This window comes from Rutidosis leptorrhynchoides, chromosome 2 (assembly GCF_046630445.1).
Source record: "Rutidosis leptorrhynchoides isolate AG116_Rl617_1_P2 chromosome 2, CSIRO_AGI_Rlap_v1, whole genome shotgun sequence".
Taxonomy (NCBI): Eukaryota; Viridiplantae; Streptophyta; class Magnoliopsida; order Asterales; family Asteraceae; genus Rutidosis; species Rutidosis leptorrhynchoides.
Genome location: NC_092334.1, coordinates 380,214,293 through 380,286,381, shown reverse-complemented (window position 1 = coordinate 380,286,381; position 72,089 = coordinate 380,214,293). Strand labels below are relative to the sequence as shown.

The 72,089-nt window shown below is 32.9% G+C and overlaps 1 long non-coding RNA gene across 1 annotated transcript; it reads left to right on the top strand.

Annotated features, from left to right (window-relative positions):
- Positions 1 to 60,978: 60,978 nt before the first annotated feature.
- Positions 60,979 to 62,333, top strand: LOC139892098 (uncharacterized). The gene is made up of 3 exons (XR_011773973.1): positions 60,979 to 61,167; positions 61,873 to 61,941; positions 62,062 to 62,333. It is a non-coding gene; the product is annotated as an uncharacterized lncRNA (long non-coding RNA).
- The last annotated feature ends 9,756 nt before the right edge of the window (positions 62,334 to 72,089 follow it).

The following is a 72,089-nucleotide window of genomic DNA, read 5'->3' as shown; positions in this document are numbered from 1 at the left end:
TTCTGATATGTCAAAATCAGAATATGTAATTGAATTTGTATGAAAATGATTGTGTATCGCTGTGAAGGTAGTGAGTATAGTTAATGATTTATGAATCGAAATTGAAGAATGTATAGTGTATTAATGTGAGATATAAATATTTCTTGGGTATTACCTACCCGTTAAAATATTTTCACAATTAACAGTTTGTACAAAAGAATATTTAATTACAATCTTTATGAAAATATACGTACATATATTTTCCTTCAGATGTAATCATGGATTTAATGAGTTAATATAATATTAAACTCATTTGATTTACGGTTGAAACAAGAATGAATAATCTCCAAAACCTTAGAGATTTCATAATCGTAGCGAAATATTTCGCTAATGAAGTTATGAATCAATACATTCGTCGTTACACTTGATTTATTATGAAATGGAGTTTATTGTGTTGAAGCAGTGATTAATGATTGTTAAGTCATTAACGAAGGATGTACATCATAGCATATTAGTGATATAAATTAACCAAGTAGTACATACTAGTTAAGATTCACACGTAATAGCTTAGTACGAGAAGATTTATTATTGTTCCAAACCATATATATATATATATATATATATATATATATATATATATATATATATATATATATATATATATATATATATATATATAAAGTATACATATATAATTCTCCAGGAAGAATGAGTCAATACATCTTAACTCGTTATTACTAATATTCCTTGGTATCTATGGTGTTGCTGTTGCGGATACTGGTGATGCTGTCGGTGCTGGTTATGCTGCTGATGCTCTTAGATTTTGCACCATATTCTCCAGAGCCACTACTCGAGTGCGAAGTTCGTTGACTTCTTCTATTATTCCGGGATGATTGGCGGTTCGGACGAGTGGATGAATAAGATCTAGAATTCTGGATATTATATACTCGTGGTGGGATATTCTGGAAATGAGGGTGAAAATGGTGTTCCGGATTGGTTCACCGGTAAGTGCTTCTAGTTCTTCGTCAATAGGGAAATGAGGTGGGTGAAAAGGATCACTGTAGTGACCCGAACTTTTCCATGTTTATATATATATATTAAATGAAATTGTTATTTACATGATTAAGTGTTTCCAACATGTTAAGCAATCAAACTTTTTAAGACTTGATTAATTGAAATAGGTTTCATATAGACAATTGACCACCCAAGTTGACCGGTGATTCACGAATGTTAAAACTTGTAAAAACTATACGATGACATATATATGGTTATATATATAGTTAACATGATTTTATTATAAGTATGTATCTCATTAGGTATTTTAACAATGAGTTATATACATAAAAATGAGACTATTAATTTAAGAAACTCGAAAACAATATATATAACGATTATCGTTATAACAACGTCTTACTAGGTACATATGAATCATATTAAGATATTGATACACTTGGTTAATTATGTTAAATGATAAGTAAATATATTATTAAGTGTATTAACAATGAAATACATATGTAAAAATAAGACTACTAACTTAATGATTTCGAAACGAGACATATATGTAACGATTATCGTTGTAACGGCATTTAACTGTATATATATCATACTAAGATATATTATATATCATAATATCATGATAATATAACAATTTAACATCTCATTTGTTATAATAAACAATGGGTTAACAACATTCAACAAGATCGTTAACCTAAAGGTTTCAAAACAACATTTACATGTAACGACTAACGATGACTTAACGACTCAGTTAAAATGTATATACATGTAGTATTTTAATATGTATTCATACACTTTTGAAAGACTTCAAGACACTTATCAAAATACTTCTACTTAACAAAAATGCTTACAATTACATCCTCGTTCAGTTTCATCAACAATTCTACTCGTATGCACCCGTATTCGTACTCGTACAATACACAGCTTTTAGATGTATGTACTATTGGTATATACACTCCAATGATCAGCTCTTAGCAGCCCATGTGAGTCACCTAACACATGTGGGAACCATCATTTGGCAACTAGCATGAAATATCTCATAAAATTACAAAAATATGAGTAATCATTCATGACTTATTTACATGAAAACAAAATTACATATCCTTTATATCTAATCCATACACCAACGACCAAAAATATCTACAAACACTTTTATTCTTCAATTTTCTTCATCTAATTGATCTCTCTCAAGTTCTATCTTCAAGTTCTAAGTGTTCTTCATAAATTCCAAAAGTTCTAGTTTTATAAAATCAAGAATACTTCCAAGATTGCAAGTTTACTTCCAAGTTTTCTAAATCCATTCCAAGTAATCATCCAAGATCAAGAAACCTTTGTTACTTACAGTAGGTTATCTTTCTAATACAAGGTAATAATCATATTCAAACTTTAATTCAATTTCTATAACTATAACAATCTTATTTCGAGTGGAAATCTTACTTGAAATTGTTTTCGTGTCATGATTCTGCTTCAATAACTTTCAAGCCATCCAAGGATCCTTTGAAGCTAGATCTATTTTTCTCATTTCCAGTAGGTTTATCCAAGGAACCTGAGGTAGTAATGATGTTCATAACATCATTCGATTCATACATATAAAGCTATCTTATTCGAAGGTTTAAACTTGTAATCACTAGAACATAGTTTAGTTCATTCTAAACTTGTTCGCAAATAAAAGTTAATCCTTCTAACTTGACTTTTAAAATCAACTAAACTCATGTTCTATATCTATATGATATGCTAACTTAATGATTTAAAACCTGGAAACACGAAAAACACCGTAAAACTGGATTTACGCCGTCGTAGTAACACCGCGGGCTGTTTTGGGTTAGTTAATTAAAAACTATGATAAACTTTGATTTAAAAGTTGTTATTCTGGGAAAATGATTTTTATTATGAACATGAAACTATATCCAAAAATTATGGTTAAACTCAAAGTGGAAGTATGTTTTCTAAAATGGTCATCTAGACGTCGTTCTTTCGACTGAAATGACTACCTTTACAAAAATGACTTGTAACTTATTTTTCCAACTATAAACCTATAATTTTTCTGTTTAGATTCATAAAATAGAGTTCAATATGAAACCATAGCAATTTGATTCACTCAAAACGGATTTAAAATGAAGAAGTTATGGGCAAAACAAGATTGGATAATTTTTCTCATTTTAGCTACGTGAAAATTGGTAACAAATCTATTCCAACCATAACTTAATCAACTTGTATTGTATATTATGTAATCTTGAGATACCATAAACACGTATACAATGTTTTGACCTATCATGTCGACACATCTATATATATTTCGGAACAACCATAGACACTCTATATGTGAATGTTGGAGTTAGCTATACAGGGTTGAGGTTAATTCCAAAATATATATAGTTTGAGTTGTGATCAATACTGAGATACGTATACACTGGGTCGTGGATTGATTCAAGATAATATTTATCGATTTATTTCTGTACATCTAACTGTGGACAACTAGTTGTAGGTTACTAACGAGGACAGCTGACTTAATAAACTTAAAACATCAAAATATATTAAAAGTGTTGTAAATATATTTTGAACATACTTTGATATATATGTATATATTGTTATAGGTTCGTGAATCAACCAGTGGCCAAGTCTTACTTCCCAACGAAGTAAAAATCTGTGAAAGTGAGTTATAGTCCCACTTTTAAAATCTAATATTTTTTGGGATGAGAATACATGCAGGTTTTATAAATGATTTACAAAATAGACACAAGTACGTGAAACTACATTCTATGGTTGAATTATCGAAATCGAATATGCCCCGTTTTATTAAGTCTGGTAATCTAAGAATTAGGGAACAGACACCCTAATTGACGCGAATCCTAAAGATAGATCTATTGGGCCTAACAAACCCCATCCAAAGTACCGGATGCTTTAGTACTTCGAAATTTATATCATATCCGAAGGGTGTCCCGGAATGATGGGGATATTCTTATATATGCATCTTGTTAATGTCGGTTACCAGGTGTTCACCATATGAATGATTTTTATCTCTATGTATGGGATGTGTATTGAAATATGAAATCTTGTGGTCTATTATTATGATTTGATATATATAGGTTAAACCTATAACTCACCAACATTTTTGTTGACGTTTTAAGCATGTTTATTCTCAGGTGATTATTAAGAGCTTCCGCTGTCGCATATTTAAATAAGGACAAGATTTGGAGTCCATGTTTGTATGATATTGTGTAAAAACTGCATTCAAGAAACTTATTTTGTTGTAACATATTTGTATTGTAAACCATTATGTAATGGTCGTGTGTAAACATGATATTTTAGATTATCATTATTTGATAATCTACGTAAAGCTTTTTAAACCTTTATTGATGAAATAAAGGTTATGGTTTGTTTTAAAATGAATGCAGTCTTTGAAAAACGTCTCATATAGAGGTCAAAACCTCGCAACGAAATCAATTAATATGGAACGTTTTTAATCAATAAGAACGGGACATTTCAGTTGGTATCCGAGCATTGGTCTTAGAGAACCAGAATTTTGCATTAGTGTGTCTTATCGAGTTTGTTAGGATGCATTAGTGAGTCTGGACTTCGACCGTGTTTACTTGAAAAATGATTGCTTAACAAATTTTGTTGGAAACTATATATTTTTAACATGTGAATATTATGTGATATATTAATCTCTTAACGCGTTTGATATTATGTGATAGATGTCTACCTCTAAAACAAGTCCCATTGACTCACCTAATAATAATGAAGAGTCAAATGTAAATTGGAATGATTCGTGGACTGATTCACAAGTTCCCGAAGAGGAACCGGAAGAAGAGTCGGAACCGGAAGAAGAATCGGAACCGGAAGAAGAATCGGAACCGGATGAAGAAATAGAACTGGTGGGGGAAATAATAAAACGGTTAAGTAAAAGAAAATCCTCAACCAACCGACCAAGGTTAATTATGGTCAATGGTGTTTCTGCCAAGGAAGCAAAATATTGGGAGGATTACCAATTCTCCGATGAATCGGATTCCGACGAGAATTCCGATGATGTTATAGAAATTACCCCAACTGAATTTAAAAAGGCAAAAGAAACTAATAAGGGAAAGGGCATAAAAATAGAGAAATCTAATTCCAACCCCGATGAACTTTATATGTATCGTCAACCCCCGAAGTCCTTAAGTTGTAACAATGACCCGGGAACCTCTAAACCACCAGATTTTTCTAAACCAATGTGGAAAATGACGGCTCGTATTAGGGGAACATCATATATCCCTAGAAACTTGGCAAAACGAACCAAAACCGAAGAAGAAGAAACAAGCGAGTCGGAATAAGATAGTTGTATTCGTGTGGTGTAATATATGTAATATAGTATGCTTATGCTTTATGATATATGTAAAAATTGCTTGTATTAATAAGTATTTTTTTTTTTTATGAATCTAACTCTTGTCTATTTTACAGTATAAAAACACAAAATGGATAGACAACCCAATATTTTAAGAGACCTACCCGGAGACATGATTGATGAAATCTTGTCTAGAGTCGGTCAGAATTCTTCGGCACAACTATTTAAGGCGAGATCAGTTTGTAAGACATTCGAAGAACGTTCCAAGAATGTCTTGGTTTATAAGAGACTTTCGTTTGAAAGATGGGGGATATCACATTGGGAAACCCATAAGTTACGATGTGTTTACTTTGAAGCATATATTGCGGGGAACCCAAATGCTATTTTACGCAATGGGTTAAGAAATTATTTTGACTCAATATATCCGTATATTGGACTTCGTGATTTAGAAAAAGCGGCTAACATGCAACATAAAGAAGCATGTTATGCTTACGGATTAGTAATGTTCGCTTCTCACTAAAGTGAGAACAAGAACATCGGGCTACAACTATTAAACAAAACGTTCCCACAAGTGACGGAGTCGGTAATTGGGGTAAGAAATGAGGTTTTTAGATTGTTACGGGACTGTTGGACATTACGTAAACCTCGTCCCTTTGACGACCTTACAACACGCTGTCTTATCAACGGCCATAACGGTTATGTTCCACAAGACCAAGGATGGGAAGTAATCCTAGTAAAACCAGAATGCATGACTTGTTTCTGGACGTATGAATTACGTGTCTTTATTGCCTTTGCTGAACGACTTGTGTACTAGCTAGAATTATCTTCACAACCATCTTGTATCAAATTTATTGTGTGCTATATTTCATGCTATATGTAAAATAAGCGGTATTGTAAGTTTGTAAAATATTGTGTAAAAGTTTGAACGCGAAATATTATTATAATCAGTTTTTCATATAGAATTGTAGTAGTTGAATTGTATATTAGCTACTAAGTATGAACTTAATGGGTAGGTACTACTCGAATTTAAACTTATAAAACGCTAATATGAAGAAAAAGCTTTTATAAATGAGTTCATATTACGCTACGAAATACTATTAACTACTCTTAATATTCTGTATGATTAACTTGTTCCATTTGACTATTTTGAAGGAAATGGCACCGACTACTCGACACACCGTGAATATGAATGAAGAGGAATTCCGTACTTTTCTAGCTTCAAACATAGCCGCAGTACAGGCTGCGCTACATACCAACAATAACCTTGGATCTAGCAGTACAGGAAATCATGTAGGATGCACCTACAAAGAATTCACTGCCTGCAAACCTTTGAAATTTGATGGAACCGAAGGACCGATCAGATTGAAACGGTGGACCGAGAAGGTCGAATCGGTGTTTGCCATAAGTAAGTGTACTGAAGAGGACAAAGTGAAGTACGCTACGCATACCTTCACAGGTTCTGCGTTAACATGGCGGAATACCTATCTAGAGCAAGTGGGACAAGACGATGCGTACGCACTACCGTGGTCAGCATTCAAGCACTTGATGAACGAGAAGTACCGTTCCAGAACCGAGGTCAATAAGCTCAAGACAGAACTTAGAGGGTTACGAACCCAAGGATTTGATATTACCACGTACGAAAGACGATTCACAGAATTGTGCCTATTGTGTCCGGGAGCATTCGAAGATGAGGAAGAGAAGATCGACGCGTTTGTGAAAGGATTACCGGAAAGAATCCAAGAAGATATAAGTTCACACGAGCCCGCCTCCATACAACAGGCATGTAGAATGGCTCACAAACTAGTGAACCAGATTGAAGAAAGAATTAAAGAACATACTGCTGAAGAGGCCAATGTGAAGCAAGTCAAAAGAAAGTGGGAGGAAAACGGTGATAAGAATCACCAATACAACAACAACAGCAATTACAACAATAATCGCAACAATTATCCCAACAATCGCAACATCAATCGCAACTACAACAAACGGCCCAACAATAACAACAACAACAACAACAACAGCAACTACAACAATCATCCCAACAATAATAATAACCGCAACAACAACAACAATCAGAAGCAGCTATGCCAAAGGTGTGAAAAGTATCACTCGGGGTTCTGCACCAAATTTTGCAACAAGTGTAAAAGAAATGGTCATAGCGCGGTGAAGTGTGAGGTCTACGGACCAGGGGTTAACAGAATGAAAGGAACAAATGGTGTCGGAACGAGTAATGGCGGAGCAAGTAGTGTCGGAGCAAGTTATGCCAATGTAGTTTGTTATAAATGTGGAAAACCGGGCCACATTATTAGAAATTGCCCGAACCAGGAGAACACGAATGGACAAGGCCGCAGAAGAGTTTTCAATATTAATGCGGCAGAGGCACAGGAAGACTCGGAGCTTGTTACGGGTACGTTTCTTATTGACAATAAATCTGCTTACGTTTTATTTGATTCGGGTGCGGATAGAAGCTATATGAGTAGAGATTTTTATGCTAAATTAAGTTGTCCATTGGCGCCTTTGGATAGTAAATTTTTACTCAAATTAGCAAATGGTAAATTAATTTCAGCAGATAATATATGTCGGAATCGAGAAATTAAACTGGTTAGCGAAACATTTAAGATTGATTTGATACCAGTAGAGTTAGGGAGATTTGATGTGATAATCGGTATGGACTGGTTGAAAGAAGTGAATGCAGAGATCGTTTATTACAAAAATGCAATTCGCATTATACGAGAAAAAGGAAAACCCTTAATGGTGTACGGAGAAAAGGGCAACACGAAGCTACATCTTATTAGTAATTTGAAGGCACAAAAACTAATAAAAAAAGGTTGCTATGCTGTTCTAGCACACTTCGAGAAAGTACAAACTGAAGAAAAGAGCATCAATGATGTTCCCATTGCAAAAGAATTTCCCGATGTATTTCCGAAAGAATTACCGGGATTACCCCCACATCGATCCGTTGAATTTCAAATAGATCTTGTACCAGGAGCTGCACCAATAGCTCGTGCTCCTTACAGACTCGCACCCAGCGAGATGAAAGAACTGCAAAGCCAATTACAAGAACTTTTAGAGCGTGGTTTCATTCGACCAAGCACATCACCGTGGGGAGCTCCTGTTTTGTTTGTCAAGAAGAAAGATGGTACATTCAGGTTGTGTATCGATTACCGAGAGTTGAACAAACTTACCATCAAGAACCGCTACCCACTACCGAGAATCGACGACTTATTTGATCAACTACAAGGCTCGTCTGTTTATTCAAAGATTGACTTACGTTCCGGGTATCATCAAATGCGGGTGAAAGAAGATGATATTCCAAAGACTGCTTTCAGAACACGTTACGGTCATTACGAGTTTATGGTCATGCCGTTTGGTTTAACTAATGCACCAGCTGTGTTCATGGACCTTATAAACCGAGTGGGTGGACCATACCTTGACAAGTTTGTCATTGTTTTCATTGATGACATACTTATTTACTCAAAGAATAACTAAGAACACGGTGAACATTTGAGAAAGGTGTTAGAAGTATTGAGGAAGGAAGAATTGTACGCTAAGTTTTCAAAGTGTGCATTTTGGTTGGAAGAAGTTCAATTCCTCGGTCACATAGTGAACAAAGAAGGTATTAATGTGGATCCGGCAAAGATAGAAACTGTTGAAAAGTGGGAAACCCCGAAAACTCCGAAACACATACGCCAGTTTTTAGGACTAGCTGGTTACTACAGAAGGTTCATCCAAGACTTTTCCAGAATAGCGAAACCCTTGACTGCATTAACGCATAAAGGGAAGAAATTTGAATGGAAGGATGAACAAGAGAAAGCGTTTCAGTTATTGAAGAAAAAGCTAACTACGGCACCTATATTGTCATTGCCTGAAGGGAATGATGATTTTGTGATTTATTGTGACGCATCAAAGCAAGGTCTCGATTGTGTATTAATGCAACGAATGAAGGTGATTGCTTATGCGTCTAGACAATTGAAGATTCACGAACAAAATTATACGACGCATGATTTGGAATTAGGCGCGGTTGTTTTTGCATTAAAGACTTGGAGGCACTACTTATATGGGGTCAAAAGAATTATATATACCGACCACAAAAGTCTTCAACACATATTTAATCAGAAACAACTGAATATGAGGCAGCGTAGGTGGATTGAATTGTTGAATGATTACGACTTTGAGATTCGTTACCACTCGGGGAAGGCAAATGTGGTAGCCGATGCCTTGAGCAGGAAGGACAGAGAACCCATTCGAGTAAAATCTATGAATATAATGATTCATAATAACCTTACTACTCAAATAAAGGAGGCGCAACAAGGAGTTTTAAAAGAGGGAAATTTAAAGGATGAAATACCCAAAGGATCGGAGAAGCATCTTAATATTCGGGAAGACGGAACCCGGTATAGGGCTGAAAGGATTTGGGTACCAAAATTTGGAGATATGAGAGAAATGGTACTTAGAGAAGCTCATAAAACCAGATACTCAATACATCCTGGAACGAGGAAGATGTACAAGGATCTCAAGAAACATTTTTGGTGGCCGGGTATGAAAGCCGATGTTGCTAAATATGTATGAGAATGTTTGACGTGTTCTAAGGTCAAAGCTGAGCATCAGAAACCATCAGGTCTACTTCAACAACCCGAAATCCCGGAATGGAAATGGGAAAACATTACCATGAATTTCATCACTAAATTGCCAAGGACTGCAAGTGGTTTTGATACTATTTGGGTAATAGTTGATCGTCTCACCAAATCAGCACACTTCCTGCCAATAAGAGAAGATGATAAGATGGAGAAGTTAGCACGACTGTATTTGAAGGAAGTCGTCTCCAGACATGGAATACCAATCTCTATTATCTCTGATAGGGATGGCAGATTTATTTCAAGATTCTGGCAGACATTACAACAAGCATTGGGAACTCGTCTAGACATGAGTACTGCCTATCATCCACAAACTGATGGGCAGAGTGAAAGGACGATACAAACGCTTGAAGACATGCTACGAGCTTGTGTTATTGATTTCAGAAACAGTTGGGATCGACATCTACCGTTAGCAGAATTTTCCTACAACAAAAGCTACCATTCAAGCATTGAGATGGCGCCGTTTGAAGCACTTTATGGTAGAAAGTGCAGGTCTCCGATTTGTTGGAGTGAAGTGGGGGATAGACAGATTACGGGTCCGGAGATAATACAAGAAACTACTGAGAAAATCATCCAAATTCAACAAAGATTGAAAACCGCCCAGAGTCGACAAAAGAGCTACGCGGACAGTAAAAGAAAAGATATAGAGTTTGAAATTGGAGAAATGGTCATGCTTGAGGTTTCACCTTGGAAAGGCGTTTGTTTGATTTGGTAAACGGGGGAAACTAAATCCAAGGTACATTGGACCATTCAAGATTATAGATCGTGTCGGACCAGTAGCTTACCAACTGGAGCTACCTCAACAACTCGCGGCTGTACATAACACTTTCCACGTCTCGAATTTGAAGAAATGTTTTGCTAAAGAAGATCTCACTATTCCGTTAGATGAAATCCAAATCAACGAAAAACTCCAATTCATCGAAGAACCCGTCAAAATAATGGATCGTGAGGTTAAAAGACTTAAGAAAATAAGATACCAATTGTTAAGGTTCGATGGAATGCTCGTAGAGGACCCGAGTTCACCTGGGAGTGTGAAGATCAGATGAAGAAGAAATACCCACATTTATTTCCAGAAGATACGTCAACACCTCCAACTGCTTAAAATTTCGGGACGAAATTTATTTAACGGGTAGGTACTGTAGTGACCCGAACTTTTCCATGTTTATATATATATATATTAAATGAAATTTTTATTTACATGATTAAGTGTTTCCAACATGTTAAGCAATCAAACTTTTTAAGACTTGATTAATTGAAATAGATTTCATATAGACAATTGACCACCCAAGTTGACCGGTGATTCACGAACGTTAAAACTTGTAAAAACTATACGATGACATATATATGGTTATATATATAGTTAACATGATTTTATTATAAGTATGTATCTCATTAGGTATTTTAATAATGAGTTATATACATAAAAATGAGACTATTAATTTAAGAAACTCGAAAACGATATATATAACGATTATCGTTATAACAACGTCTTACTAGGTACATATGAATCATATTAAGATATTGATACACTTGGTTAATTATGTTAAATGATAAGTAAATATATTATTAAGTGTATTAACAATGAAATACATATGTAAAAATAAGACTACTAACTTAATGATTTCGAAACGAGACATATATGTAACGAATATCGTTGTAACGGCATTTAACTGTATATATATCATACTAAGATATATTATATATCATAATATCATGATAATATAACAATTTAACATCTCATTTGTTATAATAAACAATAGGTTAACAACATTCAACAAGATCGTTAACCTAAAGGTTTCAAAACAACATTTACATGTAACGACTAACGATGACTTAACGACTCAGTTAAAATGTATATACATGTAGTGTTTTAATATGTATTCATACACTTTTGAAAGACTTCAAGACACTTATCAAAATACTTCTACTTAACAAAAATGCTTACAATTACATCCTCGTTCAGTTTCATCAACAATTCTACTCGTATGCACCCGTATTCGTACTCGTACAATACACAGCTTTTAGATGTATGTACTATTGGTATATACACTCCAATGATCAGCTCTTAGCAGCCCATGTGAGTCACCTAACACATGTGGGAACCATCATTTGGAAACTAGCATGAAATATCTCATAAAATTACAAAAATATGAGTAATCATTCATGACTTATTTACATGAAAACAAAATTACATATCCTTTATATCTAATCCATACACCAACGACCAAAAACACCTACAAACACTTTCATTCTTCAATTTTCTTCATCTAATTGATCTCTCTCAAGTTCTATCTTCAAGTTCAAAGTGTTCTTCATAAATTCCAAAAGTTCTAGTTTCATAAAATCGAGAATACTTCCAAGATTGCAAGTTTACTTCCAAGTTTTCTAAATCCATTCCAAGTAATCATCCAAGATAAAGAAACCTTTGTTACTTACAGTAGGTTATCTTTCTAATACAAGGTAATAATCATATTCAAACTTTAATTCAATTTCTATAACTATAACAATCTTATTTCGAGTGAAAATCTTACTTGAAATTGTTTTCGTGTCATGATTCTGCTTCAAGAACTTTCAAGCCATCCAAGGATCCTTTGAAGCTAGATCTATTTTTCTCATTTCTAGTAGGTTTATCCAAGGAACTTGAGGTAGTAATGATGTTCATAACATCATTCGATTCATACATATAAAGCTATCTTATTCGAAGGTTTAAACTTGTAATCACTAGAACATAGTTTAGTTAATTCTAAACTTGTTCGCAAATAAAAGTTAATCCTTCTAACTTGACTTTTAAAATCAACTAAACACATGTTCTATATCTATATGATATGCTAACTTAATGATTTAAAACTTGGAAACACGAAAAACACCGTAAAATCGGATTTACGCCGTCGTAGTAACACCGCTGGCTGTTTTGGGTTAGTTAATTAAAAACTATGATAAACTTTGATTTAAAAGTTGTTATTCTGAGAAAATGATTTTTATTATGAACATGAAACTATATCCAAAAATTATGGTTAAACTCAAAGTGGAAGTATGTTTTCTAAAATGGTCATCTAGACGTCGTTCTTTCGACTGAAATGACTACCTTTACAAAAATGACTTGTAACTTATTTTTCCGACTATAAACCTATACTTTTTCTGTTTAGATTCATAAAATAGAGTTCAATATGAAACCATAGCAATTTGATTCACTCAAAACGGATTTAAAATGAAGAAGTTATGGGTAAAACAAGATTGGATAATTTTTCTCATTTTAGCTACGTGAAAATTGGTAACAAATCTATTCCAACCTTAACTTAATCAACTTGTATTGTATATTATGTAATCTTGAGATACCATAGACACGTATACAATGTTTCGACCTATCATGTCGACACATCTATATATATTTCGGAACAACCATAGACACTCTATATGTGAATGTTGGAGTTAGCTATACAGGGTTGAAGTTGATTACAAAATATATATAGTTTGAGTTGTGATCATTACTGAGATACGTATACACTGGGTCGTGGATTGATTCAAGATAATATTTATCGATTTATTTCTGTACATCTAACTGTGGACAACTAGTTGTAGGTTACTAACGAGGACAGCTGACTTAATAAACTTAAAACATCAAAATATATTAAAAGTGTTGTAAATATATTTTGAACATACTTTGATATATATGTATATATTGTTATAGGTTCATGAATCAACCAGTGGCCAAGTCTTACTTCCCGACGAAGTAAAAATCTGTGAAAGTGAGTTATAGTCCCACTTTTAAAATCTAATATTTTTTGGGATGAGAATACATGCAGGTTTTATAAATGATTTACAAAATAGACACAAGTACGTTAAACTACATTTGTTGGGATTTTAACAAGTTTGATAAGTCTTAAAACCTTTTAAGAATCATTATGAACGGAAGCGTGTAATTACCAATTAAACTTGTTTAATCTTTAAACCAATTAAAGTTAAATCCCACAAGGATCAAGTTATGAAATCATGCTTACAATTAACAACAAAAGGAAGAGTTATATACCTCCTTAAAACAAGTTTAAGGGCTGTTCAAAATGGTAGTAAGATGATGAACAAAAGTGTAGAACTTCAAGTCTTTGAAGCACCAAAACCACCCTTGATTTAAGTTAGGATTTAGACACTTAATGAGCTAAATAACCAAGCAAGAACCTCTTCCTTTTGAGCTTACTGATTTGGACAGCAGCTACCTTCAAAAGTTGGTGATGAAGGAGTTCCAAAACTATGGAACCTCAAGAGATAATACCCCAAGCCAACCTCCAACACCTAGTACTTTAGTTAGGATTTAATGACACTTGATTAGAGCTTGCAAAGATCAAAATTTGAACTCCTTTTGACCTCCAAAAGGCCACGGCAGCAGGCAACAAAAGAGCTGAATTGTGTGCAGTTTTTTTTTTATCTTTTGATATGTGTTACATCCATTACTTGAGTCAAGACCTTGGTAGACTACTTAAGCATGTACCTAAGGAGTTGTGCTATCTTAAAAGTGACAAAACAAAGCATGGGTGTCTCCTTGGAGACTCCAAAATCTGCACACTATTAATTTTATAACAAGGTTTATATTTTATACAACTTGTTATAAAATACTTTGTAATTATATAAAACTTGTTATATAAAGTATGCATTTGTTAAATCACTTATTTTATAAACCAATTTTATAAAATATAACACAACATAATTATTTAAACCTATAAATAATTAAATACAAATTATCCAAATAATTTGTTTCAAGTAATAACATTTCAGAAAACCGATTTCTTAAAGTTCAAGTGTCGCATATTTATTTAACGATCCAGTCGTTAAGATTAAATACATATAAAGTGTTGGTAAGCTTGTTATTGGGTATGACCCGACTTGGATCATAACATGTTGGCCACATTAATTTAATATGTCTCTCGGGCATACGAAATACCTACAATCTCCCACTTGCACGAGAAACATAAGAAATTAATGCAAGTGACGGATACCACCTAACGACCGTCCATCACCCCCAATATGTTATGACTTTGTGCCATTCAATAACATCATCCTTTTCGAGTTCCCGCCTCGAACATGAATAGGTGAATCTATCATTATTTCCTTTCGTCCTAGATGTCATGTTAAATCCAAGAGATACAGAGTGATCACTCTCTTATAGATTTAACTTTATCAGGCCTTAGACATCTGACTCTCAACGAATAAGAGGGACAAATTCCATCTTGACTACATACGTCCTAAATATGTATCTTGCATTGTACCTGAGCTCTCCCTTATGAACTACCATATTTCAGACTAGCGAAGGAAAGAATCAAGGCACAATACTTGGTAAATATCCGAACCCAATATGTATCTCAGGTCAGAGGATACAATGATATTCGCCTTTAATCAAGACTACATGTGATCGACCACAAAGGCTCTATTTAGTAAGTCTTGAGAGCGGGTCTTCCAATATTTGTGTCCCACAAATATCTATGAACCTTGGTTGCAACCTTGCCCCACATTCATCCCGTGAATGTATACCAATCCAAGTTCATAATAGTCTAAACCTCACACTTGTTCCCACGAATGTGATCGACTACGGAATTTTAGAATAATTACTTATTCATGGATAAAATATGCAAAATAGGAACATAACTCAAGATAAATTAATGCCATAATTGTATAAATGAGTTTGAACTACTTCGTTCCGTTACAATACTTAAAACAGATCATGACCAATCACTAGAATATCGAAGCCCTAACGCACAAACATATCCAGCATGTTTTGATCCATGTAAGAGCTTCGTGAGAGGATCCGCTATGTTAAGATCTGTGTGAACTTTGCGAATACATATCTTTCCCTTTTCAACTTCATCCCTTATGTAGTTGAATCTCCGCTCAATGTGACGGGTCTTTTGGTGAGCACGAGGTTCTTTGATTTGAGCAATCGCACCCTCGTTGTCACAAAAGATCTCAAGAGGGTCCTGAATGGATGGGACCACTCCTAAGTCGTCTATGAATTTCTTCATCCATGCAGCTTCCTGAGCTGCCAATGAGGCGGCAATGTACTCCGACTCTGTAGTGGATAATGCAACAACATCCTGTTTTGAACTCTTCCAAGAGACCGCACCACCATTTAATGTGAAGACATAACCGGATTGTGATCGAGAATCATCTCGATCAGTTTAGAAACTCGCATCCACGTAACCTTTTACAGCGAGTTCCTCCTCACCAGACCCATATATTAGAAACATATCCTTAGTCCTCCTAAGGTATTTCAATATACTTTTAACAGCAATCCAATGACTGTTTCCTGGGTTATTCTGGTATCTACTTGTCAGGCTAAGAGCGCATGACACATCCGGTCTAGTGCATATCATTGCATACATGATAGACCCAATGGCAGACGCATATGGGACTTTCTTCATTCTCTCCTGTTCATCTTTCGTGGTGGGGTACTGAGATGAACTGAGAAGTGTTCCCTTTTGAATAGGTACCAAACCTTTCTTAGAGTTCTCCATCTTGAACCTTTTCAAGATCTTTTCAATGTATGCACTTTGATTCAAACCTATCAATTTCTTGGATCTATCCCTGTAGATCCCAATCCCCAAAACGTATTGTGCTTCTCCAAGATCCTTAATGGAGAAGCATTTACTTAACCAAGTTTTAACACCTTGCATTGCCGGAATATCGTTCCCAAATAACAATATATCATCCACATATAATACAAGGAACATGATAGTGCTCCCACTAGCTTTCTTATATACACAAGCTTCATCACCATTTTTAATGAAGCCAAATTTCTCAGCTTCCTCATTAAAACGATGATTCCACATTCTAGATGCTTGTTTCAATCCGTAGATTGACTTCTTTAACTTGCATACCTTTTTAGGATATTTCGGATCAACAAAACCTTCAGGCTGAACCATATAGACATCTTCCATAAGATATCTATTTAGGAAAGCGGTCTTGACATCCATTTGCCATATTTCGTAATCATAATGAGCAGCAATGGCAAATAATATCCTGATAGACTTTAGCATTGCCACAGGCGAAAAAGTTTCATCATAGTCAACCCCTTGAGTTTGAGTGAAACCTTTTGCTACAAGTCTAGCTTTGTATGTATCCAAGTTTCCATGTACGTCGGTTTTCATTTTGAAAAGCCATTTGCAATCAACTAGCCTAGAGCCAGGGGGTTGCGTAACAAGTTCCCAAACTTGGTTGTCATACATGGATTGCATCTCAGATTTCATGGCTTCCTGCCATTTATCTTTATCAATCCTTGATAAAGCATCTTGGTAGTTTGTTGGTTCATCCAAATCAACCGTATAGCAACCATCTATGAGAAACCCATATCTCTCAGGAGGATTGCTAATCCTACCAGATCTACGAATGTCTTGTGTATTTTGATCATCCATTTGATCACTCTCAACATTTTCATGTTGAGTGCTAGTGTCAACCAATTGTGTATCATCTACTTGATCTTGAACCTCTTCAAGATCTATCTTCCTTTCACTATTTCCTTCCATTAGGAACTTAGTTTCAAGGAATTCCGCCTTCCGAGCAACAAATACATTCTGCTCGGATGGATCATAGAAATAGTATCCCATATCATCCTTGAGATATCCTATAAAGATACACTTCGTGGATCGAGCATCCAACTTATTAGGGACGTAACGCTTAGGATAAGCTTCACATCCCCATACCTTTAAGTATGATAGAGATGGAGGTTTTCCAAACCACATCTCATGAGGAGTTCGTTCCACTTTCTTGGTTGGGGCCATATTTAGAATACGAGGCGCGGAGCATAGACAATAACCCCAAAATGATAGAGGTAACGAGCTTCTTGCCATCATAGATCGAACCATATCCATTAGGGTTCGGTTCCTCCTTTCGGAAACTCCATTAAGTTGGGGTGTTCCTGGTGGAGTAAGTTGTGAGATAATCCCACAACTCCTAAGATGTTCTTGGAAAGCATCGCTTAGGTATTCACCTCCTCTGTCGGTACGCAGTACCTTGATTGTCTTGTTGAGTTGATTTTGTACTTCGTTTTGATATTCTTTGAATGCTTCAAAAGTTTCATCCTTATGCCTTAACAAGTAGACATATCCGAAACGACTGAAGTCATCAATGAATGTAACAAAGTATCTTTCACCATTCCTAGTCATGGGCTTAAAGGATCCACACACATCCGAATGTATTAATTCCAATAAGTCTTTAGCCCTTTCATAGGTCCCTTTGAAAGGTGCTTTAGTCATTTTGCCTTGTAAACAAGATTCACATACATCAAACGAGTCCATCTCATTTGATTTCAAAAGTTCATTCTTTTGAAGTGTATGCATTCGGTTCTTGTTTATGTGACCAAGGCGCCAATGCCATAAGTAGGAATCACTCAAATCCCTTTTGAGTTTCTTGGTGCTTGTGTGGTATATTGAGCTATTAGATGATGTGTCATCATGAACCAATTCATAAATTCCATTTGAAGGCGAAGCCTTAAAATAGAATACATTATCTAAATAAACGTGTATATCATCATTAACAAAATTAAGATAAAAACCACATTGTTTTAAACGGGAAACTGAAATAATGTTTCGACATAAATCCGGTGCATACAAAACATTGTTCAAAATAAGTTCCAAACCACTTGGAAGCTTTAATACAAAGTCTCCTTGAGCCTTCACTTGCACTTTGGCTCCATTACCCATAAAGAGACTTGATGTTCCCATTTGCTTGCTACTTCTTTTGAACCCCTGCAAAGAATTGCAAATGTGAGTTCCACATCCAGTGTCTAATACCCATGTATTAGAAGAAGTAATACTAAGCTCTATATATACCATATATATGTTACCTGAGGATTGCCCCGCATCCCTCTTTTCCTTCAACTCCTTAAGGTAGACCGGGCAATTGCGTTTCCAGTGACCCATTTCACCGCAACCGAAGCACGGGTCTTCCTTGGGGTTTGCTTATCCGGCAACCTTTTGCTTCTTGTTCTTATTTTTGGTTAGGGTAACCATTCTCCCCTTTCCTTTGCCTTGATAGGCGGGTCCTTTCCTCTTAGCCGCCTTTGGCTTAGAGGTGTTGTTACCTTTGGACCCACCATCATTGATCATTAGCACGGGTGAAGCCCTCTTACCCATGCTAGTTTCCGCCGTCCTTAACATGCCATGAAGTTCACCAATGGTCTTATCCATCCCATTCATATTGTAATTAATTACAAATTGGTCAAACCTCTTTGACAGGGAGTTTAGGATAAGATCAGTGGCTAGCTCATTAGATATGTTGAGATTAAGACGGTTTGCGCGATCAATAAGGCTTTTCATTTTGAGGACATAAGAGGATACGGATTGGGTGTCATCCATACGACATGCATGTAACGCTCGAACCGTTTCGAAGCGCTCGACACGTGCTTGTTGAAGGAACATCTCCTTCAATTGCGTAATCATGTCATATGCACTATGATGTTCGAAATCCTTTTGGAGTTCGGGTATCATAGTCCGAAGCATTAGGCAAGCGACTTGCACCGAATCAGCTCAATACTTATCCCAATAAGCCATGCCTTCCGTATCATCCTCGTCGGGTTGATCGGGAATGGGGTCTTCCAACACATACGCCTTATCCTCAAGTTTGAGGACAATCCTAAGATTGCGGAACCAATCCATAAAGTTCGTATGGTTGAGTTTGTCTTTCTCGAGGAGAGACCTTAACGATAGGTTGTTCAAGTTAATAGGTGCGTTTTGCATGTTGTTGTTATTTGCGGCCATCTACAAAATTTAACAAAGTTGTTTAAGTATTAATTTTAATTTAACAATCAATACCCTTTAAATCCAATTGATATTTATTAAATTTTAGAATCCAACGGTAAACCAAATTTCGGTTAGGTGACCTTTATCCCGTCATTTGATTTAGCTAGGTAGTCATTATATGACAATTGCAATCCTTTTGCAACTTCTAAGTTATGGGATCATGCAATCCTTTTGCATGGCATATTATCCCATCAACGCCTATTTGTTCATCATGCTTCGGTGACCCTAAGTTCATGATTCCCAAATCAAGTCGTCCTACTTGTGCTAACGTGTAAATTCAACATACTAGTGGTTAGGTGACCTTTATCCCACAAGTGTGCGAAATTTACCTCAATCATATTAGTTTGCTCATAACGGTTAGGTGGCCTTTATCCCATTAAGAGTTCCCTAATATTTTTAAGTGTTTGCACAAAAGGATGGCATTTAACTTGTTTGTCTTGTTGTTTAAAAGGGATTTTAAGTTTTCGTTATTTCTAGTTTGAGAAAACATTTATGCCATACACCAACATGCATTTAGTGTATGGTACTTATGAAAAACCAATTTCATGTCTTGTAATTGAGCCAATTACTTGATATAAACCAATTTATATTTGTTATCCTTTTCTTGTTCCTAATAACCATTTATTAAGGTCTTTAGTTGCCTTTTCAATTTAACCATTTAAATTGCCGTTTTGCATGTCGTTAATACGTCTAATTTAACCAATTAAATTGTCGTTATGTTTGTTGTTAACATGTGTGATTAATTTGTTACAATCAAACATACAATCCATAAACATACAAACAACCACACATGCAAAATAAGTATGTTCACAATCTAGCCATTTAGGTGGACATTTATTTAGCCGAAAACAAATGTCACCGGGTAAGGGTTTTCAACACAAAGCAAGAGATTTCCAATCTCCCACTTAACCTTGCATCCAAATGCTACTTGTGTTCTTCAAGTCTTCATTCATCATCTTGTATCTTCATTTTACAAAATATGTATCCTAATACATTTTTCTAGAAAATGAAAATACAACCTAATCTATTTTACATACCAAATATAAAATAAAATTACATAGCCTTATGAATGAATTATTATATACCAATTGAACAAATATTACATGCCATTGAATAATTATAATTACAAACCAAATGAATCATAAATCAACCAAATATAGCATGCAATCAACACACGGTCAAGGCTAGGATTGTGAACATCAACATGCAACCAATTGTGACCAAAATGCAAGAGCCCAAACCCAATTTTGGAGCCCTAACAATTCGGCATTCATCAAACACCCTCCCAAAACCCATGATTTTTGCATTCTTCTTTCATGCATGTACTTAGAATGCAAAGTTGATGGGTTTTAAAACAACAATTCGAAGCATATTTCAACAACTTCGGCTCTAGATACCAATGTTGGGATTTTAACAAGTTTGATAAGTCTTAAAACCTTTTAAGAATCATTATGAACGGAAGCGTGTAATTACCAATTAAACTTGTTTAATCTTTAAACCAATTAAAGTTAAATCCCACAAGGATCAAGTTATGAAATCATGCTTACAATTAACAAGAAAAGGAAGAGTTATATACCTCCTTAAAACAAGTTTAAGGGCTGTTCAAAATGGTAGTAAGATGATGAACAAAAGTGTAGAACTTCAAGCCTTTGAAGCACCAAAACCACCCTTGATTTAAGTTAGGATTTAGACACTTAATGAGCTAAATAACCAAGCAAGAACCTCTTCCTTTTGAGCTTACTAATTTGGACAGCAGCTACCTTCAAAAGTTGGTGATGAATGGAGTTCCAAAACTATGGAACCTCAAGAGATAATACCCCAAGCCAACCTCCAACACCTAGTACTTTAGTTAGGATTTAATGACACTTGATTAGAGCTTGCAAAGATCAAAATTTGAACTCCTTTTGACCTCCAAAAGGCCACGGCAGCAGGCAGCAAAAGAGCTGAATTGTGTGCAGTTTTTTTTTGATCTTTTGATATGTGTTACATCCATTACTTGAGTCAAGACCTTGGTAGACTACTTAAGCATGTACCTAAGGAGTTGTGCTATCTTAAAAGTGACAAAACAAAGCATGGGTGTCTCCTTGGAGACTCCAAAATCTGCACACTATTAATTTTATAACAAGGTTTATATTTTATACAACTTGTTATAAAATACTTTGTAATTATATAAAACTTGTTATATAAAGTATGCATTTGTTAAATCACTTATTTTATAAACCAATTTTATAAAATATATCAACATAATTATTTAAACCTATAAATAATTAAATACAAATTATCCAAATAATTTGTTTCAAGTAATAACATTTCAGAAAACCGATTTCTTAAAGTTCAAGTGTCGCGTATTTATTTAACGATCCAGTCGTTAGGATTAAATACATATAAAGTGTTGGTAAGCTTGTTATTGGGTATGACCCGACTTGGATCATAACATGTTGGCCACATTAATTTAATATGTCTCTCGGGCATACGAAATACCTTCAACATTCTATGGTTGAATTATCGAAATCGAATATGCCCCGTTTTATTAAGTCTGGTAATCTAAGAATTAGGGAAACAGACACCCTAATTGACGCGAATCCTAAAGATAGATCTATTGGGCCTAACAAACCCCATCCAAAGTACCGGATGCTTTAGTACTTCGAAATTTATATCATATCCGAAGGGTGTCCCGGAATGATGGGGATATTCTTATATATGCATCTTGTTAATGTCGGTTACCAGGTGTTCACCATATGAATAATTTTTATCTCTATGTATGGGATGTGTATTGAAATATGAAATCTTGTGGTCTATTATTATGATTTGATATATATAGGTTAAACCTATAACTCACCAACATTTTTGTTGACGTTTTAAGCATGTTTATTCTCAGGTGATTATTAAGAGCTTTCACTGTCGCATACTTAAATAAGGACAAGATTTGGAGTCCATGTTTGTATGATATTGTGTAAAAACTGCATTCAAGAAACTTATTTTGTTGTAACATATTTGTATTGTAAACCATTATGTAATGGTCGTGTGTAAACATGATATTTTAGATTATCATTATTTGATAATCTACGTAAAGCTTTTTAAACCTTTATTGATGAAATAAAGGTTATGGTTTGTTTTAAAATGAATGCAGTCTTTGAAAAACGTCTCATATAGAGGTCAAAACCTCGCAACGAAATCAATTAATATGGAACGTTTTTAATCAATAAGAACGGGACATTTCAATCACCTTCTTCACTTCTCCATTGATTAAGTCGACTACGAACCTATCCCCAATTCATCCAGAATAGATGATGGATGGTTGGTTCGTTTGTTCCGGTTACGCTGCCATTGGAGCTTGAGGAGTTCGAAGAATCCATATTATGTGTTTGGAATAGGGTTTGATATGAAATGGGTGTTGGATACTGAATGATATATTCGTCTCATTGAATACGTATATATAACAAAAAGATTTCCGTAACTTACTAAGGAAATTTAGAAAAAGTGTTAGACAAAGTCTATTGGGATAGATATGATAAGATATGATTTGTCTATACTCCATTTATGCAATAATGGCAGTATGACGTGTCGAGATTTAAAAATGATAAGTATGTAATTAGATAAACTTTCGATTAAAGACTTTCAATTCGCAATGGCCTATTCAGGTTTAGGGGCTTGAGCTATAGGATCCTTTAAATCGGTAATCCAAACCCTTCCATTCTAGAGTTTCGTAGACGCCATCCGTCAAAAAAATTCAATGATCAAAAATAACGAGAAAGCAAAGATTTTGAAGTAATGAATATGAATAGTGATGACATTATAATGTCTTTGAGATTCTCGATAACTCAATGACATTTTTCGATTCGCAAACCGATGCATAAAGGCATAAGGCATATAGGTACGTGATATAACAGGAGGTTATATACGTTTGAGTATGAGTAGTAATAATTATAGGAGTTTCAAAAATCATGGATAATATTTCATGTAATACACAGAACCATGATAGATGACAAAGGAATGTCGAGAATTTCATAAATCATGGTGTCGTATTTAAATGTGGTGGCGGAATTGGATAGTACTTAGGAGAGTGAACAGAGTTCTTAGATTGGCTCAGCATTCTAAAATAAGTAATGTTTCTAAGTGTAGCATTTAACAATTAAAGACAACAATTAAAGGCACTATGGTCAAGGAAAGTTGTAGTCCTACATTGCTAAGGTACCTAATTGTATAAGGCACATATAAAATGCAATCCTGGTTCTCTACAACAAAACTGCTCTGATACCATTTCTGTCACACCCCCAAATAGGGCTTGGGGTATTTGTGACTAATTATATCAAATTACAATTGTATAAATGAGAACGACTCTATATGAGACATTTTATTGAGTTTTGCAGCGGAAGATAAATAGATTACATTGTATTTAATAAACAACGCATTAAATGTCTTTAATTGATATGATATGTAATGAAGACTCCAAGCATAGCAAGTAATCATCATCAAATTAGCAAATGTAAGTCCTTCAAATTATCCATGAATGACTCGTTGAAATGTTGCTTTCAATTAGCAAATACACAGCGGAAACAATATGTAGGACCTGAGAATAAACATGCTTAAAAAGTCAACACGAGGTTGAGTGAGTTCATAGATTTATCATAAATCAATAGTTCAATATAGCATTAGACCACAAGATTTCAGTTTAAAGTTGATTAATACTAAATATATCAATCGAAAGAGTTGCTGTTTGTAATATCGCGACTAAACAAAAGTTACCCAATGACACTTGTTATTCATGTCGTTGAATCATTATTATGTAGTCAAAGACCAACGGTCAACTGACTAGAGACGTCACTCTCAGTAGCGCTTCTCACAATAACTAATCTTGCATCTTATACCTCAGAAATTAACGATATTACGGCAAGAATTTAGCATGACAAAGCACGTATATAGCATAAAAGTTTGAGTACTTGTGTCTAAACGTAAAACAATTATAAAAGTTGCGCATGTATTCTCAGCCCAAAAATATATATAAAAAGGGAGCTATGAAAACTCACGATACTGTATTTTGTAGTAAAAATACATATGGCGGCATTGAACAAGTACAAAGTTGACCTCGGATTCACGAACCTATATCAAGTATATATATTAACACATATATTCGTAATCGAATAAGTTTATATATATATTTTAGTTGTTATATATTATATATATATATATATATATATATATATATATATATATATATATATATATATATATATATATATATTCTATATATAAGTATTTATTTGATAAAATGATATTAATAATGATAATGAATAAAGAGTTGCATTATTTTGTAACAACAATAATAATACTATTAATTAGATTTAATAATGAAGTTGAAAATAATTATCATTAGTCACTTTGTTAGTAAAACTGATAATAGTAATATTAATAATAATAATAAAAATGTTAATTTTAATAAAATGAAAATTTTAAGATTTATAGATTTTTAATAAAACTGCTAACGGTAATTTTGAGTAATAATGATACTTCTCATAACAATACTAATTATTAATGAAAATTTTGATAACAACAATAATCTTGATAATAATACCAAAATAATAATTTTTCTGCTAGAGATAATTATGAACATAATATTAGTAATAACAATAACAATAATAATCTTACTTGTAATTATAATCATGATAATAATAATAATTCTAATCATAATAATGATAATAATATTTAAAATGATAATAATAATGATAGTTTTAATAATAATATTAATAATTATAATGATAATACTAATGATTATAATAATAATACTAGTAATAAGAATAATACTTTTAATACTAGTAACAATAATAATTAATACCAATAATAACAATAATAATATTAACAATTAACAATAATAATAATAATAGTAATAATAATAATAATTAAAAATTGAAAACTACCTCAAAAGTCCTTCTAAAAAGAAAATGCCCCAAACAGGGCTCGAACCCGTGACCTCTCGCTCACACAACCACCTCCCTAACCACTCTTCCATCTCAGCTTTCTTGCTTTAAAACATAACAGATATATATATATATATATATATATATATATATATATATATATATATATATATAAACTGTTTTAAATCTATTTTAGTTTCATCTTCATCTTCTTCATAGAATCGGCCAACACCCTCAAATCCCCATAACAATGAATTAATTTCATCAAAATAGTCATAACTAATCAATATCAATGTTTGTATTAGTTTAAAATGAAACGAAAAAAAAAATTAATAATGTTACTGCTGTTGCGACAGTTTAAAAAAAATTGGTTTTTGCAATTTGATAACGTTATAGGCTATACTTCCAACATGAAATAGGTTTCAAATCAACATTAGAAACTTTATAAATCTTTAATTTCACTTAAATCATAACAGAGAATTCGAATTTGATCAAGAACAATGAGTTGACTTTTTGATTTTTAAAACTTTGACTCGTGAATTAAAGCTCGATATTAGGAATTGGAAACTGAGATTTTGCAGGTAGTTTGAGTAAAGGAATTCTAACAAGATGGCATTTATAGATTTTTAAATGGGATTCGTTTTCGAATTTTTGACAAAAAGCACCAAGAACAGAGGTACGAGATTATATATATATATATATATATATATATATATATATATATATATATATATATATATATATATATATATATATATATATATATATATATATATATAAATTGTGTTTGATTCTTTGAATTGCAGTAATGTTATATAATGTGATTGATTAATAATGGATACAAAATAAAAACCAGTAGAAGGAATCACGATCCAAAAAAATATGAAAAAAACAAAGATCACGATGGAAAAATAGATAAAAAAAGCAGGTAATAATAAAATAATTAAAAGCAGATTTCACAATCTGATGATGAATAAAAAATTGTGCAGCTGAATCACGAGAAGAAACAGAAATATAAAAAATATAATCACAATCAAAAAGAAAGAAAAAAATAAAAAGAAGATTAAAATAAAAACAGATAAAAACAGAATTATATCCAGTGGAAAATAAAAATAATATTTCATGAGATAATTAAATAATTAAAAGCAGGTAATGATATACCTAAATTAGGTATGTCTCTTTTCATTTAATAATTAATAATTATATTAATAATAATAATAATATTAATAATAATAACTATATTAATAATGATTTTAATAATAATAATAATAATGATAAAAAATGATAATAATAGTATTATTAATGATAATTATAAAAGATTGTATTATTTTTATAATGATAATAATATTGATATTAATGATAATGATATTTCATTATATTAATATTCATGTTAAGTATTAACAATAATACTAATAATAATAATTTTAGTTAGTAATGACAATCAAAATAATAAAAACGATAATTTTAATTATAATTAATGATAATGATAATAATCATTATAAAATGTAATTAATACTGTTAATAATAATATTATTATTAATTATAAGTTGTATTAATAATAATGATATTTATAATAATCTTTTCACTTTTAGTGAAAGTGATAATACTAATAATATTAATGATAATAATAATTATTAATAATAATATTATTAATAATATTGAGAGAAATAATACTTGTGAACGATGATAAATAATAATATTAATATAACAATTAATATTAATACATAATTATTTATAAATAATGGTTCGTGAATCGTTAAAATCATATCAAAGTTAGGTTTAAATTTAGTCGAAATTTTCTGGGTTGTTATACTACTGCTATTACTCTGTTTGAAAACCCACATGAATATGTTTTCTTCTTCTTTCTTCATTACTGCTACTGTCATAGTTTCTGATTTCTATTCCTGTGTAAAATAGTCGTAAACCACTTTGTAAACCATGGTATACCTGCTACTACTATCTTTTGTTTTTGTTTTCATTCAGTTCTTCGAAAACCATTCAACAAAACACACAAAACCCTTGCTGCTACTATATTTTATTTGTTGCTGCAACCGAACGAAACCCACAAAAACATGTTAAAGATGATGATGATGATGAATATTTTTCTGTGATGATATCATAATGATGATGGTTACGATTGATGATGGTTTTCGCTGTTGAAAATGATTATGATGATGTTGATTAGATGATGAGAAAGATGATGATGATCATGGGATTATATGATGGTGATATGGTTATGATGAAATAAAGACCGAGATGATGATGATTTGAGGAAGATGATGAATAGTGATGTTGCTACTCGTCTTCCTGTTTCTGGTACAGTAACATAGATGTACGATGATGATGATGTGATGATTAGAGGATGATGATGAGGTTATGGAAATTAAGGATGTTATGATTGTATGTTAGTAATTAGGATGAGCAGTCGATAATGACTTGATGATGCGTAAAGATGATGCAGTTATTGTTTGTGTTCCCGATCGAACCATAGTACCCACAAATCCATCGATTAATCTAGTTAAGACATGATATTGGGCCGTAAACTCTAATTTGATATTGGGCCGTAAACTTTAATCTGATAATGGGCCGTGTATATTGTAGTGACCCAAACTTTTCCATGTTTATATATATTAATTGAGATTGATATTTACATGATTAAATGTTTCCAACATGTTAAGCAATCAAACTTGTTAAGACTTGATTAATTGAAATATGTTTCATATAGACAATTGACCACCCAAGTTGACCGGTGATTCACGAACGTTAAAACTTGTAAAAACTATATGATGACATATATATGGATATATATATAGTTAGCATGATACTATGATAATTAAACATATCATTAAGTATATTAACAATGAACTACATATGTAAAAACAAGACTACTAACTTAATGATTTTTAAACGAGACATATATGTAACGATTATCGTTGTAAAGATATTTAATATATATATATCATATTAAGAGATATTCATACATGATAATATCATGATAATATAATAATTTAAAATCTCATTTGATATTATAAACATTGGGTTAACAACATTTAACAAGATCGTTAACCTAAAGGTTTCAAAACAACACTTACATGTAACGACGAACGATGACTTAACGACTCAGTTAAAATGTATATATATATGTAGTGTGTTAATATGTATTTATACACTTTTGAAAGACTTCAATACACTTAGCAAAATACTTCTACTTAACAAAAATGCTTACAATTACATCCTCGTTCAGTTTCATCAACAATTCTACTCGTATGCACCCGTATTCGTACTCGTACAATACACAGCTTTTAGATGTATGTACTATTGGTATATACACTCCAATTATCAGCTCTTAGCAGCCCATGTGAGTCACCTAACACATTTGGGAACCATCATTTGGCAACTAGCATGAAATATGTCATAAAATAACAAAAATATGAGTAATCATTCATGACTTATTTACATGAAAACAAAATTACATATCCTTTATATCTAATCCATACACCAACGACCAAAAACACCTACAAACACTTTCATTCTTCAATTTTCTTCATCTAATTGATCTCTCTCAAGTTCTATCTTCAAGTTCTAAGTGTTCTTCATAAATTCTACAAGTTCTAGTTACATAAAATCAAGAATACTTTCAAGTTTACTAGCTCACTTCCAATCTTGTAAGGTGATCATCCAACCTCAAAAAATCTTATTTCTTACAGTAGGTTATCATTCTAATACAAGGTAATAATTATATTCAAACTTTGGTTCAATTTCTATAACTATAACAATCTTATTTCAAGTGATGATCTTACTTGAACTTGTTTTCGTGTCATGATTCTGCTTCAAGAACTTCGAGCCATCCAAGGATCCGTTGAAGCTAGATCCATTTTTCTCTTTTCCAGTAGGTTTATCCAAGGAACTTAAGGTAGTAATGATGTTCATAACATCATTCGATTCATACATATAAAGCTATCTTATTCGAAGGTTTAAACTTGTAATCACTAGAACATAGTTTAGTTAATTCTAAACTTGTTCGCAAACAAAAGTTAATCCTTCTAACTTGACTTTTAAAATCAACTAAACACATGTTCTATATCTATATGATATGCTAACTTAATGATTTAAAACCTGAAAACACGAAAAACATTGTAAAACCGGATTTACGCCGTCGTAGTAACACCGCGGGCTGTTTTGGGTTAGTTAATTAAAAACTATGATAAACTTTGATTTAAAAGTTGTTATTCTGAGAAAATGATTTTTATTATGAACATGAAACTATATCCAAAAATTATGGTTAAACTCAAAGTGGAAGTATGTTTTCTAAAATGGTCATCTAGACGTCGTTCTTTCGACTGAAATGACTACCTTTACAAAAACGACTTGTAACTTATTTTTTGACTATAAACCTATACTTTTTCTGTTTAGATTCATAAAATAGAGTTCAATATGAAACCATAACAATTTGATTCACTCAAAACGAATTTAAAATGAAGAAGTTATGGGTAAAACAAGTTTGGATAATTTTTCTCATTTTAGCTACGTGAAAATTGGTAACAAATCTATTCCAACCATAACTTAATCAACTTGTATTGTATATTATGTAATCTTGAGATACCATAGACACGTATACAATGTTTTGACCTATCATGTCGACACATCTATATATATTTCGGAACAACCATAGACACTCTATATGTGAATGTTGGAGTTAGCTATACAGGGTTGAGGTTGATTCCAAAATATATATAGTTTGAGTTGTGATCAATACTGAGATACGTATACACTGGGTCGTGGATTGATTCAAGATAATATTTATCGATTTATTTCTGTACATCTAACTGTGGACAACTAGTTGTAGGTTACTAACGAGGACAGCTGACTTAATAAACTTAAAACATCAAAATATATTAAAAGTGTTGTAAATATATTTTGAACATACTTTGATATTGATAGTGCTCCAAATGAACATATATTTAGTAGCAATATCGTTCCAATATGTAAAGTTTTTAAATGTAATTTCCTTATTTTTAGTTGTAATAGTTAAATAAATAAGTGCGAAGACGAAAGATGCAAATCGCTCGAAAATGAAGATTTAAAGACAAAAACAAAGATTTGAAAGACCAAAACGTCCAAAAAGCTCAAATGTACAAGATACAATTAAAAAGGTTCAAATTATTGATGAAGAACGTCTAAAAATGACAAGAGTACAAGTTACAAAACGCAAAGTACACGATATAAAATAGTACGCAAGGACGTTCGAAAATCCGGAACCGGGACATGAGTCAACTCTCAACGCTCGACGCAACGGTGTAAAAATTACGAGTCAACTATGCACAAGAATAAAATATAATATTTAAATAATTCATAATAAGAATAATATTAAATAATAAAAAGTTGTTAATTTAGCATAGTTCAGGGGTCGTAAATGAAAATTCAATTTCATATTTTGCCTATAAAAGGCGATGATTGTCGATGTATTTTAAGCATCCCTTTTTCTATCCTAAAAATCTATTATCAATATCAATATCTAAAAATCTCTATCATAATGTTAATGTAATAAGATATAACAATAATCTTAATTTTAATTTTAAATTATGATAATAATAAGATTTATGATAGAGATCGTTTGAGTGTGTAAGTCGAAATTCTGTCCGTGTAACGCTACGCTATTTTTAATCATTGTAAGTTATGTTCAACCTTTTTATATTAATGTCTCGTAGCTAAGTTATTATTATGCTTATTTAAAACGAAGTAATTATGATGTTGGGCTAATTACTAAAATTGGGTAATTGGGCTTTGTACCATAATTGGGGTTTGGGCAAAAGACCGACACTTGTGGAAATTGGACTATTGACTATTAATAGATGGGGGGTATTGTCTAATTGAGTGACAACTCATTGGAGTCTGTCGAACCTATCTTCAAATTAATTATCCTAATAATTAATAATGATTATGGTTGTCCTATTTAGTGACGTTCATATGGAATCTATTATAATCATTTAATTAATTATTCGGGTTGGGTAATTGATTATTCAAACTGATCAAGTGGGTAAATTAATATTCATATCTAATCAAAACAGGGGTAGATTACATACAGTGATAACTGGTGTAATTGTTGACAGAAGTGATAACTGCGTCACAGTTTAAATCCTTAATTAGTTGGAATATTTGACTTCGGGTATAAGGGTAATTTGACGAGGACACTCGCACTTTATATTTATGACCGATGGACTATTATGGATAAAAACCAGATAGGTATCAAATAAACCATGACAAAGGACAATTAACCCGAGTAACAATTAATTAAAATCAAAACGTCAAACATCATGATTACGGAAGTTTAAATAAGCATAATCCTTTTATTTCATATTCTATCGCAATTTTATTTATTGTTATTTTATTTATCGTCATTTATTTATTTTACGCACTTTAATTATTGTCATTTATCTTTACGCTTAAAAATATAAAATCGACAAACCGGTCATTAAACGGTAAAAACCCCCCTTTTATAATAATATTACTACTTTTATATATATATATATTTATATAAATATAGTTTTATAAAAATATAGTACGTAATCACTAGCTCCCTGTGGAACGAACCGGACTTACTAAAAACTACACTACTCTACGATTAGGTACACTGCCTATAATGTTGTAGCAAGGTTTAGGTATATCCCATCCGTAAATTAATAAAACTTGTGTCATATTTTGTAGTATTTCCTAGTAAAAATAATACTATTTCGTACCCTCACGCTACATCATCAAGTTTTTGGCGCCGCTGCCGGGGACGCTAAAACGCTATATTTTTAATAATATAATAATATTGAAATAAATATAATAATATAATAATATTGAAATAGAATATAATAATATAATAATATTGAAATAGAATATAATAATATAATAATATTTTAGAATCAAAATATAATCGTAAAAGTTTTAAAAAGTCGTATTTATTAAATACTTCAGGGGTATATTATGTAACTTGTAATTAATAATTACTATCATGTCGCTTTCATGTGAATAATAAATTAATTAATTTCTTTTCATTTACTATTCATGAATAGTAAATGAGTTAAAAAAAAATTGTGTAAAAAAAAACGTTTTTTTTAAAGAAAAAAAAAAATCGTTTTTTTATATAAAAAAAAAAAATTAAAAAAAAAATACGTTTTTTTTAAGGAAAAAAAATCGTTTTAAAAAAAAAAAAAAAACGTAAAAAAGAAAAAGAAAAAAAAACGTAAAAAAAAAAAAATTATTAAAAAAAATATATTTTTTAAGATTTTGTCTATAAAAAAAAATGTTTTTTTTTAGTTTTATTACCTTTAGATTTTTAGACTATAGTCGCAACTTTTAGTATTAAGTTTAGTTTTGCCATAGTTATTTTTACTTCTAGAATTTTTAGGTTTGCCGTAAAATCCCTTAAGTGCTTATTCCTTAGACTAAGATTTAGGTGCTTTAGAATTTTGCGACGCCGTTTTTCGCGCTACTTTCTTATTTTTATTTTTCGACGCCTATTTTTCGACCTTTTATTTTTCGACATTTTTCGACGCGCAATCTATTTCTTTCTTATTTCTCGCCATTCTAGTTTTTAGGACTTAGAATTTTTTCTACTTCTTCTCTAAATTTCTTAAAATTACGAAAATTTATTTTAAGTGGTTAAATTGATAGACATCAAAATTTTCTGGTTCGTAGTAATAGTTGGATTTGTACGTGGACCGGGTTATTGGAGCCAAACAGTACTCAATTATATTGAGACCAAACGAATCCTGCCTCTCTGCTGCATCTTTTGGCTATTCGAAACGTGGGCAAAATCAGAAAAGTCTATTAATTGGATAACTTATTATAATTTTTCTTTCCTTTTTAAAAACTAATAGGATATTCAGTGAATGCACCGAGCAAGACGTTCGCCGCCGGTCATACGTTCACCACCTGTAACTCGATCAAGACATCTAGCAAATATTGTCGCCGTTGATTTTTCTTTAGAATCGTCATCTAGTCGAACAAGAACTCCAACTCAAATTTCCGATAATCCATCTTTTGAACCCGACTTCACAATTAAGAACCCGGAGCATATTCAAGGACAATTCCAAGATCTTGAACCACTAATTATTCCTCCTGAGCCACAAACCATTAAATCAGAATCCTCTAGTGATTCGTATTCAACAAATTCAATTATGGAAGTAACGGAACCTCTAAGTATGGAAGATCGAATGAGAGCCACACGCACGGGCCAAGGTCACGCCATTATTAAACCAGAAGTTAATGCTCCAGATTATGAAATTAAAGGACAAATCCTACACATGGTAACTAACCAATGCCAATTCAGTGGTGCACCGAATGAAGATCCTAACGAACAACTTCGTACGTTTAAAAGAATTTGTACACTATTCAAAATCCGAGAAGTGGAAGATGAGCAGATCTATCTCATGTTGTTTCCCTGGACTTTAAAGGGAGAAGCCAAAGATTGGTTAGAATCGTTACCTGAAGGGGCGATTGACACATGGGATGTTTTAGTTGAAAAATTTCTTAAACAATTCTTTCCGGCATCTAAAGCCGTGAGACTTCAAGGAGAAATTGTTACGTTCGCGCAAAAGCCAAATGAAACATTATATGAGGCGTGGACAAGATTCGGAAGGATGTTGAGAGGATGTCCTCAACACGGTTTAGACACTTACCAAATAGTACAAATATTCTACCAAGGTGTCAACGTTGCTACACGAAAAGACATCGACATAACAGCTGGTGGTTCCATTATGAAGAAAACCGCAACTGAAGCTTACAAAATTATTGATAACACAGCCTCCCACTCGCATGAGTGGCACCAAGAAAAAGATATTTTTCGTTCATCTAAAGTGGCTAGAGCCGATTCTAGCCATGACTTTGATTCCGTTTCCGCAAAAATAGATGCTTTCGAAAGACGAATGGAAAAGATGAATAAAGATATTCACGCAATACGAATCAGTTGTGAGCTATGCGGTGGACCACACTTATTGAAAGATTGTCACATTGAACCAACATTGGAACAACGAGAGAATGTTTCCTATATGAACCAAAGGCCTGGAAATAATTATCAAAATAATTATCAACCGCCAAAGCTAAACTTCAATCGAAATCAAAACATTCTTTACAATCCAAAAGGACCCGAAAATAACTGGTATAACCAACAAGGTCCGAATAACCAACCAACTCAAAACAACACTTTCAATCAACAAAGACCTGGCTTATATAAACCACAACAACAAACCGAAGAGAAAAAGTCAAATATGGAAGACGTGGTATTCAAGCTAGTTGAATCTCAAACACAATTTATTGAAACTCAAACCCAAACGAACGAGAGATTTGATCAGTCATTAAGAACTCAACAAGCTTCCATTTTGAATCTAGAAAAACACGTAGGTACTCTTGCTAGCATGATGAGTGAGAGGGAACAAGGAAAGCTACCGAGTAATACTGAAGTAAATCCTCGGAATGAGAATGTTAATATGGTTTCAACGAATTCTGAAAAACCAGCACCAGAAGATGGGAAGGTTTTAGATGAGAGTAACAATGAAGAAGTTACACCACCACCACCCGAGTATGTAAAGCCAGTGGTGGCACCATACAAACCACCCATCCCGTTTCCAAGAAAAGGAGTTGAGTATGAGCAAGTGATAGGTAATAAAGATTGTGATACCTCTGGAAAGAAGAAGAAGAAAAAGAATAAGAAAGTGCAAGAAACAAAAGCCGTAAATATAAACCCGGTGAAGACAGTTCCACCAAAACCTCCACCTAGGGTAGGTGATCCGGGTGAATTTATTGTTCCTTGTCTACTTAGTGATTGTGTCATGTATGATGCACTAGCAGATTTAGGTGCAAGTGTAAGTGTTATGCCTCTTTCCTTATATAAGAGATTAGGTGTAGGTAAGTTAAGTCCAACGGATATGAGTGTTCGACTCTTTGATCAAACCATTAAGCACCCAGTTGGAATTGCTGACAACCTACCCGTTCAAGTAGGCAATTTAACCTTTCTAGTCGAATTTATTGTCATTGACATAGAAGAGGACCCAAACGTTCCTCTAATTTTAGGTCGACCATTCTTTGCGTCCACCGGGGCGTTATTTGATGTAGGAAATGGAAGAATGACACTTAAAAGTGGTAACAAATCAATCACCTTTATGATTCGAAAGTCTAAATCTCCACCAACTAAAACCGTTGAACCAGTAAAAACGATTGGTAATAACCATGTTGTTTTACCAACTCCAACGGTAGTGCTTAGCAATAATAAAACGCCTAAGTGTGGGGAAAATGAAGTAAAACCTAATGATGACTTGATAATAAAGAACCCCGTTGTTGATACGAAATTAAATGACCCCGTTATTAACAGTTCAATGAAGAAACTTTTTAAACGGGCTATCGATGCTAGAAGTAAGGGGAACTTTAAGTTATGTAACCGGTTAGTATCCAATCTGTCGCCTAAAGAAAAGGCGAAACTAGTTGAATTTTGGGATATTACGGAAGAAGCCGGGCACTGGCTTAAAGAAAAAGTCACAGATAGGCAAGTTGATTATGGACCAAAAGAAATTGACGATGAAGTTAATCACAATTTCGACACCACAGCTACCTAAGTGTGGGGAGATTCAAATGTTCTAAGAAAATGTTATCTAGAGTTAGTTGTTCTGTTCTCGTGTAGTTCCGAGAATGGAATCCGATTGGTCTTTTCCGCTAGCAGACACTAAAGAACTAGTTTTCTCCCCCCATTCTGAATTTTTGTTTTTTTTAGGTTTTATATGAAATTAATATGCTTTTAAGTTTTGTGTGATATTTAAAAACAAAATTTACTTTAATTCATTAAGTTGAAAAAATGATTTCTAAAATTCGTCGTGAGTTGAAGACTAGGTCATTAAGCCGAAATTGCTTTACCCGAGGGTGGGACGGCAAATTTTGTTATCATTATTTTTAATTTTATTGATCTAAAGTATGCCAAAAAGATATTAGACTTTATAAATTTTTGAACGTGGGGTAATATACCCAACTTCAAAAATATGTATATATATGTTTGTATTTTATATTATGTACAAAACAGGGTAGAACAACGCACTTTCAAAGACTAACATTAAGTTCAGCAATAGCTACTAATTTTGACGACAAGAAGCAAAATATCAAATGTGATGTAAAATAATATGCTTACAAACTGGGTATTTTTAATCACTTTTCTACACTAATCACCCTCATGAATTTATAATTATAGTCTGATTTCATGCAAATGAGGGCATTGCATGATCTCAAGTGTGGGGAAGGGTTATAAATTCTCTCGGGTTTGCACTTAGTTTATTTGCCAAATTTTGTGAAAATTTGAAAAATTTTCAACTAAATGAATTTAAAATCATGTTTATACATATTTATGAACGGTGAAAACTAGGTGATAATACCGAAATTATCGTTACCTCGAAAAGGACATAAATTGAGAAACACCCTAAAACGCTTGAATTCATTTAAAATGAAATAAAAGAAAATAAAAAGGCAAAGAAAGAAACTAAGTGTGGGAAGAATGTACCAAGTTATTCAATTTAAAACATATATCACATATTTTTGTACAAGATTATTGCAGGTACTTTTGCTTTGGACGATACTAATCAGTTTTACCCGGTTTACTGTAATACATTTGAAAGAAAGATGGATCTACACGATGAATCAATTCCATCATTAAAAGGAAGTAAAGTCTTCCGAAAAAGACATGCGCTTCTTGATTTAGGTCATGAAGTTGTCGTCCAGACCAGCTGTAGGTTGACGAAAAATCTAGAAAAGTCATCACTAAAATCAGCAGGAAATCCACGGACCTCAGCATCAAACAGGGTCGCCATGTGGTCAGATTTATCCTAACCATGAGAAGGATTTATCTCGTACAATGGGGAGGCACCGTGCAAATTAGCTGGATAAGACTAATGAATCAGATCCCCAGAAAGGATAATCTCCTTAAAAGATCAAAAATCAGCTTTTAAGCCTGATATTACTCAATCCTTGAGATTGACTTTAAAGATTGAGAATTACAAACTCATGGAATTCAATGATATCTAAACTCGAGCTTGAACGAGAAAATATTTTGATCAAAAATACAAACCGATTTGTTTTCTGAAAACCCATTTTCAATGCGTTCATTACCATTGAACGTAAAATCCTAAGAAATTCACCTGGAATTCATTAGGTCACCTGAACCAAATCAGGTGTCAACCGTAAGAACGGTGGTTGCATAGCATGGTCGGAGACAGGACCTTGTGCCAGACCGAAAAATTATAGGATGATCTTTACTATCGCTCCTACCAAGGATAGTTCTAGCATCCGACATGTTAATAAGACCATAATCATCTGCATGTCACGGGACATTGCCTTAACAGTTTTTTGTTCATCGCTTTCCTTTACAACCGGACGGTAGTTTGCCGAAAGGTAATATACGGGACAAGTAAACTGGACGTGTTGCTTTCCTAATACAAGGTTAGCAAGTGGGTAACACAAAACCACAAGTGTTGAGCTAAAATTTTCAAATCTGAAACCCACACAACCCACAAAAATATTTTGCAAACACCGGTGAAGGGTTATTCCGGAAAACTTATCTAGGGTAAAAGCTAGATTAAATTTTCAAAAAGATCAAATGTTTTCATAAAGATCCAATTTTCTTAAGGATCTACATTTTAATAGTCATGTGGGACTGTAAACCACCTTTCAAATGTGCACTTTGCTTTGGAAATCGAAAGTAAATCGGCTATTTGATTGCAAGTGTCGTTGACCTAAACCCGAGGCAACTGTGGATGACACACCCACCTTTAACCATCATTACTGTCATTGTTTATACCGCTATATCAAAATCACTGATGTACAAAGTGTGATGAATAAAAAAGTGATTCATGTATGTTTTTATTTCAAGTTCTGTATTGCTTGAGGACAAGCAACGCTCAAGTGTGGGGATATTTGATAGTGCTCCAAATGAACATATATTTAGTAGCAATATCGTTCCAATATGTAAAGTTTTTAAATGTAATTTCCTTATTTTTAGTTGTAATAGTTAAATAAATAAGTGCGAAGACGAAAGACGCAAATCGCTCGAAAATGAAGATTTAAAGACAAAAACAAAGATTTGAAAGACCAAAACGTCCAAAAAGCTCAAATGTACAAGATACAATTAAAAAGGTTCAAATTATTGATGAAGAACGTCTAAAAATGACAAGAGTACAAGTTACAAAACGCAAAGTACACGATATAAAATAGTACGCAAGGACGTTCGAAAATCCGGAACCGGGACATGAGTCAACTCTCAACGCTCGACGCAACGGTGTAAAAATTACGAGTCAACTATGCACAAGAATAAAATATAATATTTAAATAATTCATAATAAGAATAATATTAAATAATAAAAAGTTGTTAATTTAGCATAGTTCAGGGGTCGTAAATGAAAATTCAATTTCATATTTTGCCTATAAAAGGCGATGATTGTCGATGTATTTTAAGCATCCCTTTTTCTATCCTAAAAATCTATTATCAATATCAATATCTAAAAATCTCTATCATAATGTTAATGTAATAAGATATAACAATAATCTTAATTTTAATTTTAAATTATGATAATAATAAGATTTATGATAGAGATCGTTTGAGTGTGTAAGTCGAAATTCTGTCCGTGTAACGCTACGCTATTTTTAATCATTGTAAGTTATGTTCAACCTTTTTATGTTAATGTCTCGTAGCTAAGTTATTATTATGCTTATTTAAAACGAAGTAATCATGATGTTGGGCTAATTACTAAAATTGGGTAATTGGGCTTTGTACCATAATTGGGGTTTGGGCAAAAGACCGACACTTGTGGAAATTGGACTATTGACTATTAATAGATGGGGGGTATTGTCTAATTGAGTGACAACTCATTGGAGTCTGTCGAACCTATCTTCAAATTAATTATCCTAATAATTAATAATGATTATGGTTGTCCTATTTAGTGACGTTCATATGGAATCTATTATAATCATTTAATTAATTATTCGGGTTGGGTAATTGATTATTCAAACTGATCAAGTGGGTAAATTAATATTCATATCTAATCAAAACAGGGGTAAATTACATACAGTGATAACTGGTGTAATTGTTGACAGAAGTGATAACTGCGTCACAGTTTAAATCCTTAATTAGTTGGAATATTTGACTTCGGGTATAAGGGTAATTTGACGAGGACACTCGCACTTTATATTTATGACCGATGGACTATTATGGATAAAAACCAGATAGGTATCAAATAAACCATGACAAAGGACAATTAACCCGAGTAACAATTAATTAAAATCAAAACGTCAAACATCATGATTACGGAAGTTTAAATAAGCATAATCCTTTTATTTCATATTCTATCGCAATTTTATTTATTGTTATTTTATTTATCGTCATTTATTTATTTTACGCACTTTAATTATTGTCATTTATCTTTACGCTTAAAAATATAAAATCGACAAACCGGTCATTAAACGGTAAAAACCCCCCTTTTATAATAATATTACTACTTATATATATATATATATATATATATATATATATATATATATATATTTATATAAATATAGTTTTATAAAAATATAGTACGTAATCACTAGCTCCCTGTGGAACGAACCGGACTTACTAAAAACTACACTACTCTACGATTAGGTACACTGCCTATAGTGTTGTAGCAAGGTTTAGGTATATCCCATCCGTAAATTAATAAAACTTGTGTCATATTTTGTAGTATTTCCTAGTAAAAATAATACTATTTCGTACCCTCACGCTACATCATCAGATATATATGTATATATTTTTATAGGTTCGTGAATCAACCAGTGGCCAAGTCTTACTTCCCGACGAAGTAAAAATCTGTGAAAGTGAGTTATAGTCCCACTTTTAAAATCTAATATTTTTGGGATGAGAATACATGCAGGTTTTATAAATGATTTACAAAATAGACACAAGTACGTGAAACTACATTCTATGGTTGAATTATCAAAATCGAATATGCCCCTTTTTATTAAGTCTGGTAATCTAAGAATTAGGGAACAGACACCCTAATTGACGCGAATCCTAAAGATAGATCTATTGGGCCCAACAAGCCCCATCCAAAGTACCGGATGCTTTAGTACTTCGAAATTTATATCATATCCGAAGGGTGTCCTGGAATGATGGGGATATTCTTATATATGCATCTTGTTAATGTCAGTTACCAGGTATTCACCATATGAATGATTTTTATCTCTATGTATGGGATGTGTATTGAAATATGAAATCTTGTGATCTATTATTATGATTTGATATATATAGGTTAAACCTATAACTCACCAACATTTTGTTGACGTTTTAAGCATGTTTATTCTCAGGTGATTATTAAGAGCTTCCGCTGTTGCATACTTAAATAAGGACGAGACTTGGAGTCCATGCTTGTATGATATTGTGTAAAAACTGCATTCAAGAAACTTATTTTGTTGTAACATATTTGTATTGTAAACCATTATGTAATGGTCGTGTGTAAACATGATATTTTAGATTATCATTATTTGATAATCCACGTAAAGCTTTTTAAACCTTTATTGATGAAATAAAGGTTATGGTTTGTTTTAAAATGAATGCAGTCTTTGAAAAACATCTCATATAGAGGTCAAAACCTCACAACGAAATCAACTAATATGGAACGTTTTTAATCAATAAGAACGGGACATTTCAGTTGGTATCCGAGCGTTGGTCTTAGAGAACCAGAAAATTTTGCATTAGTGTGTCTTATCGAGTTTGTTAGGATGCATTAGTGAGTCTGGACTTCGACCGTGTTTACTTGAAAAATGATTGCTTAACAAATTTTGTTGGAAACTATATATTTTTAACATGTGAATATTATGTGATATATTAATCTCTTAACGCGTTTGATATTATGTGATAGATGTCTACCTCTAGAACAAGTCCCATTGACTCACCTAATAATAATGAAGAGTCAAATGTAAATTGGAATGATTCGTGGACTGATTCACAAGTTCCCGAAGAGGAACCGGAAGAAGAGTCGGAACCGGAAGAAGAATCGGAACCGGAAGAAGAATCGGAACCGGATGAAGAAATAGAACCGGTGGGGGAAATAATAAAACGGTTAAGTAAAAGAAAATCCTCAACCAACCGACCAAGGTTAATTATGGTCAATGGTGTTTCCGCCAAGGAAGCAAAATATTGAGAGGATTACCAATTCTCCGATGAATCGAATTCCGACGAGAATTCCGATGATGTTATAGAAATTACCCCAACTGAATTTAAAAAGGCAAAAGAAAATAATAAGGGAAAGGGCATAAAAATAGAGAAATCTAATTCCAACCCCGATGAACTTTATATGTATCGTCAACCCCCGAAGCCCCTAAGTTGTAACAATGACCCGGGAACCTCTAAACCACCAGGTTTTTCTAAACCGTTGTGGAAAACGACAGCTCGTATTAGGGGAACATCATATATCCCTAGAAACTTGGCAAAACGAACCAAAACCTAAGAAGAAGAAACGAGCGAGTCGGAATAAGATAGTTGTATTCGTGTGGTGTAATATATGTAATATAGTGTGCTTATGCTTTATGATATATGTAAAAATTGCTTGTATTAATAAGTATTTTTTTTATGAATCTAACTCTTGTCTATTTTATAGTATAAAAACACAAAATGGATAGACAACCCAATATTTTAAGAGACCTACCAGGAGACATGATTGATGAAATCTTCTCTAGAGTCGGTCAGAATTCCTCGGCACAACTATTTAAGGCGAGATCAGTTTGTAAGACATTCGAAGAACGTTCCAAGAATGCCTTGGTTTATAAAAGGCTTTAGTTCGAAAGATGGGGGATATCACATTGGGAAATCCATAAGTTACGATGTGTTTACTTTGACGCATATATTGCGGGGAACCCAAATGCTATTTTACGCAATGGGTTAAGAAATTATTTTGACTCAATATATCCGAATATTGGACTTCGTGATTTAGAAAAAGCGGCTAACATGCAACATAAAGAAGCATGTTATGCTTACGGATTAGTAATGTTCGCTTCTCACCAAAGCGAGAACAAGAACATCGGGCTACAACTATTAAACAAAACGTTCCCACAAGTGACGGAGTCGGTAATTGGGGTAAGAAATGAGGTTTTTAGATTGTTACGGGACTGTTGGATATTACGTAACCCTCGTCCCTTTGACGACGTTACAACACGCTGCCTTATCAACGGCCATAACAGTTATGTTCCACAAGACCAAGGATGGGAAGTAATCCTAGTAAAACCAGAATGCATGACTTCTTTCTGGACGTATGAATTACGTGTCTTTATTGCCTTTGCTGAATGACTTGTGTACTAGCTTGAATTATCTTCACAACTATCTTGCATCAAAGTTATTGTGTGCTATATTTCATGCTTTATGTAAAATAAGCGGTATTGTAATTTTGTAAAATATTGTATAAAAGTTTGAACGCGAAATATTATTATAATCAGTTTTTCATATAGAATTGTAGTAGTTGAATTGTATATTAGCTACTAAGTATGAACTTAACGGGTAGGTACTACCCGAATTTAAACTTATAAAACGCTAATATGAAGAAAAAGCTTTTATAAATGAGTTCATATTATGCTACGAAATACTATTAACTACTCTTAATATTCTGTATGATTAACTTGTTCCATTTGACTATTTTGAAGGAAATGGCACCAACTACTCGACACACCGTGAATATGAATGAAGAGGAATTCCGTACTTTTTTAGCTTCAAACATAGCCGCAGTACAGGCTGCGCTACATACCAACAATAACCTTGGATCTAGCAGTACAGGAAATCGTGTAGGATGCACCTACAAAGAATTCACTGCCTGCAAACCTTTGGAATTTGATGGAACCGAAGGACCGATCGGATTGAAACGGTGGACCGAGAAGGTCGAATCGGTGTTTGCCATAAGTAAGTGTACTGAAGAGGACAAAGTGAAGTACGCTACGCATACCTTCACAGGTTCTGCGTTAACATGGTGGAATACCTATCTAGAGCAAGTGGGACAAGACGATGCGTACGCACTACCGTGGTCAGCATTCAAGCACTTGATGAACGAGAAGTACCGTCCCAGAACCGAGGTCAATAAGCTCAAGACAGAACTTAGAGGGTTACGAACCCAAGGATTTGATATTACCACATACGAAAGACGATTCACAGAATTGTGCCTATTGTGTTCGGGAGCGTTCGAAGATGAGGAAGAGAAGATCGACGCGTTTGTGAAAGGATTACCGGAAAGAATCCAAGAAGATATAAGTTCACACGAGCCTGCCTCCATACAACAGGCATGTAGAATGGCTCACAAACTAGTGAACTAGATTGAAGAAAGAATTAAAGAACAGACTGCTGAAGAGGCCAATGTGAAGCAAGTCAAAAGAAAGTGGGAGGAAAACGGTGATAAGAATCACCAATACAACAACAACAGCAATTACAACAATAATCGCAACAATTATCCCAACAATCGCAACATCATTCGCAACTACAACAAACGGCCCAACAACAACAACAACTACAACAACAACAACAACAACAACTACAACAATCATCCCAACAATAATAATAACCGTAACAACAACAACAATCAGAAGCAGCTATGCCAAAGGTGTGAAAAGTATCACTCGGGGTTCTGCACCAAATTTTGCAACAAGTGTAAAAGAAATGGTCATAGCGCGGTGAAGTGTGAGGTCTACGAACCAGGGGTTAATAGAACGAAAGGAACAAATGGTGTCAGAACGAGTAATGGCGGAGCAAGTAGTGTCGGAGCAAGTTATGCCAATGTAGTTTGTTATAAATGTGGAAAACCGGGCCACATTATTAGAAATTGCCCGAACCAGGAGAACATGAATGGACAAGGCCGCGAAAGAGTTTTCAATATTAATGCGGCAGAGGCACAGGAAGACCCGGAGCTTGTTACGGGTACGTTTCTTATTGACAATAAATCTGCTTACGTTTTATTTGATTCGGGTGCGGATAGAAGCTATATGAGTAGAGATTTTTGTGCTAAATTAAGTTGTCCATTGACGCCTTTGGATAGTAAATTTTTACTCGAATTAGCAAATGGTAAATTAATTTCAGCAGATAATATATGTCGGAATCGAGAAATTAAACTGGTTAGCGAAACATTTAAGATTGATTTGATACCAGTAGAGTTAGGGAGTTTTGATGTGATAATCGGTATGGACTGGTTGAAAGAAGTGAAAGCAGAGATCGTTTGTTACAAAAATGCAATTCGCATTATACGAGAAAAAGGAAAACCCTTAATGGTGTACGGAGAAAAGGGCAACACGAAGCTACATCTTATTAGTAATTTGAAGGCACAAAAACTAATAAGAAAAGGTTGCTATGCTGTTCTAGAACACGTCGAGAAAGTACAAACTGAAGAAAAGAGCATCAATGATGTTCCCATTGCAAAAGAATTTCCCGATGTATTTTCGAAAGAATTACCGGGATTACCCCCACATCGATCCGTTGATTTTCAAATAGATCTTGTACCAGGAGCTGCACCAATAGCTCGTGCTCCTTACAGACTCGCACCCAGCGAGATGAAAGAACTGCAAAGCCAATTACAAGAACTTTTAGAGCGTGGTTTCATTCGACCAAGCACATCACTGTGGGGAGCTCCTGTTTTGTTTGTCAAGAAGAAAGATGGTACATTCAGGTTGTGTATCGACTACCGAGAGTTGAACAAACTTACCATCAAGAACCGCTACCCACTACCGAGAATCGACGACTTATTTGATCAACTACAAGGCTCGTCTATTTATTCAAAGATTGACTTACGTTTCGGGTATCATCAAATGCGGGTGAAAGAAGATGATATTCCAAAGACTGCTTTTAGAACACGTTACGGTCATTACGAGTTTATGGTCATGTCGTTTGGTTTAACTAATGCACCAGCTGTGTTCATGGACCTTATGAACCGAGTGTGTGGACCATACCTTGACAAGTTTGTCATTGTTTTCATTGATGACATACTTATTTACTCAAAGAATGACCAAGAACACGGTGAACATTTGAGAAAGGTGTTAGAAGTATTGAGGAAGGAAGAATTGTACGCTAAGTTTTCAAAGTGTGCATTTTGGTTGGAAGAAGTTCAATTCCTCGGTCACATAGTGAACAAAGAAGGTATTAAGGTGGATCCGACAAAGATAGAAACTGTGAAAAAGTGGGAAACCCCGAAAATTCCGAAACACATACGCCAGTTTTTAGGACTAGCTGGTTACTACAGAAGGTTCATCCAAGACTTTTCTAGAATAGCAAAACCCTTGACTGCATTAACGCATAAAGGGAAGAAATTTGAATGGAATGATGAATAAGAGAAAGCGTTTCAGTTATTGAAGAAAAAGCTAACTACGGCACCTATATTGTCATTGCCTGAAGGGAATGATGATTTTGTGATTTATTGTGATGCATCAAAGCAAGGTCTCGGTTATGTATTAATGCAACGAACGAAGGTGATTGCTTATGCGTCTAGACAATTGAAGATTCACGAACAAAATTATACGACGCATGATTTGGAATTAGGCGCGGTTATTTTTGCATTAAAGACTTGGAGGCACTACTTATATGGGGTCAAAAGTATTATATATACCGACCACAAAAGTCTTCAACACATATTTAATCAGAAACAACTGAATATGAGGCATCGTAGGTGGATTGAATTGTTGAATGATTACGACTTTGAGATTCGTTACCACCCGGGGAAGGCAAATGTGGTAGCCGATGCCTTGAGCAGGAAGGATAGAGAACCCATTCGAGTAAAATCTATGAATATAATGATTCATAATAACCTTACTACTCAAATAAAGGAGGCGCAACAAGGAGTTTTAAAAGAGGGAAATTTAAAGGATGAAATACCCAAAGGATCGGAGAAGCATCTTAATATTCGGGAAGACGGAACCCGGTATAGGGCTGAAAGGATTTGGGTACCAAAATTTAGAGATATGAGAGAAATGGTACTTAGAGAAGCTCATAAAACCAGATACTCAATACATCCTGGAATGGGGAAGATGTACAAGGATCTCAAGAAACATTTTTGGTGGCCAGGTATGAAAGCCGATGTTGCTAAATACGTAGGAGAATGTTTGACGTGTTCTAAGGTCAAAGCTGAGCATCAGAAACCATCAGGTCTACTTCAACAACCAGAAATCCCGGAATGGAAATGGGAAAACATTACCATGGATTTCATCACTAAATTATCAAGAACTGCAAGTGGTTTTGATACTATTTGGGTAATAGTTGATCGTCTCACCAAATTAGCACACTTCCTGCCAATAAGAGAAGATGACAAGATGGAGAAGTTAGCACGACTGTATTTGAAGGAAGTCGTCTCCAGACATGGAATACCAATCTCTATTATCTCTGATAGGGATGGCAGATTTATTTCAAGATTCTGACAGACATTACAGCAAGCATTAGGAACTCGTCTAGACATGAGTACTGCCTATCATCCACAAACTGATGGGCAGAGCGAAAGGACGATACAAACGCTTGAAGACATGCTACGAGCATGTGTTATTGATTTCGGAAACAGTTGGGATCGACATCTACCGTTAGCAGAATTTTCCTACAACAACAGCTACCATTCAAGCATTGAGATGGCGTCGTTTGAAGCACTTTATGGTAGAAAGTGCAGGTCTCCGATTTGTTGGAGTGAAGTGGGGGATAGACAGATTACGGGTCCGGAGATTATACAAGAAACTACCGAGAAGATCATCCAAATTCAACAACGGTTGAAAACCGCCCAAAGTCGACAAAAGAGCTACGCTGACATTAAAAGGAAAGATATAGAATTTGAAATTGGAGAGATGGTCATGCTTAAAGTTGCACCTTGGAAAGGCGTTGTTCGATTTGGTAAACGAGGGAAATTAAATCCAAGGTATATTGGACCATTCAAGATTATTGATCGTGTCGGACCAGTAGCTTACCGACTTGAGTTACCTCAACAACTCGTGGCTGTACATAAAACTTTCCACGTCTCGAATTTGAAGAAATGTTTTGCTAAAGAAGATCTCACTATTCCGTTAGATGAAATCCAAATCAACGAAAAACTTCAATTCATCGAAGAACCCGTCGAAATAATGGATCGTGAGGTTAAAAGACTTAAGCAAAACAAGATACCAATTGTTAAGGTTCGATGGAATGCTCGTAGAGGACCCGAGTTCACCTGGGAGCGTGAAGATCAGATGAAGAAGAAATACCCGCATCTATTTCTAGAAGATTCGTCAACACCTTCAACAGCTTAAAATTTCGGGACGAAATTTATTTTAAGGGTAGGTACTGTAGTGACCCGAACTTTTCCATGTTTATATATATTAATTGAGATTGATATTTACATGATTAAATGTTTCCAACATGTTAAGCAATCAAACTTGTTAAGACTTGATTAATTGAAATATGTTTCATATAGACAATTGACCACCCAAGTTGACCGGTGATTCACGAACGTTAAAACTTGTAAAAACTATATGATGACATATATATGGATATATATATATAGTTAGCATGATAATATGATAAGTAAACATATCATTAAGTATATTAACAATGAACTACATATGTAAAAACAAGACTACTAACTTAATGATTTTTAAACGAGACATATATGTAACGATTATCGTTGTAAAGATATTTAATGTATATATATCATATTAAGAGATATTCATACATGATAATATCATGATAATATAATAATTTAAAATCTCATTTGATATTATAAACATTGGGTTAACAATATTTAACAAGATCGTTAACCTAAAGGTTTCAAAACAACACTTACATGTAACGACGAACGATGACTTAACGACTCAGTTAAAATGTATATACATGTAGTGTTTTAATACGTATTTATACACTTTTGAAAGACTTCAATACACTTATCAAAATACTTCTACTTAACAAAAATGCTTTCAATTACATCCTCGTTCAGTTTCATCAACAATTCTACTCGTATGCACCCGTATTCGTACTCGTACAATACACAGCTTTTAGATGTATGTACTATTGGTATATACACTCCAATTATCAGCTCTTAGCAGCCCATGTGAGTCACCTAACACATGTGGGAACCATCATTTGGCAACTAGCATGAAATATCTCATAAAATAACAAAAATATGAGTAATCATTCATGACTTATTTACATGAAAACAAAATTACATATCCTTTATATCTAATCCATACACCAACGACCAAAAACACCTACAAACACTTTCATTCTTCAATTTTCTTCATCTAATTGATCTCTCTCAAGTTCTATCTTCAAGTTCTAAGTGTTCTTCATAAATTCTACAAGTTCTAGTTACATAAAATCAAGAATACTTTCAAGTTTGCTAGCTCACTTCCAATCTTGTAAGGTGATCATCCAACCTCAAGAAATCTTATTTCTTACAGTAGGTTATCATTCGAATACAAGGTAATAATCATATTCAAACTTTGGTTCAATTTCTATAACTATAACAATCTTATTTCAAGTGATGATCTTACTTGAACTTGTTTTCGTGTCATGATTCTGCTTCAAGAACTTCGAGCCATCCAAGGATCCGTTGAAGCTAGATCCATTTTTCTCTTTTCCAGTAGGTTTATCCAAGGAACTTAAGGTAGTAATGATGTTCATAACATCATTCGATTCATACATATAAAGCTATCTTATTCGAAGGTTTAAACTTGTAATCACTAGAACATAGTTTAGTTAATTCTAAACTTGTTCGCAAACAAAAGTTAATCCTTCTAACTTGACTTTTAAAATCAACTAAACACATGTTCTATATCTATATGATATGCTAACTTAATGATTTAAAACCTGGAAACACGAAAAACATCGTAAAACCGGATTTACGCCGTCGTAGTAACACCGCGGGCTGTTTTGGGTTAGTTAATTAAAAACTATGATAAACTTTGATTTAAAAGTTGTTATTCTGAGAAAATGATTTTTATTATGAACATGAAACTATATCCAAAAATTATGGTTAAACTCAAAGTGGAAGTATGTTTTCTAAAATGGTCATCTAGACGTCTTTCTTTCGACTGAAATGACTACCTTTACAAAAACGACTTGTAACTTATTTTTTCGACTATAAACCTATACTTTTTCTGTTTAGATTCATAAAATAGAGTTCAATATGAAACCATAACAATTTGATTCACTCAAAACAGATTTAAAATGAAGAAGTTATGGGTAAAACAAGATTGGATAATTTTTCTCATTTTAGCTACGTGAAAATTGGTAACAAATCTATTCCAACCATAACTTAATCAACTTGTATTGTATATTATGTAATCTTGAGATACCATAGACACGTATACAATGTTTTGACCTATCATGTCGACACATCTATATATATTTCGGAACAACCATAGACACTCTATATGTGAATGTTGGAGTTAGCTATACAGGGTTGAGGTTGATTCCAAAATATATATAGTTTGAGTTGTGATCAATACTGAGATACGTATACACTGGGTCGTGGATTGATTCAAGATAATATTTATCGATTTATTTCTGTACATCTAACTGTGGACAACTAGTTGTAGGTTACTAACGAGGACAGCTGACTTAATAAACTTAAAACATCAAAATATATTAAAAGTGTTGTAAATATATTTTGAACATACTTTGATATATATGTATATATTGTTATAGGTTCGTGAATCAACCAGTGGCCAAGTCTTACTTCCCGACGAAGTAAAAATCTGTGAAAGTGAGTTATAGTCCCACTTTTAAAATCTAATATTTTTGGGATGAGAATACATGCAGGTTTTATAAATGATTTACAAAATAGACACAAGTACGTGAAACTACATTCTATGGTTGAATTATCGAAATCGAATATGCCCCTTTTTATTAAGTCTGGTAATCTAAGAATTAGGGAACAGACACCCTAATTGACGCGAATCCTAAAGATAGATCTATTGGGCCCAACAAGCCCCATCCAAAGTACCAGATGCTTTAGTACTTCGAAATTTATATCATATCCGAAGGGTGTCCCGGAATGATGGGGATATTCTTATATATGCATCTTGTTAATGTCGGTTACCAGGTATTCACCATATGAATGATTTTTATCTCTATGTATGGGATGTGTATTGAAATATGAAATCTTGTGATCTATTATTATGATTTGATATATATAGGTTAAACCTATAACTCACCAACATTTTGTTGACGTTTTAAGCATGTTTATTCTCAGGTGATTATTAAGAGCTTCCGATGTTGCATACTTAAATAAGGACGAGACTTGGAGTCCATGCTTGTATGATATTGTGTAAAAACTGCATTCAAGAAACTTATTTTGTTGTAACATATTTGTATTGTAAACCATTATGTAATGGTCGTGTGTAAACAGGATATTTTAGATTATCATTATTTGATAATCCACGTAAAGCTTTTTAAACCTTTATTGATGAAATAAAGGTTATGGTTTGTTTTAAAATGAATGCAGTATTTGAAAAACGTCTCATATATAGGTCAAAACCTCACAACGAAATCAACTAATATGGAACGTTTTTAATCAATAAGAACGGGACATTTCATATATGATGTTGGGCCAAGCCTAGGTTGGTTATTGGACTTGAAACAGAAAATACCGGATACATATATTTAGGATACAGATAAATTCAGAAAAACATTAGTGGTTCAATGGTTTAGAGGTTGGTTTGGGAAGCGAGAGGTCACGGGGTCGAGTTCGGGCAATGGCGTTTTATTTTTAATGCTCTTTTCTTCAAATGTTATACTCTTTTATTATTATTGATATTATTATTATTATTATTATTATTATTATTATTATTATTATTATTATTATTATTATTATTATTACAACTATTATTATTATTATTATTATTATTATTATTATTATTATTATTATTATTATTATTATTATTATTATTATTATTATTATTATATTATTATTATTATAAAAATAAGTATTATTAGTATTGTTATTATTAAAATTATTATCGTAGTAGAAAAACTAATATTTTTATAGTTATTATTATTATTAGTATTATTATTATCATTAGTATTAACACGATTCGTTCTTATTATTATTAACATTAATATTAGTATTATAATTAGGAATATTATTAGTAGTATCATTATTATAATAATAATTATCACTTTTATTAAAACTATCATGTTATATAAAAATTATCATTATCATTATTATTATTATATTATAACAAATAAATATTTTTTTTTACATAAAATATATTCATATTACCTATAATTATATATTAAGCATATTAATATTTTTTTTATAGAAAATAAACATATTTATAGTATATAATTTAAGATATAATATATAGACAAAATTTAGTACAAATTCTATATAAACTACAACACTAATTATATAAATATTATATAATTAATAGATGTAATTATTTGATTACCATTATATGTGTTAATGTATATATAAATGATATAGGTTCGTGAATCCGAGGTCAACCCTGCATTGTTCAGTTTTGTCGTATGAATATTTTTACTACAAAATATTGTATTGTGAGTTCATTTGATTTCCTTTTACTCTTTACATTTTTGGGACTGAGAATACATGCGCTGTTTTTATAACTGTTTTATTAAATGTCTTTGAAATCTATATTTTTGGACTGAGAATACATGAGATGCTTTCATAAATGTTTGACGAGATAGACACAAGCAAAACATTCATCGAATGAATTATTATACAGAGAGAAGTTCTGTTGATTATTATTGAATTAGTTGGACGTTATAATTGCCACTAATTGATGTGAATATTTCCCCTTGATTATTATAGCTTGGTAACCTAAGAATTAGGAAACCGGTATGGCCCCTAATTCACGCGAATCCTAAAGGTAGCTACCGGGTTTAACACCCCCACCCAGAATGTTCACTAGACGGAAGAGCTAGTGGGTGTGGTGTTTAGTACTTCGAGGTTTATATATTTATTACAGACTGAAAGTTCTATTTATTTTGGGGATATTTATGATGCGCATTAAATGTTAAGGTCGGTTACCAAGCAAAGAAAGCAAAGCGAATGTTATATATCTTGAGAATGATTTTTATACACAGGTTATGTGTATGATATTTTGTACACGAGATATGTGTACGGTTATAAAGAATTTTTGAAAAGTGGTTTTGTACACGAGATATGTGTACTGTATTCAAAAGAAATCACATGTACATTACATGTGGGTATAGGATTCGGGCCCATTTGTTTCATGCAGTATTTAAATCTTGTGGTCTATCAAAATTTCAGAATTTTATTGTTTTATAATAAACTTATGAATTCACAAACATTTTGGTTGACACTTTAAAGCATGTTTATTCTCAGGTATTAAAGAAATCTTCCGCTGTGCATTTGCTCATTTTAGAGATATTACTTGGAGTCATTCATGACATATTTCAAAAGATGTTGCATTCGAGTCGTTGAGTTCAACAAGATTATTATTAAGTCAGCTATAGTTTGAATATATTAGGAAATGGTATGCATGCCTGTCAACTTTTGATGAAATGAAAGATTGTCTTTTAAAAACGAATTCAATGTTTGCAAAATGTATCATATATAGAGGTCATATACCTCGCAATGAAATCAATTATTAGGTAACGTTTATAATCGATATGAACGGGGTATTTCAATTTTTTAGGGTTTAGAAGGTTTTTTAGAGTTTTTAGTGTTTAGAAATTAGGGTTTAGAAATTAAGGTTTAGAGTTTAGATTTAGAATTTAGATTGAGTTTGCAACACGAACGAATTATAGTTTAGGGTTTTGGGATTGGAGTTTAGGATTTTGGGTTTAGAGACTAATCCCTCAACTCTAAATAGGGTTAAATTTTGAAAAAATCTCAGAGATGAAAAAAACGCTCGAAGAATAACATGCATCACGATGAATGTTATCAGAAATATTTATCGATGAATGTTATTTTTTCGAGCGTTTTCTGGTCAAAAAATAATATTTATCACAAAATGTCGTTTTAAATATTCATATTTTCACCTAATCTTAAGGTTTGAAAAAAAAAATTTACTTCTCCTTTTCCCACAAAAAAATGATTCCCTTTTGATTAACCCTCTACACACACACACACACACACACACACACACACACACACACACACACACATATATATATATATATATATATATATATATATATATATATATATATCATAATTATGTTATTTTTTTATTGATTAAATTTTAACCTTTAAATGAATATAAAATTTTAAATATCAACCATAAATCTATATAATGATATCATAATCATATATCTTACTTTAACCATTAATAAAAAAATTAATCTCTTTCTTTGGTTTCACATTGATTGATAAAATAAATACAAACTATACTCTTCTTTTTTTCTATTACAATATTTTTTTGTGATAAATTAATATGATAAAAATAAAAAAATATATATTTTGAATATTAAATATATTCAAAATAAAGATAGTGATTAAATAAAAATAGTGAGGGAGATGAAAACTCTAAATTTTCACAAAACCATTTAAAAAAATTGTCGGAATCAATCCATACAAGGTGTGCTAAAATATGGGGTTTGGTTATCTTCTCCATATGAGGTTAAAGACGCCTTCCATGATTTTTTCCAAATTGAAATTTCAGGTTTAGTTTGGCGATCATGTTTTTTCTGCTCTACGTGACATATCACTTTCTGTTAACAATCGTGATCTTTTAAAAGCTTGTGTTTCTCTACATAAATTTAAATACGCGGTATGGAATTTTGGTAGCGATAAATTTCCAGGCCCTGATTGTTACATTTTCGTTTTTTTTCAAACATTTTTGGGATATTCTAAAGAATGAAGTTTTCTGTTGATAACTTCTTTCACAAGGGTTGTTTTCCTAACGGGTCGAATTCTTCACTTATTGCGCTCATTCCCAAGATCCATAACCACATTAATTTTAAGGACTATTGTAACAATCTGGATTTAGACCTAGCGGTAAATGACCTTTTTACCCTTAGTTAATATTAATTTATTAATATGAGTGAAATTGTACTTATATGTTTACATTTAATTAAAGGTATGGTTGAATTCGTTTTGTGACAAGGGTCACAAAACACATCTGTTTATTTGATTTGGACTTTGTTAGTGTCGCCTAATGAGGTGCGTACTGTTTTAGATAACTGGTAAATACCCGTGTGAAACGAGGAGTGGGGTTTCCTCACAATGAAGAAACTCCAAATAGTTATATACACATGATCGTTCATTCCTTACCATTTTTAGCAAATGTAAACCCAGAACACTCTCTGTCTTTCAATCTATAAATCAAAAAGTGGGAACCAAGGATTGTGTTCATCTGTATCTGATTACGGAGTTTTTAAGGATCAAAACAGTGTAAATATCTCAGATTGATGAATTCAAATGGGTTTGTGAATGGGTTTTTATCAAGATAGGTTTGATGCTTTATTCATGAATGTGTTTGTGAGATTGTTTGAGCCTAGAAACATGTTCTATATGTGTTATATGAAGTGTATGTGCTTGGAATTGACCTAGACTGTTAGAATCAAGATTTAGGGTTTAAAACCCGTTTTGTTGCTGCTGGAACTATTCTTCAGTATCCACACGAATGACTTGTCACTCGTGCGGTTGAGCCATGAAAATGGAACGAGTGAGGTCTCACTCTATGCGAGTGAACTAGTCCTTTATTGATGACCATTCATACGGCTGACCCTCACTCGTGCGAGTGAGTTGGTCAACCGTGTATTGTATGTTGCCACTCGTACAAATGAGATTTTGTATTGAACCTTTGTTTGTGAGTAATGAACTGTGCGACAGACACCCCACTCGTACGAATGAGATGGTCAATCGTGCAAGTCAGTTGTTTAACCGTACGAGTCACAATGAACAAGTGTAAGAGAGTTAAAGTTTCATGCACTTTTTTGTTTGTACAATTATAATTTTGGAATGTTACATAGAGATGGAGATGAGGAGATGAGAGAAAGGGAGAAGCATTGAGTAGAAATAAATAAAAAAACAAATATACCCATGTACTTTGCATGTGACTGCATTTAACGAATTTTTTAAACGATCGTTCCAACCGCATAACATGTTCAAATATCATGGTCATCCAAGCTAAAAATAGACTTTAGTCCCTAATGTGCAATTTCAAACAAACTTCAGGGACCAACTGTGTAATTTTGTCTTTAAAAAAGCATACTATTTTTTATTTCTCTCTATAAATTTTTTTCTCCCCATCGTGCCTTTTTCCCTTTTCAAGTTATCTACCGCTACCTTTAGATCTAAATCTCTCATTCTTTCTCCGATCATTTAAACATCTTCTACTGCCGTTTTGTAGATCATTTGTGCACCTCCTTTCCTCTGGCCACCGGCTTCTATTCGGTGGTCTTGAGTAACCCCTGTCTCACCGAGTTTTGTTTCTCCGGCAAGCGGCGTGATGGGTGAAAAGAACAAGAAGAAAGTTATGGCGACACCGGGTATGGTTTTGCGCAATCAGAAAATTAGGGAAGCTCTTGATGAGCTTTCGAAGGAGAGTGAACTGAAGGTAGGCGAATCTAAGGAGGGAGATGTTTCAGAATCTTGGTCCAGAGATTCTGTATCATTAGATAAGCCAACCCAGGAAGAAGGTACGTCTTTAGTTAACGGGGCTGCACATGTTTTTAATGATCTTGATTTGAATGATCTAACTAATAAGGAAGATTATTGTATACCTGATGTTCTTAATGCGGTGGAGAATAATAAATATGATAATACTATTGTTAATAATCAACATAACTTGTTTCCTGGTGCACATGATTTTAAATCTAAGGGTAACAAGGATGATGAAGTGGAGGAAAATAAAGATGTTGAGATAAACAATTTTATTAGTAGTAACAATAATCATGTGCAATATGAGGGTGTTTTGAAATCTGGGAATCACGATGATGACTCCGGTAGTGTTAAAGCTGCCTCTGAATCCTCTGATGAGGAAGAGGTTGGCGTGAATGTTGGCAACAGACCCCTTGCGGATGGTATGAGTTCATCGCAAATTGATAAAAATATGGGTGGTTCGTTTACAAAAGTTGTGGAAGGGAAGAGCCTTGTTGTTGATGAAAACAGGGCCAATGTTCAATCTGATAACAGTATCGCTGAAGAGGTGAAGGATAAAAACTTGGAACCTGATATCAGTGATTATGATTATTAGTTCCCGGGTTTATCTAGTACTCATGTGTTGCAAAATAAAGCTGGTGCATCTAGTTTTGCTATTCCTTCGGATGTAATGGTAGATGGGTCCAAGGTATCGGGGAAGAAGGCTAAAATGGTCGATTGGGAGGTTGTGCATCATGAGAGAGGTCAGGCGGGTCAGTCTGGACAAAAATGAGTGAATTTTAGGTTGATTGAACAGTCTTGTGAAGAGGATGATGAGGTGGATGTCATGCTTCCAATTGATGTTGTGATGGTTGCGAACAACAGATACCAAAATACTCTTTATGGCTATTTTTTGGGAAGTCGTATGGCATTTCCTGTAGTTCAAAATTATGCTATAAATGTCTGGACAAAGTATGGATTCGAAAAGGTGATGATGAATGCAAAAGGGTTCTTTTTCTTTAAGTTTTCATCGAAAAAGGGCGTAATGGATGTGTTGGAGAATGGCCCGTGGATGATCCGTAACATTCCGATTATATTAAATAAATGGTCATCGGATGTGTCGATGACTAAAGAGGATCTTACCAAGGTGCCTGTTTGGGTTAAAATGCATGATATTCCCCTAGCGGGTTTCGCTGAGGACGGGCTTAGTCTTGTTGCTTCTAAGGTTGGGAAACCAATGATGTTAGATTCCTATACTAACACAATGTGTTTGGAGGCTTGGGCGAGACCAAACTTTGCAAGGGCAATGATTGAAGTTAATGCTAATAAGGAACTTCCAGAATCTTTGACGACTGTTACTCCAAGCGTTGATGGTAAGAATCGAACTATTGATATTGTTATGGTTGAGTATGAGTGGAAGCCGCCAAGATGTTCGGGATGTAAAGTATTTGGTCATAAGGACTCTCAATGCCCTAAGAACATCATCGTCCAGAATTATATAGCTGATACAGAGGGTGTTAAGTTAGTCACTAGGAAAAAAGTAATTCATGTGGATAAGGATGGTTTTCAAAACGTGATAAACAAAAAAGGAAAAAGTCATGCAGCCTGGGATAAAAAAAAAGGAGAACAAAGGGGGTATTGCGGTTGGTAAACCTAAGAAAAAATTGGTCTATCGTCCGAAGGTTATTCATGATGCAAATAAAAGTAGTTCGGATGTAGGGACAAGTAAGGATCCTCAAGTGAAGACTCAAAACACGTTCGGTGCTTTAAATAAAGATACATATAACCTTGTTGATGAACCGAGCGATATTGAATCTGATAATGAGGAAACAGCCGCATTTATGGCAGGGAAAAATAGTGCTAGGACTACTACTCCGTTTGGTATGAAGTCGGATTGGTTGTAGGTGTTAGTCCTTGTCTAGCTGGTTTGTTAGTGTGTTGCTAGTCCTGTTTTGTTTAAAGGTTCTAGCGTGTTTTTGTGGTCGTTTGTGAGGCCTCGAGTTTCTCTTGTGGTCGTTGTCCTTCTTGTATTTTTTATTATTTTTTTAAATAATATTCATCGGGTGAAACCCATTACCCAAAAAAAAAAATGCATAAAAATTGTGTAAGACCGCCACAAAATATAGTGGCGATTCCATAATTATAACTCAATAAAATTCTTAAATTTTTTGAGTACTAAATATATTTGAATACTATTTTAGTGGTTGTTTACCTTCAAAAAATTACAAAGTCGAAAAATATAAGGGGTCCGAGTAGTTAAATTTGGTGTGTATTATACAATTTATATGAAAAACTATAAATCTGGTGTTCGGTAGTTAAATTTGATGGTATACTATACAATTTAAAAAGTATTTTCTACTAAAAGTTTTTGAACTAATGATGTACGTGACCTCACGGACTTGTTACTAAATGCCACTAACAAAATATGACCTAGATCCCATGACTTCGACCAACTTTCTTATCATGCGTATTTAATTTAATTTAATTGACTCAAAATAATGCATGTACGTATATCTCTTGTGTCACATCAACAGCAGCTAAGCTATTCCTTCATCACTTGCCAAGGCTAAAATTTAAATAACAAAGAATTCCGTGGGATATAGAAAGACGGTTTTAGACTTTCTGTGGGTGTTAAAGGACGTGGATATTAAGTAGAAATAAGTGTGGTATCAACTTCCAAGTAATACAATACTTGTAAGCAAACGTGCCTTATGGAGCCCAGCCCACATCATCATTAACTACAATAGTTGGCTGGGTCCATCAAGGGGCCCACCTCTACCTTAACTAGTAAGTTTATGCTACAAATTACAAACCTAAAATACGTGGACATGACAAAACACTCACTTAAAACAGGCAGTTCATGTTCCTTGAAAATATACGCCATCATTTTTAACACTTTCTCTTTTTTAATTTGCAACCAGTAGTTCGAATATAAGAATTGTTGTGAGAATATTATATCTACTTACCCTTAAACCATGCTAGAAATAGGGTTTGAAACAAATTATCTGAATTAGTCAATCCGCCACACATCAAATAAAGAATGAAATTGTGAGATCCTTATAAACTTAAAATAGTGGGTAACTAATATATCATATTATTGTTTTAGTTGAAACCTGGAGAGATATGATTAGTCCACCATTTTAGCAGTAAGGGACGATAGGCTCTCACGGTGTTAGCGGAAAAACCTTAGGAGAAAGACAACTTATTATAGCATTGGCGGTAGTTTCAATGTAACTCAATTAAGGTCATGTTTGATTTGTATTTTTTTTTTTTTTTTTTTTTTTTTGACAAAAATAACGAAACTTCTATAAATACGGATAAAGTTTTCGAAAAGAAAACGTTTTCAACAAAAGATACAAGAGGGAACCCGAAGAGGCTCGTACCTAGAAAGCGGCACACTTACAAACTATCTATACCGAACCTCAACATGAATATACCGAAACAATAACCGAAACAAACACTCTACAAACTAACAAGAGACAAAACACAGAATCGAAATAACACTACAAAACACGAAAATGATACCTCCGAGCTCAAATATCTTTATTAAAAACGCCGAATTCTTCCATTTCCGCACCTTGGACTAATATCTTTTTTCTCTTTTGTTGATTCTTGTTTTTAACCGGGACACTAGAGTTCACGCTAGTGTTGATAGAGTTCACGCTATGTTTGATTTGTCTTAATCAGGGCCGGTCCGGTACGTTTTAGTGCCGTGGGCGATCCAGAAAAACAATGCCCCCAGTTAGCCAAAAATAATTAATATGAATAAAAAACGGGTAGTGTAAAAACACAATATTATTTAAGCAAAAGTACCATTGAATTACTAACAAAATATGAAATTTCGTAACAATTAACTTCTTCAATTGTTAGTTTTCTGCGCAAATTAGATATCTGTTAAGTAAATAGGGATGTTCTAGTAGAAACTTACAGTATGAATTCGAGTCTTGTAACGTGGACTTGTGATTCAAGTGAAGGCATTAAAGTTATTGAAGAGTGAAAAGGTAGGCTACTTTAGCTCATGTTAAAAACGTAGATGGTTATCATGGTTAAGAGTTACCCCCAAAATATCTAGATTTTATAATATATATTATATAAATAATAAATACAAATAAAATATAAATATCCAAGATAATGGTCTGATTGACTTCTGATAAAAAAAAAAAAACAATATCTATATCTATATTATCTCTATCTATCTATCTATCTATCTATCTATCTATATCTATACTTCTATATCTATACTATATATAATAACAAAGATGAAAATAGATCATCTTAAATAACAACAACTAATCATAGCCTTCCATTAACTTAATTCTAAATAATCTCAACCATTCATTTTCAAAAAACTTTCAAATGACATCATAATCATCACTTTGAATTGTTTGATTACCAAAACACCCTTCTAATCAATATATTTATTTTAGGAATAGATAATAAATCCCAAATCAGAAACGATGCCTTACAACCAATAGTGCAAAACGTGGCCAGTCCCGACGAAACCTCTCCGAGATAACGCTCCATTGATCTCCGGTTAGCTTTACTTTATTGTTTATCATCTATTCGTTTTCGTTCAGTACCAAAATATTATGCATGCGTAAATTTTCTCATCTTTACGGATGAAGTTAGTTCTTTGCGAAATTCAAGTTACTTTAAATCTTTTTGATGAATCGTTGAATGGTTTATTGTTCAGCAATTTGTTATATATAATAACAAAGATGAAAATAGATCATCTTAAATAACAACAACTAATCCTAGCCCTCCATTAACTTAATCCTAAATAATCTCAACCATTCATTTTCAAAAAACTTCCAAATGACATCATAATCATCACCTTGAATTGTTTGATTACCAAAACACCCTTCTAATGAATATATTTATTTTAGGAATAGATAATAAATACCAAATCAGAAACGATGCCTTACAACCAATAGTGCAAAACGTGGCCAGTCCCGACGAAACCTCTCCGAGATAACGCTCCATTGATCTCCGGTTAGCTTTACTTTATTGTTTATCATCTATTCGTTTTCGTTCAGTACCAAAATATTATGCATGCGTAAATTTTCTCATCTTTACGGATGAAGTTAGTTCTTTGCAAAATTCAAGTTACTTTAAATCTTTTTGATGAATCGTTGAATGGTTTATTGTTCAGCAATTTTTTACAAAATTACTTTTATGTGTGACGAATCGATTTTCCGTTTCATGCCCACCAGGTGTTTGATATTATGTTCGTGTTCTTTTTGTTAGTTAATTATATGTATATTTAATATTTAATAGCTTATGTAACTGTCGTGTGGACTTTGCAGCAACTATATACGATCAACTTGTCCTATGGATTTACTATCTCATGATAATTGTCCACATCATGAGAATAAATAAAATGCTTAAAATCCTCTTTATACGTACACTATAAATTTGTATTCACTATCTCATGATAATACTCCATGTTTAATATGTTTCATGTTGCCGTTTTGTACAAGGTATGTTATATGTTACTCCATGTTTAATATTTCTAACATGTGTTCAACTTTAGCTTGGTTGGTATTATGCGACTTTGTCTTTTAGTGGTGACGCGAGTTCAACCCTGTCATATATCATTTTTTTTTACTGTTTGGATTCGAGTGAAAGATATTTGATTATGTTCCTTTGTTATATTGCCACCTAATGTAGAAGTTGTTTTCCCATTCATCAATGCAGGAAAGTGGTAATGGTTGTGTAAGCTCATTTGCAAGACAAAAAAATTCTATTACATGACCAATAGAGCAGGTGGGTTGTGCTTGTCTGTTAAACCTTATACAGTTTCTTTTATATTTTTAATTTGTGTTTTCAAATTTTTATAGGTGATTCATATTTGTTCTCTAACTCTGTATCTATAAAATTTTTCAGTTGTAGTTGATAATGCATCTGACTTGGGTCGTATTTATACAAATATCACTGCTTATCAAAGTTATCAGTCAACCACTTCGACCATATACGTGTGTCTGAAGGTATTATTCAATTTATTGAACGTTTTATAGGGTTGTAAGGCTTTTAATTTTATGTCATTTATTGGTTACCATTTCTTAAGGCCGTAAAAGTACTGCCATTGTTATTATAGTTGTTTTGATCGGTAGTAGTATGATTTGGAAGTCACTTTCAATTAATGTGAGACCTGGTAACATAACCATTTAGAATTGTATAGCTTTTAGATTATATCATGATAGTTGAATAGTTGCTATCAGTTTACATCTAATGTGTAACATTAACGAGTAATAGAATGCTCTTATGAAGGTATTAAATGATGATAAATTTATTTTAAATATTAATCAGTATTGCTTATCACTATAGTGACTTACATGTGTTCTACACATGATTATATACGGAGTAATAAGCTAGCTGCTCCAATTTAGTTCTTAGTAGCTTTAACTATATTCTTACATAGGTTTAAAATAAGTTTTCTTTTTTCTGTACTTTTTCTGAGTCTGTATATTAACACTTTTTAAAGAACTTATATGCATTTAGTGAATCGAATCGAATGTGTCATAATACTTGTGGTAAGTATCTTATTCATACCCTCCTTTGTATGACGATATGTACCCATTTGTAAATTTATTTAGTTATTACTTATTTAGTATCAATAATACTATTATCAATGTTACTATTATAATCTATTCCAAATGAAGTAAAATGTTGGAATAATATTTGGCATTGGTTTGTTCATAATGTTTCAACTTTTAAGTTTTGGTGAGTACAGGGTAGGGTGGTTCTCATGTATTTCCTATAAGCATGCTTCGTTTGAAAACCTATAGCGTGTATATGCTTTACCATTTTTCACAGTTAACGATTCAAAGTGCGCATTTTCGTTTATGATAGTTGTTTGGCTTTGGGTATGTATGAAGTATTTATCAATGCTCTGATATTGTTTGTTAAAAACAACGCGTATGTTCCTATATTAGAGTTTTAGCATGTTACTAATGTAATGGAAAAGAAAATAGCAGGCATAGAGTTGTGTTTTGAAGCTACACATGTTTATTTTGCTTTGTTTATTCAACCACACACGGACTTTTAATGAAATGTTCCAAGGATAACATATCATTCATGTACCTGACAATGGAAATCATATGTGTACTAAAAATTAATCATTGTTGAGAAGATGATACAATTGAATCGTTGTGCATCAAATTAGGGTTCTGAAACTTAGGGTTCTGAAAGTACTTGATATGTAATCAAAATTTAAGCGACCATGACTGGGTGTCGGTTTGATGTGGAAAAAAATTAATTTTACAGAACTCCTAATTTCCATTTCGATGCCGGCTTGAATCTCTGAATGAGAGGAAACATTGAGAGAAAACATGTTCTAATTTGGTTGTGTTTTCAAACGAGTGGGAAATAGATAGATGGAAGACCCTTATTCGTATTTTTTGAGTATTATTCCTCCCAAATGGAAATTAGAAGGGTAATTTACTAATCAAATAACTACCCAAGGTGATTATGAGGTCATAATGTTGATTACAAAATTTGGATGGTGTAGATTATGGATATTAATGATAATGGAATGCTATGATTAGTTTTTTATTCAAAATTCAAAACTAATTCAAAATTTAAAAGTCCTTAATCACATTAATTCAAATTCAAATTACATTAATACTTGCTAAATAAGGTAGTTGACTTTTTCCTTTAATTAAATTGCAATTCAATTTATTTAATGTATAATTCTTTGCTAATTAAGGTATTTTACAAGAAACCATTATATTATATACATTGAATTCGTCACCTACAATCACACTCCTACAATCGCAATCACCTCCTGCAGTCGTCTCCTCCCAAACATCGCAACTTCAAATCACTCATCTTCAATCTTTTTCTGGCAAACGTTTCCCAGCAGCATACTTGCACGAACATCTTGTGTCCAATCATGTTCAATTGCAAACAAAAGGTAGTTTTTACTTAATTTCGTTTCAATTTTAAGGTTTTAATATTCAATTGCCTCATACATATTCTTGAAAATTATCTGTTGTATTTCATGTCATCTCTGATTCATAAATCATAGAGATTTGAACTTTATTCGTTTTATAGAGTTTATTAATTTTTGTTTCCCTTCATACATTGCATGTATTTAGTATTGTTGATTAATGGATATAAAATTTCGGACTCTTGGAACATTGTATCACATAGATTTCAAACACTTTTCAGAATTAAGGGTTTCGGTTTTTATTTTTATTTTCTTACACGAATGAATCAAATGATGTATTTTGTATCACATAATCTGCATTATGTATTTTTTTATAATTTTTAAAACACTAAATACATTTATTAAGAACTTAAGAATTAAGTAGTGATCTTGACTTTTTCTTTTTATTAAATCACAATTGAATTACATTAATGTGTATTGCTAGACTAATTTAGGTATGAAAAAAGAAATTCCGTGTGTTAGTAAATACAAATTCAAATTCAAAATCACAATTACTACCTTTCCTTAAAATACGAATTTGAAATGTTATTAAATATCAATCAAATTAATCAATCTTATGTGTATAATCAATGTGTAATTCAAAATCCAAATTCAAATTAACGAATTTATATTTCAAATAATTAGCGGAAAATACTTTAATAATATTAATGCAATTTATATAATTAATGTGTAACTCAAACTAATTACCTATAATTAAGCCATTTCAAAAATAAACCAATCAACATTGATGATGGTGATAATATCAATTAGTCCATATTTTTTTGTTGAATAGGTCATATGTGTTGGTTATTTAAAGTGCTGTCATTTCACAGTTCTATTCTAAAGACGATGATCGCCACCGATTTCTAAAGGTGATGTAATATCATGTCTTAGGTTATTTGTAACATTATGCGTTTGTATAATTCTATGATTTTGTGTTGTGTTTTATTTTATTGAGCGTCGCTCTGACATCTTTTTGGTTGATCTTGCTTGCATGTTATGTCTTCATACGGATACGACACATTTCATAATCGTTGATATAGAACCGTATGATCATGTAGTTGGTAGTGTAACTGATAGTGTTCCAAATGAACATATATTTAGTAGCAATATCGTTCCAATATGTAAAGTTTTTAAATGTAATTTCCTTATTTTTAGTTGTAATAGTTAAATAAATAAGTGCGAAGACGAAAGACGCAAATCGCTCGAAAATGAAGATTTAAAGACAAAAACGAAGATTTGAAAGACCAAAACGTCCAAAAAGCTCAAATGTACAAGATACAATTCAAAAGGTTCAATTTATTGATGAAGAACGTCTAAAAATGACAAGAGTACAAGTTACAAAATGCAAAGTACAAGATATAAAATTGTACGAAAGGACGTTCGAAAATCCGGAACCGGGGCATGAACCAACTTTCAGCGCTCGACGCAACGGTGTAAAAATTACGAGTCAACTATGCACAAGAATAAAATATAATATTTAAATAATTCATAATAAGAATAATATTAAATAATAAAAAGTTGTTAATTGAGCATAGTTCAGGGGTCGTAAATGAAAATTCAATTCCTATAAAAGGGATCTATGTAACGATGAATGAGGAAGATTTTTCTTTCGATCTTTTTTTTCTTCTATCTTTTTCTTATTTTTCTATCTATCAATATCTATATTCTATATCTCTATCATAATGTTAACTTAATAAGATATAACAATAATCTTAATTTTAATTTTAAATTATGATAATAATAAGATTTATGATAGAGATCGTTTGAGTGTGTAAGTCGAAATTCTGTCCGTGTAACGCTACGCTATTTTTAATCATTGTAAGTTATGTTCAACCTTTTTACATTAATGTCTCGTAGCTAAGTTATTATTATGCTTATTTAAAACGAAGTAATCATGATGTTGGGCTAATTACTAAAATTGGGTAATTGGGCTTTGTACCATAATTAAGGTTTGGGCAAAAGACCGACACTTGTGGAAATTGAACTATTGACTATTAATAGATGGGGGGTATTGTCTAATTGAGTGACAACTCATTGGAGTCTGTCGAACCTATCTTCAAATTAATTATCCTAATAATTAATAATGATTATGGTTGTCCTATTTAGTGACGTTCATATGGAATCTATTATAATCATTTAATTAATTATTCGGGTTGGGTAATTGATTATTCAAACTGATCAAGTGGGTAAATTAATATTCATATCTAATCAAAACAGGGGTAGATTACATACAGTGATAACTGGTGTAATTGTTGACAGAAGTGATAACTGCGTCACAGTTTAAATCCTTAATTAGTTGGAATATTTGACTTCGGGTATAAGGGTAATTTGACGAGGATACTCGCACTTTATATTTATGACCGATGGACTATTATGGACAAAAACCAGATAGACGTATCAAATAAACCAGGACAAAGGACAATTAACCCATGGTAATAAATTAAAATCAACACGTCAAACATCATGATTACGGAAGTTTAAATAAGCATAATTCTTTTATTGTATTTCTCATCGTATCTTTATTTACTGTCATTTTATTACTCGCAATTTTATTTACTGTCATTTTATTTATTGTCATTATTTTACGCACTTTAATTATCGTCATTTATCTTTGCGCTTAAAATATAGAATCGACAAACCGGTCATTAAACGGTAAAACCCCCCTTTTATAATAATATTACTACTTATATAATTATATATATTTTGTATAAATATAGTTTTTAAAAATATAGTAAGTATCACCAGCTCCCTGTGGAACGAACCGGACTTACTAAAAACTACACTACTCTACGATTAGGTACACTGCCTATAGTGTTGTAGCAAGGTTTAGGTATATCCCATCCGTAAATTAATAAAACTTGTGTCAAATTTAATAGTATTTTATACCCCTCCGCTACCACATCAAGTTTTTGGCGCCGCTGCCGGGGAGCGCTAAAACGCTATATTTTTAATTATAATAATATTGAAATAGAATATAATAATATAATAATATTGAAATAGAATATAATAATATAAAAATATTTAAGAATCTTTACGTAAATTTTAAAAAAAAAAAGTCGTATTTATTAAATACTTCAGGGGTATATTATGTAACTTATAATTAATAATTACTATCATGTCGCTTTCATGTGAATAGTAAATTAATTAATTTATTTTCATTTACTATTCATGAATAGTAAATGAATTAAAAAAAATAAAAAAAAAAAAAAAAAGTTTTAAAAAAAAATTATAATTATAAAAAAATTATTAATTTTTTAAAAAAAAATCGTTTTTAAAAAAAAAAAAAAAAAAAAAAAATCGTTTTTAAAAAAAAAAAAAATTTTTAAAAACAAAATCGTTTTTTTTTAAAAAAATTTTAAAAAAAAAAAAACGAAAAAAAAAAAAAAAAAAAAAAAAAAAAAAAAAAAAAAAAAAAAACGTAAAAAAAAAAAAAAAAAAAAAAAAAAATTATTAAAAAAAAAATATATATATTTTTAAAATTTTGTCTATAAAAAAAAAATGTTTTTTTAGTTTTATTACCTTTAGATTTTTAGACTATAGTCGCAACTTTTAGTATTAAGTTTAGTTTTGCCATAGTTATTTTTACTTCTAGAATTTTTAGGCTTTGCCGTAAAATCCCTTAAGTGCTTATTCCTTAGACTAAGTTTTAGGTGCTTTAGAATTTTACGACGCCGTATTTCGCACTACTTTCTTATTTTTATTTTTCGACGCCTATTTTTCGACCTTTTATTTTTCGACATTTTTCGACGCGCAATCTATTTCTTTCTTATTTCTCGCCATTCTAGTTTTTAGGACTTAGAATTTTTTTCTACTTCTTCTCTAAATTTCTTAAAATTACGAAAATTTATTTTAAGTGGTTAAATTGATAGACATCAAAATTTTCTGGTTCGTAGTAATAGTTGGATTTGTACGTGGACCGGGTTATTGGAGCCAAACAGTCCTCAATTATATTGAGACCAAACGAATCCTGCCCCTCTGCTGCATCTTTTGGCTATTCGAAACGTGGGCAAAATCAGAAAAGTCTATTGATTGGATAACTTATTATAATTTTTCTTTCCTTTTAAAAACTAATAGGATATTCTGTGAATGCACCGAGCAAGACGTTCATCACCTTTTGTACGTTCACCACCTGTAACTCGATCAAGACATCGTTTAACGAATATCGCCGCCGTTGATTTTTCTTTAGAATCGTCATCAAGTCGACCAAATCCTCAAACTCAAATTTCCGATAATCCAGTTTTTGAAACAAACCTCACAATTGAGAATCCGGAGAATATTCAGGAACGGTTTGTAGATCCCGAACCATTAAACTTTCCTCCGGAACCACCAATCATTCAAACAGAGATTGTTGAGGAAGAAACCATTAAATCAGAAACCTCTAGTGATTCAGATACAACACTTCCAATCATGGAAAATCTAGAACCTCTAAGTATGGAAGACCGAATGAGAGCCACACGCACGGGCCAAGGTCATGCCATTATTAAACCAGAAGTTAATGCGCCAGATTATGAAATCAAAGGACAAATTCTAAACATGGTAACTAATCAGTGCCAATATAGTGGTGCGCCGAATGAAGATCCAAACGAACACCTTCGTACGTTTAAAAGAATTTGTACACTATTCAAAATCCGAGAAGTGGAAGATGAGCAGATCTATCTCATGTTGTTTCCCTGGACTTTAAAGGGAGAAGCCAAAGATTGGTTAGAATCGTTACCTGAAGGGGCGATTGACACATGGGATGTTTTAGTTGAAAAATTTCTTAAACAATTCTTTCCGGCATCTAAAGCCGTGAGACTTCAAGGAGAAATTGTTACGTTCGCGCAAAAGCCAAATGAAACATTATATGAGGCGTGGACAAGATTCGGAAGGATGTTGAGAGGATGTCCTCAACACGGATTAGATACTTTTCAAATAGTACAAATATTCTACCAAGGCGTAGACGTTGCTACACGAAAAGACATCGACATAACAGCCGGTGGATCCATTATGAAGAAAACCGCAACTGAAGCTTACAAAATTATTGATAACACAGCCTCCCACTCGCATGAGTGGCACCAAGAAAAAGATATCTTTCGATCATCTAAAGCGGCTAGAGCCGATTCTAGCCATGACTTTGATTCCGTTTCCGCAAAAATAGATGCTTTCGAAAGACGAATGGAAAAGATGAATAAAGATATTCACGCAATACGAATCAGTTGTGAGCAATGCGGTGGACCACACTTATTGAAAGATTGTCACATTGAACCAACGATGGAACAACGAGAGAATGTTTCTTATATGAACCAAAGGCCTGGAAATAATTATCAACCGCCAAAGTTAAACTTCAATCGAAATCAAAACATTCTTTACAATCCAAACGGACCCAACAACAACTCGTATAACCAACAAGGTTCGAATAACCAACCAACTCAAAACAACACTTTCAATCAACAAAGACCTGGCTTATATAAACCACAACAACTCGAAGAGAAAAAGTCAAATCTAGAAGAAATGATAGCAAAGCTAGTTGAATCTCAAACACAATTTATTACATCTCAAACCCAAACGAATGAGAGGTTTGATCAGTCACTTAGAACTCAACAAGCTTCCATTTTGAATCTAGAAAAACAAGTAGGTACTGTTGTTAGATTAATAAGTGAAAGAGAACAAGGAAAGCTACCGAGTAATACTGAAGTAAATCCTCGGAATGAGAATGTTAATATGGTTTCAACGAATTCTGAAAAACCAGCATCAGAAGATGGGAAGGTTTTAGATGAGAGTAACAATGAAGAAGTTACACCACCACCACCCGAGTATGTAAAGCCAGTGGTGGCACCATACAAACCACCCATCCCGTTTCCAAGAAAAGGAGTTGAGTATGAGCAAGTGATAGGTAATAAAGATTGTGATACCTCTGGAAAGAAGAAGAAGAAAAAGAATAAGAAAGTGCAAGAAACAAAAGCCGTAAATATAAACCCGGTGAATACAGTTCCACCAAAACCTCCACCTAGGGTAGGTGATCCGGGTGAATTTATTGTTCCTTGTCTACTTAGTGATTGTGTCATGTATGATGCACTAGCAGATTTAGGTGCAAGTGTGAGTGTTATGTCTCTTTCATTATATAAGAGATTAGGGGTAGGTGAGTTAAGTCCAACGGATATGAGTGTTCGACTCTTTGATCAAACCATTAAGCACCCAGTTGGAATTGCTGACAACCTACCCATTCAAGTAGGTAATTTAACCTTTCTAGTCGAATTCATTGTCATTGACATAGAAGAGGACTCAAACATTCCTCTAATTTTAGGACGACCATTCTTAGCGTCCACCGGGGCGTTATTTGATGTAGGAAATGGAAGAATGACACTTAGTAGTGGTGACAAATCGATCACCTTTATGATTCGAAAGTCTAAATCTCCACCAGCCAAAACCGTTGAACCAGTAAAAACAATTGGTAAGAACCATGTGGTTTTACCAACTCCAACGGTAATACTTAGCAATAATGAAACGCCTAAGTGTGGGGAAAATGAAGTAACACCTAATGATGACATGATAACAAAGAACCCCGTTGTTGATACGAAATTAAATGATCCCGTTATTAATAGTTCAATGAAGAAACTTATTAAACGGATTCGCGATGCTAAAACCAAGGGGAACTTTAAGTTATGTAACCGGTTAGTATCCAATCTATCACCTAAAGAAAAGGAGAAACTAGTTGAAATTGTGGATATTACACAGGAATCCGACCAATGGCTTAAAGAAAAAGTCACGGATATGCAAGTTGATTATGGACCAAGAGAAATTGACGATGAAGTTAATCACAATTTTGACACCACAGCTACCTAAGTGTGGGGAGATTCAAGTGTTCTAAAAAGAAAATGCTATCTAGAGTTAGTTGTTCTGTTCTCATGTAGTTCTGAGAATGGAATCCGAGTGGTCTTTTCCACTAGCAGACACTAAAGAACTAGTTTTCTCCCTCCATTCTGAATTTTTATTTTTTTTAGGTTTTATTTGAAATTAATATGCATTTTAATTTATGTTTTATTGTGATTTAAAAAAAAAAAAAAACAAAATTTACTTTAATTCATTAAGTTGAAAAAAAAATGATTTCTAAAATTCGTCGTGAGTTGAAGACTAGGTCATTAAGCCGAAATTGCTTTACCCGAGGGTGGGACGGCAAATTTTGTTATCATTATTTTTAATTTTATTGATCTAAAGTATGCCAAAAAGATATTAGACTTTATAAATTTTTGAACGTGGGGTAATATACCCAACTTCAAAAATATGTATATATATGTTTGTATTTTATATTATGTACAAAACAGGGTAGAACAAAGCACTTTCAAAGACTAACATTAAGTTCAGCAATAGCTACTGATTTTGACGACAAGAAGCAAAATATCAAATGTGAAATAACAATATGTTTGCAAACTCGGTATTTTTAATCACTTTTCTACACTAATCACCCTCATGAATTTATAATTATAGTCTGATTTCATGCAAATGAGGGCATTGCATGATCTCAAGTGTGGGGAAGGGTTATAAATTCTCTCGGGTTTGCACTTAGTTTATTTGCCAAATTTTGTGAAAATTTGAAAAATTTTCAACTAAATGAATTTAAAATCATGTTTATACATATTTATGAACGGTGAAAACTAGGTGATAATACCGAAATTATCGTTACCTCGGAAAGGACATAAATTGAGAAACACCCTAAAATGCTTGAATTCATTTAAAATGAAATAAAAGAAAATAAAAAGGCAAAGAAAGAAACTAAGTGTGGGAAGAATGTACCAAGTTATTCAATTTAAAACAAATATCACATATTTTTGTACAAGATTATTGCAGGTACTTTTGCTTTGGACGATACTAATCAGTTTTACCCGGTTTACTGTAATACATTTGAAAGAAAGATGGATCTACACGATGAATCAATTCCATCATTTGAAGGAAGTAAAGTCTTCCGAAAAAGACACGCGCTTCTTGATTTAGGTCATGAAGTTGT